General features: G+C 40.6%; 1 long non-coding RNA gene across 1 annotated transcript; it reads right to left on the minus strand.

Annotated features, from left to right (window-relative positions):
* Positions 1-21,875: 21,875 nt before the first annotated feature.
* LOC117084880 lies at positions 21,876-26,552 on the minus strand. Its single transcript, XR_004437729.1, has 3 exons — positions 26,041-26,552; positions 23,218-23,342; positions 21,876-21,967 (listed from the first exon to the last, which is right to left on the minus strand). It is a non-coding gene; the product is annotated as an uncharacterized LOC117084880 (long non-coding RNA).
* Positions 26,553-56,148: the final 29,596 nt, after the last annotated feature.

Below are 56,148 nucleotides of genomic sequence, written 5' to 3' on the forward strand. Positions count from 1 at the left end.
GCAGGCAAACGTGTGTCTCCAATTGGAATTTGATTCTATTTAAATATTAAAATTTAAAAGGAACAAAACTAAAAGTCCTGGAAGTGAAAATTAGAACGCCACAAGAAAATAGATAAACCAAAAACAATTTGTTGAGATATGTATATTCTCAGGCATAAAACATCTTGATTTCACTGCCAAAATAACATGATATATTCTTAAAATAATATAAAAAATGTATATTAGAAAGATACAGAATCACAAAGATATTTGTCATTTCACTTCAAACAACAACAACAAAACAGTAAAACCATCTTCAGTTCTAGAATAATGTGAGATGAGAAACCTTAAGCGTTAGCCATCCTTTGCTTACGTGATCCCTGTGTGCCCCACAGCGTCCGGATCTATCCTTTGCTTACGTGATCCCTGTGTGCCCCACAGCGTCCAGTATGCACGTCTTTCCTCTGTCACAGCTGGGCAGCAAGGTGTACCGTATATAACTGTAATCTTCAGTAATGGTGAGGCTCTCTGCAGCTTCTAGCAGGTAGTTTCATTACTCCCAGAAACTTTTAAGCACCCGTTATTTTTTAGTCTTAAATTCTCATGAATATCTTTTACATTTTACATCTAAGGAGAAATAAAAGCATAATAATTATATTTAATTATTTGAATAGCTTTTTAATCGCAAATATCTATGCTGGAATCTGAGGGATATTTAATGCAAAAGTCAGACTTACCCTCCATAGTCAATTTCTTTCTGCGGTGAGCTTATTGCAACATGCCCAGTAGTGATAAGTCCATTTTCCGTATATACACAAGCATAGAATCTAATTATCAAAAGGCCACCTAGGAACGCAGTCTGAATCACCCCGATACATACATTGCTTCCCTTTTTTGCTGAGAGATTGTTGTCCAGCATCTGTTTGCACAATTCCAGTGATGGGGAGAACACGTAAACAAATAGTGGTGACATGTTATTGAGAAACACTAGTTATTAGAATATTATATCTTATATTGCATTGAAATTTGCTTTCCCTTTAACCCTGTTAGTCCTGGTGAGGTAGATCTTGATTTTTATTTTTGTTTTTTAAATGTTTTTATTTTGAGACAGAATCTTGCTCCATCACTCAGGCGAGAGTGCAGTGATACATTCACAGCTCACCGCAGCCTTGAACTCCTCGGCTCCAGCAGTCTTCCCACTTTGGACTCCCGAGTAGCTATCACTACAGGTACATACCACCACAGCTGGCTAGTTTAAAAACAGTTGTAGAGATGGGATCATGTTACGCTGACCAGGCTGGTTTGACACTTCTGTCCTCAAGCAATCTTCCTGCCTCTTTAAAGCAAGGTAGACTAATTCTATTATTTCTTGCACTTTGCACTTCTTCAAGCATTCAGAGTTAGCCTTAAGGCTTTGAAGTCTTCTTTCAACTCAGTCAAATACGCTGTTTTATACTTTGGTTCAGGGCACAGTTTTGAAATCAGACAGACCAGAGTTCTGTATCTGCCACTGACTAGCCATAAAACTTGGGCAAGAGGCTTAATGTGTACAGAGCATCGTGGTAAGTGATCTATAAGTTAGTTGTGGGATAACACACATGAAACACTGATAAATGCCTGATGTGTTTGAATCATTTATCATTTTTTTAATGTTAATATTTCACAGGATGTTATGAAGATCAAACACTATAATCTGCAGGACACTCTAAAATTTGTCAATGCTAAAGCATTGTACCATAGTAGTTGTTATTTCTAATTATCTTTCATCTCTCAATTATAATGGTCAACCTAACTGAAGACAAAACTAAGAGTATTACACTCACAAGCTAAGTATAACAACCCAAACTACTAGATATGCTACACTTTCTATTTTTAGAAATGTCTGCTAATGACTTATAATCAAGCACTAGTTCTGAAATAACCTTTACAAGAATTTTTATCCTTAACATATATTGATTCTCTATGTAAACTATTATGAAAATGAGCCAGAATTGAATATTTAAAATAAACTTTTTGTGGAGCCACCAACAATTCCTAAATATTCAATATGAAAATTGTAGAGCGAAAACAAATGCTATTATATCAAGGAACACATATTATTATTTTGAGTGTCTACTCAAGAACCTTATGATTTTCAACAGTAAGCATGGTACTCTGTGTCTCTTTCCTTGGAGTTTATGAGTCTTACCAAAGCCCATTGACATGGAACAAATCCAGGAGCCACTAAATCATGTCATTATGTAACTGTTAGCCCACAACTAGTGGTCATCTTAAAAAAAAAAAAAAGGCACATAGAATTTTATCACAGTATATTTTATCAAAATTTGTTTCCTTTTTTTAACATGAAGATTCAGACACAGAAAGTGCAATGTCACCAACACCATATCACAGGATTTTTCAAAGAGGGGTGATCCACGTAAGAGCTTTTGTAACTGTTGTCTACGTCTGAGCATGGCTTATCAACCTGCAACTGTGTCATCCCCAGGCAAAGATGTGGCAATGTCTGAGGATATTTTTTGTTTGTCATGATTTGGGGAGTGAGGATGGTGGTTGAGAGGAAACACCTCTGGGATCCGGTAGGCAGAAGCCAGGGATCCTGCCTGTATTTGCCTTCTGGGCTGCGGTAACACCACACCACAGACAGGGGGCTTACACAACAGAAATTTATCTTCTCACAGTTCTGGAGGCTGCAAGTCCCAAAGCCACGCAAAGATGGGGTATGCTTTCTCCTGAGGCCTCTGTTGGTGGCTTACAGACGGCTGCCTTCCCTCTGAGTCTTCACATGGCCTTTTTTCTGTGCATGTGTGCCCCGGGGTCTTTCTGTGTATCCCAGTCTCCTCTTTTTACATGGACACCAGTCAGAATGGATTACAGCCCACCCTGATGGCCTCATTTTATCTGAATTACCTCCTTAAAGGCTAAAGGCTCCATCCTAAAAGGTTTGGCTGCAAAATCTCTGTCTGAAGTACTGGGGATTAGGTTTTAAAATATGAATTTGAAGGGAACCAGTTCAGTCTTTACTCTCTGGACCTCCAAAATCAATCTGTGTCCTTCTCACTAGCAAAACATATTCAGCACCCCATCTCAACAGCCCCAAAGCCTTAACTCATTCCAGCACCAACTCTAAGTCCTAAATCTCATTTAAATCTCCTCTAAATCATAGGCGGGTGAGACTCTAGGTATGATTGATCCTAGGGAGAAAGTTCCAACAGCTGGGAAACCGGACAAGTGAGTTACATACTCCCGTTGTGAGACAGGCATAAGCTGGGCATTCCCATTCCAAAAGGGAGAAATCAGAAACAAGAAAGAGGTCGGGGATCCCTACAAAGTTCAAGCCCTAGGGGAGCAAAATCCATTAGATTGAAAGCATCAGAATTATCCTGTTTGGCTTGATGATCTGTTCTCCACACCCACTAGGGCAGAAGACACATCCCCAGACCCCGAGCCCAGCATCACTCCCACCAATCTGAGCAGTAGCTTGGCCCCTGAGGCCCTGGGGAAGCTGACTCTGCTAAAGCCAAAAAAGAAGCAGTCTTGGCACCCACATCTCAGGGCCAAATTCTGTTTTTCAGGGTTCTCCAGTGAAAAGAAATTAATCCATCTTAATGACCCAATCACCCCTTAAAGGCACCACCTCTCAAAAGTGCCACATTGGGGACCAAACCTCAGCATGAATTTTGATGGGGACAAACCTTATTATTGTCCTTTAACAAGACTTGGTGAGTTCTCATGGGAGTGGACTGGTTCCTATAACAGTGGGTTGCTATAAAGTGAGGTGATCTCTCATGGTTTGCCTTTTACACAGGCCTGCTTCCCCTTTCTCTTTTTTGTCATGTGTTGATGCAGAGAAAGCCCTCACCAGAAACCACCAAATGCAGTTGTCAAATCTTGAACTTCCCAGCCTGCAGAACCCTGAGATAAATGACCCCCTTTCCTTTTTACATTACCCAGTCTCAGGTGTTCTGTTACAGCAACACAAAGTGGACTCTTGGCAAATCCAAAGTCTGATGGGGTGGGCAGGGAGGCTGGAAACTCAGGAAAGAGTTGCAGTCCAAGTCCAAAGGAAACCTGTGGAATAATTTATTCCTTCTTGGGGAGGGCCAGTCTTTGTCTTATGAAGGCCTTCAACTGATTGGATGATGTTCACCCACATTATCGAGGGCACCCCCTTTACTCAAAGTCCACTGACTTAGATGATAATCTCATCAAAAAACACACACTCTCTCTCTCTCTTTCTCTCTCTCTCTCAAAGAAACATTCAAAATAATGTTTGACAGAACAGTTTGCCACTGAGGCTCACCCAAGTTGAGACATAAAATTAATCATTACACTGACTCATCCTATAATGCTCAAGGCAGTCCCCCAAAATAAAGACTTATCTGGTTCAAAAAGTCAATACTGCTAAAGTTGAGAAAACCTAGCCTAGAAGGATAAAGAGGGTATCAGAATGGGCATTATATAAACAAGAGAGCCTAGAGTGGAACAAAATAGAATTTAGATGTTTTGAAGGCAAAATTATTGGTATACACATTTTTCAGGTCACTTGCACATACATCTCAGTAGAAATGCTCACAAAACAGTGAGTGCTTACTGACAGTACATGGGCTCTACGAGTGAAGCAATGAGAGGAGGAACATCACTAGTAAGAGTTTTATTTGCTTTTACAAAAAAAAAAAATAGCTGCAAGGTTACCTGTAGTGCTTTCTAGTTATAAACACACTTTCAAAATTAGATTTTCTTTCCTTTTCCTGAGTTTAGTAAGCACTTTTGTTTCCAGTCATTTGACCAACTCCTTTAGTTCTGGAGTTCTATAAAGTTGACTCACAGAGGAATTGAACCATTGACTGGGGACTGACTGCTGGCCATACCTTCCTAAATGTCACCTCCTTACTAAATACTATACCAATCCTCAGATGCATATGTTTAAGGACAAATCTTAATTTGCAGAACATTTCTCAAGCTGGTTGGTGATGCCCAAGTGGTCCTCCTTTAGGCTGAGCAGTGTTCGATGTTCATGATTACCATTTCTACTCTTTTGTTGCTGTGGTTAAAATAAAAATAAATGTGTACAAGGTGTTTTGCTTTCTTTGAGTCAAATAATTTTAGTTCAGATAAAGAAGACATAAGGAAAGCTAACTGATTTGCATCGGTGATTAAATCCTCAGATGAACTTGTGATTAACTCAGCTTAGAAGTGAGGTAAATTTAGAATTAGGGAAGCAAGATAGTATAAATTTATATTGGACTAAAATCAAGTGATATTTTATATAAAGGTGACTGATAGAACTGGTTAAGACTACTCACCTTAATCAACTATAAGTCAGAGAAAGCATACCCTAGTTATGGAACGTAATGCAATCAAATGTATAGATTCATTGTTTCAAATTTGGATTTGCCATGCAGATGTTTCTCATTAGAAAGGTTTTTGAGATGGTTTGGTTCTGTGTCCCCACCCAAATCTTATCTTGAATTGTAATCCCTGTAATGCCCACATGTTGAGAGAGGGACCAGTGGGATCATAGGGGCAGTTTCCCCCATGCTATTCTCATGATAGTGAGTGAGTACTCATAAGATTTGATGATGTTATAAGTGTTGGACAGTTTCTCCTTCACACACTCTTTCTCTCTCTCTCGGTCCTCTGTTGCCTTGTGAAGAAGGTGCCTGTTTCCCCTTCCGTCATAATTATGTTTCCTGAGGTCTCCACAGCCATGCAGAACTGTGATTCAATTAAACCTCTTTTGTTTATAAATTACCCAGTCTCGGGTAGTATCTGTGTAGCAGTGTGAAAATGAACTAATAAATAAATTGGTACCAAGGTAGTGGGGCACTGCTATAAAGATACTTGAAAATGCAGGTACAGGCCGGGCGCGGTGGCTCAAGCCTGTAATCCCAGCACTTTGGGAGGCCGAGACGGGTGGATCACGAGGTCAGGAGATCGAGACCATCCTGGTCTACACGGTGAAACCCCGTCTCTACTACAAAATACAAAAAACTAGCCGGGCGAGATGGCAGGCGCCTGTAGTCCCAGCTACTCGGGAGGCTGAGGCAGGAGAATGGCGTAAACCCGGGAGGTGGAGCTTGCAGTGAGCCGAGATCGCGCCACTGCACTCCATCCTGGGCGACAGAGCGAGACTCCGTCTCAAAAAAAAAAAAAAAAAAAAAAAAAAAAAAAAAAAAAAGAAAATGCAGGTACAACTTTGGAACTGTATAACCCACAGAGGCTGGAACAGTTTGGAGGGCTCAGAAGAAGACATGAAGAGATGGGAAGGTTTGGAACTTCCTAGAGACTTGTTGAATGTTTTTGAGCAAAATGCTGATAGTGATGTGGACAGTGAAGTCCAGACTGTGGTGGTCTCAGACGGAGATGAGGAACTTCTTGGGAATCAGAGAAAAGGTCACTCTTGCTACTTTAGCAAAGAGACTGGTGGCATTTTGCCCCTGTGCTAGAGATCTGTGGAACTTTGAACTTAGAGAGATGATCTGAAATTGGAACTTATGTTTAAAAGGGAAGCAGAGCATCAAAATTTGGAAAATTTGCAGCCTGATGATGAGGTAGAAAAAAACAAAACAAAACATTTTTCTGGGGAGAAATTCAAGCTGGCTGCAGAAATTTGCATGAGTAACAAGGAGCCCAATGTTAATCACCAAAACAATGTGGAAAATGTCCCCGGGGTATGTCAGAGATACTGGAGGCAGCCCCTCCCATCAGAGGACTGGAGGACTAGGAGGAAAAAATGGTTTCATGGGCCAGGCCCAGGGCCCTGCAACTGGGTGCAGCCTCAGGACTTGGTCCCCTGTGTCTCAGCCTCTCCAGCTCCATCTGTGGCTAAAAGGGGTCATGGTCATTGCTTCAGAGGGTGCAAACCTCAAGCCTTGGTGGCTTCCATGAGGTGTTCAACCTGCAGGTGCACAGAAGTTAAGAATCAACATTTGGGAACCTCTGCCTAGATTCCAGATGATATAGGGAAATGCCTGGATGTCCAGGCAGGAGTCAACTGCAGGGGTGGAGGCCCCATGAAGAACCTCTGCTATGGCAGTACAGAAGAGAAATGGGGGGTTAGAGCCCTCACACGGAGTCCCCACTGGGGCACTGCATAGTGGAACTGTCACAAAAGGGCCACCATCCTCCAGACCTCAGAATGGTAGATCCATTGACAGCTTGCACCATGCACCTGGGAAAGCTGCAGGCACTCAACGCCAGCCCATGAAGGAGCTGCCCAAGGCTGTGGGAGCCTACCCCTTGCATCAACTTGCCCTAGATGTAAGACATAGAGTCAAAAGAAATTATTTTTGAACTTTAAGATTTAATGACTTCCCTGCTGAATTTTGGACTTTCATGGGACCTGTAGCCCCTTTGTTTTGGCCAATTTATTTCATTTGGAATTCGAGCATTTATCCAACACGTGTACCCATCTTGTATCTTCGAGGTATCTAACTTGCTTTTGATTTTACAGGCTCTTGAGCAGAAGAGCCTTGTCTCAGATGAAACTTTGGACTTGGACTTTCAGGGTTAATGCTAGAATAAGTTAAGACTTTGAGGGAATCTTGGGAAGTCATGACTGGTTTTGAAATGTGAGATGGACTTGAGATTTGGGAGGAGCCAGGGGTGGAATGATATGGTTTGGCTCTGTGCCCCCACTCAAATCTCATCTCAAATTGTAATCCCCACAAACCCTACGAGTTGAAGGAGAGACCTGGTGGGAGGTGACTGGATCATGGGAGTGGTTTCCCATACGCTGATCTTGTGATAGTGAGTGAGTTCTTATGAGATTCATGGTTTTATAAGTGTTTAGCAGTCCCTCCTTCACACACACTCTCTTTTTCTCCTGCTGCCTTGCGACAAAGGTACCTGCTTCTCCTTCCACCATGATTGTAAGGATCTGTGAGTTATTTAAACCTTCCTTGTTTTATAAATTACCCTGTCTCAGGCTGTATGTTTACAGCAGTGAGAAAATGGACTAATACAGTTTTTTCTAGAAAAACTTATTTTCATTTGTAATATATTTAATGAAATAGTAGTCAACTTATCCAAAGACATATTGTTTCACTCATTACAAAGTAGTGGTAAAATGTGTACCTTTCTTTGAACTAAAGTGTACTTTTTAAAAACGTTGTTATTTTGGAACAATTTTACATTTATAGAAAAGTTGCAAAGATAGTACAGAGAATCCCTGTCCACCCCTGTTAAGATCATTAAGTGAACACCATTAGGTTAGAGTGGCTCTAGTGCCCTGTGATCCCACATAAGCAAAGTGGAACTTGAGCTGGTAATCATAGGCCACTAGCTGTGCATTTTCCAACTTCAACCAATAAGCAGTTCCTTTGTTCTGTTTCCACATTCACCCTATAAACCCCCACAGCCCCTTTGGTGAAGCCCTTCAGAGCTGGTAGTTTGGTGCTACTTGGTTAATGAATCCCTGTTTGTTCAAACAAATTCTATCTTTTAAGAGTCCTTACCTAGTTTCCCTTATTACTGACCTTTCACATCACTATGGCACATTGATCAAGACAGAAAATGATATTGGTATCTCTTTTACTTTCCCAGGGCTGCCATAACAAATTGCCATAAACTTGAGAGTTTCTAACAACAGAAATGTATCCTCTCACAGTTCTGGGGTCCAGAAGTCCAAGACCCAGGTGTGGCAGGGCTGCCCTCCCTCCCTATGGAGGCTTTAGGGGACATTTTGTTCCTTGTCTCTTCTGGCTTCTGGTGGCTGCTGGAGTTTCTTGGTTTGTGGCTCCTGTCTCCAGTCTCTACCTTCATGACCACGTTGCCTCCTCCTCTTCTCTTCTTGGAAGTCACCATTCAACCCACAACCCTGCATTCCTATTCACTACACTTCAGACAGCTTTTCCATGAATCTCCTCTTTCTATTTCAGCATCTCATCAGGGAACCACAATGTTGCCCTGCCACATCCTATATGTGATGGTTCCCCCACACTTTACCTGTTTTCTATGACCTTGAGACTCTTGAGGTGTACAGGGAGTTATCCCACAGGAACACCCCCATCTGGGTTTCTTTGGTGTCTTTCTCATGGGATTTGGGGAAGGAATTTCACAGAGATAAAGTGTTTTCCTTGTCACATCAAATTAGGGACACATGATATCCACATGACATCACTGAGGATGTTCACCTTCATCACTCATTCCGTGTTGCTTTGCCAAGCTTTTCCTCTCTAACACTACTATTTTGCTTTTCTTTCTCTACTCTGTCCTATGGAAACAAGTCACTAAGTTTAGTATATGGTTGGAGAGGAGGATTAAGCTCCAACTTCTGTAGAGTAAAATATCTACACAAATAATTTGGAATGTTTCTGTAAAATAATGTAACTTATTCCCCATTCATTTTTTAATCATTTACTACTTATGTCAACATGGACTTGTGTATATTTATTCTATACTTTCGGTTATTTCCCAATACTCTGTTGTTTATTTTGCTACTCAAATGATTACAGCATTAAACGTGGAGCCCCTTCAGGTGAGCCTCTCTGTCCCTCTGTCACACTCCCATTCTCTGGGCCGGGGGGAGTGGGTGGGATTTCATGCACTTTTTAACTTTCTGGTTCTACAAAATGCCCCAGGCTTTTCTCTTATGCGTGGTTTATGTTTTAAAGCCAAATGAAACATTAAATTCTCAACTATTTGATTGTGCTTGTCTGAAATGAGGAACGGCACTTACGGACCCCTTCTGTGGCTTTGTAAGTAAAAACGGGCACACTTTCATAAAGTAATGATTAAGCAAACAGCCAGTTGAAGGAGTTACGTGAGAGACATAACTGCTTTTCTTACAACTGAAATGTCTGTGCCTTGGGCAGAAGGCAGGGCAGTAACACTGAATTCTAATAACAGAGTTAACAACCTTTAGCTCTAGCACAGACTCAGCTGAGATGATCAGTTCCCTGTTGGTACAAGCCTCTCCTGGCTGTCGACTCAGAGCTCCCCATTCACCTACCTTTAACCTCTGTCAGTGGTTGTAAATGTACAGACAATGCTCTCTCCTAAAATCACCAATTCAATGATACGTGTTTTCAGAGAACAATTTTGGCTCTTGAAACACAAAAAAACTTTACAGTGTAGATGTGGGTCACTTACCCCAGAAATGAACTGCAACCAAACTGCCCATGAAAGCTGCACGTACACATTTGGAATAATCAGCACTACCCAGGATTCTAACTTCTGTATTTGTTTATATTTTCTCTAAAAGAGAGAAGCTAAGAGAAATTTCCTTGATTGTGGCTGGACTTCTCAGGAGGAAGGCTGTATCTTCCAAATACTGCTTGGTCACCAGCACACAAAAACAAATTAGCATTAAGGTATTATATGGCAACAAGGATAACTTCTGTAACATATGACATTTCACTGTTTTCAGCATACACACGTGTGTGCACACACACACACACAAATGCATGCTTATTACTTCAGGTAAAGAGTCCTTCCAGATGGACAAAGAAAGTATTCTCAATATATTCTCACTCTGTGGATGAGGAAGCCGTGCTACGGACGCGGATGAGGAAGCCCTGCTATGGATGTGGATGAGGGAGCCCTGCTATGGATGTGGATGAGGGAGCCCTGCTATGGATGTGGATGAGGGAGCCCTGCTATGGATGTGGATGAGGGAGCCATCTCTTACTCTGTGGCTTGGTAAGAGAGATGAAATTTCCTGGCACAGTAATCACAGTTACTTAATTGCAGAGCCACAAATTCAGGAGGATTCAGGAATATTTTCTAAAATCCCTTTGTATTGACAAAGTATGCACAGAATATCAAAATATACAGTATATCTACAACGTTTTTTAATGTTTTTTAAAACATAATGAGTTTAATCCCAATTAGAAATCCAAAAAATCTGCTATTGAATAGTCAATCTGTCTCAAAACTCAAACGGAATGTATATGATCCAACATGTTTACAGCCTGATTAATGAGGCAATTTTCCGAAATTTAGTCTGGCAACAACAAATATTCTAAATCCTCGACATGTAATTTCAAGGAAATTACATGCGTATTAAAGTCAAGGTGGAAAAACATGTGGGTTACTTACTCTGGAGCAAGGAGTCATTTCCATAAAATGTTTCAGCAGGATATGCACTGTGAAATATAAATTAAGAGGAATGACAGGATGTGCTCTTTTGTCTTTTAGCATAAAATTTTTAAAAGTACTGTATTTTGCCTTGTTATTTTCACAAAAGCATTTAGCAACCTTTAAGATTTTCAACATTACATTTTGACAAGCAAAGAAAAGAGTAATCTGTGGGCGGCCCCCTGAAATAATAAACAGAGGAGTGTTATAGGAAAGAACACTCCTTGAGACTCTTGAGGTGTACAGGGAGTTATCCCACAGGAACACCCCCATCTGGGTTTCTTTGGTGTCTTTCTCATGGGATTTGGGGAAGGAATTTCACAGAGATAAAGTGTTTTCCTTGTCACATCAAATTAGGGACACATGATATCCACATGACATCACTGAGGATGTTCACCTTCATCACTCATTCCGTGTTGCTTTGCCAAGCTTTCCTCTCTAACACTACTATTTTGCTTTTCTTTCTCTACTCTGTCCTATGGAACAAGTCACTAAGTTTAGTATATGGTTGGAGAGGAGGATTAAGCTCCAACTTCTGTAGAGTAAAATATGCTAGAATCTTCACTGACTACACTTCTCTGGGAATCACAATGAACGTCTTCGTGACTACTTATGACACAGAATGATTCTACCTTTGAAATCCAGATGAAGTCACTAATTCTAAAGGGTAGAGCATCCCAAGCTCTGCAGCCACCTGTTTAAGGGTAAAGGAAGGAGAAAATTAAGCAGCCAAATTATTTAAGGTTTTTTCTCTGCTTGTCTCATTAGTCTTCTTTTATTCTTCCCGCTGAGATAAATATGATGTAAAATCATCAAATACAAATTGTGAGTAACTCTCTCTGAAGAATTAATCTAAAGTATTTGGATGTTTGCTTTTTAAATGCAGTTAAGAAATTACATCCCCTAAACTGTTAATTATTGCTAAAGCTGGCAATTATTCTGTTTATTTTCAGCATCAGTCCTGGAGAATGCTCAGTTTTCTTCCGGTTTTCAGGTTGTGAAAGCAATGGCATATAAACTGACTTTCTTCCTTTCACTTCTGCCACTGGCATAGACTAAGGGTTAGTGTGGCACGTCCTTCCTCCTGCCGCTCTTTCCCACCTACCTACGTCTTTAGATTAAAGTGGAGGGCAAGTAGAGGACATAGAGTCCCGTCTTGTTTTGTACTCACTCCTGATATCCTGCCTTTTAATTAGCATATTTAGACCATTCATGTTTAATGAGATGATTGATAAAATTGGATTAATATTTACCATGCTTGAAGATGTATTTCATTTTTTGAATTTATTCCTTGTTTCTTTGAGTTTCCCCTCTTTTTCTTTCTTCTCTTGTTTAAATTATTTATATGATTTAATTTATCTGCTCTTTCACCGTATTATTATATTTTTTAAAACAAATCTTGGCTGGGCGCGGTGGCTCTTGCCTGTAATCCCAGCACTTTGGGATGATGAGGCAGGCGGGCAGATCACTAGGTCAGGAGATTGAGACCACCCTGGCTAAGACTGTGAAACTCCATCTCTACTAAAAATACAAAAAATTAGCCGGGCGTGGTGGCAGCACCTGTTGTCCCAGCTACTGGGGAGGCTGAGGCAGGAGAATGGCATGAACCCAGGAGGCAGAGCTTGCAGTGAGCTGAGATTGCACCACTGCACTCCAGCCTGGGCGACAGAGCGAGACTCCGTCTCAAAACAAAAACAAATAATCTTAGTGGTTTCTTGAAAGTATGTAACACACAGTTTTAAATAATCTAAGTCTATCCACAATAGCACTATCCTACTTTACATGTACGTGAATTTGTGGAGCAGGTTCACCGTGCACTGGTTAGCAACTTGTCTGAGTGCCGTGAGACAGAGCACACTCAGGGACAACAAGTCAAGACTGAGAATTAGCACATGCAACAGAAATGTAGGATTGATTATGAGCTAGTCCCTCAAAGCTCAGGAAAGCTACATAGAACAGACGGAGCCTTGTCTGTGTGTGACCCACTTACCCTGCAGCTGAGGAATCCTGGAAATAAGGCTGCCCTGGGATTTACACCCCAAGAGTCACATGAAGTGCTGGGCTGAGGTGTTGAAGAAACTTCTATTTGTGGAGAGGAGGGACTGTTCCAGCTATGCTCTCCTTATACCAGGATGTTGCATTTCTGCAGTTATAGAGCAACCTTCTACTGTTGTTCTTGAGAACTACAAGCGAGAAAGGGAAGTTAACTGGGTCAGTCCAAGACTGCCTGGAGAACTGTCCTTCACAAGTAACAGAGTATTTCCAATGGCTCCTTCATATCTCTGTGACAGGCGGTCACGCATTTCACTTGTCCACATGATATAATCACTCAACACGTTGTTACTATTACTGATGTAAATCAAGTTACCTTTTAGATCAGTTAAGAATGAGAAAAGTAAAAGGTTGAATTTAACCTTCATTTTCTCCTTTTCAGCACTCTTCCTTTCTTTATGCAGATCCAGGTATCTAACCAATATTATTTTCCTTCTTCCTGAAGAACTTCTTTTAACATTGGTTTCAGGGCAGGTCTTCTGGTGATGAGCACTCCCAGATTTTGTTTCTCTGAGAAAGTCTTTATCTCTTCTTCACTCTGGAAGAATCATTCCTCTTGTCGTAGAATTTTACATTGGTGTTTCTTCTTCTTTCATTATCCTTTCCCCTCCACACTCCTCTAGATTGCATGATTTCTGATAAGAAGTCATCTGTAATTCTTATCCTTGCCTTTCTATAGATAAAATGGCCCCTGCCCCAGGTTCTTTCAAGATTTCTTTTTGGGCCAGGCGTGGTGGCTCACACCTGTAATCCCAGAGCTTTGGGAGGCCAAGGTGGGTGGATCACAAGGTCAGGAGATCGAGACCTCCTGGCTAACACAGTGAAACCCCGTCTCTACTAACAAATACAAAATATTAGACAGGAGCTTGCAGTGAGCTGAGATCCCACCACTGCACTCCAGCCTGGGCGACAGAGCAACACTCCACTTCAAAAAAAAAAAATTCTGTCTTTTTGAAATTGCTTTTCTACTGTTTAAACATGACACCCCTAGATGTAGGGTTTTGTTTTCCAGTATTTGTCTTCATGATCTTCTCTGAGCTAACCTGATAGGTGGTTTCATGTCTTCCATACATTTTGGAAAGTGCTTTGCCATCATTGCTTCAAATATGTCTTCTGCTCTATTCTCTCTTTTTTGCCCTTTGGTAAGTTAAATGTGTGTTTTGCAATCGTCCCACAGTTGTTGGATGTTCTGGGGTTCTTTTTCTCACTTGTTTTCTACTTGCATTTCCGTTTGGAAATGCCTTTCGTATGCAAAAGTGCTTCATAAATATGTTTAAACAACCAAACAATAGTTAATTAAGACAGAATAAAAAACGAATAAGAACTATTGAGTTGGTCACAGAACATCTAGAATCTTCCTTCAATACAATATGATTGGCATTCTTTGGTCATCAGTCTGTCATCTTTTCCAGGAATAACGCCTAGCACAGAGTTAATGCATAATAATTTTTGTTGAATTAATGAGTGATTAAATTAATATAAAATTATAAATAGTTATGGTCTAATTTAAGTCTTAAGTTTATAAACTTATAGGGTAAATTTCCAAAAATGTCAGAAAAAGCTCTGCAAAGCAAGAAGAGCATTTCAAAGTGAATTCTGGGTCTTCTTGTAAACTTTACTATGAGTAAGAAAATAAAAAGGCACTTAAAAATCATAAGAAGGATTTTTCTAATGAGCTCAAATTTGAAAGGCTTTGAATAAGACACGTTAGACTTGAAAATTACCAAGGACACATATGCAGTAAAATTATGAGTATTTTTTAAAATATGCTAAAGCCAGAATAAGGGGAATAATTAAAAGTAAAAAAAAGTTACAAATTTTAGTTTATCCACAGAGCTATAGGAAACATAAAAAAATGGAGTCTAAGGTCATCAATATCTTTAATACTCAAAAATATGCAAAATTAAAAACACACATAACAAGTGTGACTACATGCTCACTAGCATGACTGAACAAAACACTGATAATAGCAAGCCCTGGTGAAAATATGGAGCAACTGGACCTCTCACACGCCATTTATGGGAATGTAAACTAGTATAACTACTTTGAAAATATTTAACATGTTCTTATAAAGTTAAATATTAACTTATATTATGACCCAACTTTATTACTGTGAAATGAAAGCTTATGTCTGTAAAAAAGACTTGTACTTGAATGTTCATGGCAGCTTTATTCGTAATAGCCCCAAACAGAAACCAACTCAAATATCCATCAATAGATCAATGGAGAAGCAAATGATGGCATACCAAGGGATGTGTCTCAAAAACAAAACAGAATGCATACATTTCCTCAAAACTATTTAAGTGAAATAATTCAGATTAAAACACTACAGACTATATGATTCTATTTGTATGAAGTTCTAGAACAGATAGAAATTATATATGGTGATAGAAATTAGATCAGGGTTTGTGTGGGATAAGTGGTTGGGAAGGTCATTTGGAAGGGACAAAAAAGGATGTTTCAGAATGATGAAAATATTCTTATATCTAAAATGTGACGGTGGTTACATGGTTGTATACATTGTCATGGGCATATACACTGGTGTGTTTACAATGGGTGTGTCAATTGTATGTGGGTGTATACATTGGTCAAATGTATTATACTCTGTGCTTAAAATAGGTGCATTATTTTTATTACATGCAAATCATGTCCCAATAAATTTTTTAAAACTTTTAAATTTCAAATTATATGTTAACTGTAAAAAGAGAGAAAATAGACATCTTCAAATCTTATTTTATTTCTACTCTTACTGCTGAAAGAAAGTTAGTAGAATTGACATTGATAAAAAAGAAAACCAAAATCAAATTAACGCAGAAGATTGTATGGTAGCATCTAGCTCTTCTAAATAAGTTCACATTTTAAAACACAGAAATTATACCCTGTGGATGTTGGTCAGTGTTCTTCGTTGCCATAAATGGAATTCACTCTGGTGGATTTAAACTGCTATGGACTGAATCGTTTCTCCCCCATAGTGAAGCCCTCCCTCACTGTTCCTGTATACAGAGATAGGACCTTTAGGGAAGCAGCTAAGGCTAATGACATTGCAAGGATGGGGCCCTGAGTTGATGAAGTCGGTGTCTTTCTAGAACGGGAACCAGAGAGCTCGCTCTCTTTCCTCCATGTGAGGACATAGCAAGAAGGCAGCCACTTGCAAGACAGGAAGAGAGTCCTCCCCAGAAACCAGCCTACCAGACCTTCACCTAGGAGCTACAGCCTCCAGAACTGTGAGAAAATAAATTGCTGCTATTTATGCCAGACAGTTGATAGCATTTTGTTGTGACAGCCTAAGCAGACTAATTCAAACTGAAATTCTTTATTATAGGGCACCAGAGACCTTCCAGAATCTCTGGGAGCACAGGGAAGTCAGTCTTGATTGTTTCTCAAAGATCTAGTGCTTAAACCTCTGCTGGAGCCCCCAGGAAAATCAAGTGTCTCTGGCTCACGTCCACAAGAGGAACCCTCATTTCTCCCGTGGTCTCTGTCTCAGCTGCCTCCGTTCATTTGCCCCTGTCTCCCACGGAGGGGTGTGCCTGGCAGAGCCTGGTGGTCCCGGCCTCAGAGTCCGCATCACCAGAGCATTGAGATCCATTGCTGGGAAGATGGCTGAGCTGCATGCGGGGACTGTGAGGAGCACTTCAGGGAAGACAAGAAAAGACTGAAAATAGTCTCTAGGACGAGAAAAGACTGAAAATAGTCTCTAGGATGAGAAAAGACTGAAAATAGTCTCTAGCCAAAAGAGAACTGAAGAATCACAGAGCAGACCGGTGATTCTTCAGGTGAACCCGACATTCCTTTGCCAGATTTCAAAGCAGGCTATTAAGGAGATAGATTTTGAGTCTTATAATGAAACAAAAGTAATAATAATAATGAAAGGCAACGCAATTTTATCATGAACTAGGTATCCCAGATTGGTATACCTGGGTGATCTCAGAGTGACATCTGAGAGTCTCCCATACTGTAATTTGCACAGGATTCAAACAGGTGAGAGGTTTTTTTTAAAGAAAAAACAGTTGATTGATATCATCCTGAAAAGAAGTTCGTAGGTCATCAACATAAGAAACAATTTTTAATACGAGCAGACACACATCAGCTTATCAAATTTGCAAATGACACGGTATCCAGGCACAGGTTAAAAGGGGTTGCCTCTGACAGCAATTCTAACTTTTTTCTGCTGCCTCAGCTAGTGTCTTCCCTACTGCCCCCACCATCACTCTGACCCTTTCTAGGAGCACTGGGTTGGGACGATACTCCGTCCACTGTTGACCTGTTTGACCGGGGCAGTCCATTTCACCTCCCGGGGCCTCCAGTTTCTCTTCTGCACACAGAGGTGACTCCCAAGGCCTCTTCAACTTTTTGTCCTCGTAACTCTTATGAAGCCTCTTGGGCCTGGCAGCACTTTTTCTTTTCCTCTGAAAACAGTTTTTAATTTGCCGCTAACTGTGGATGGGTTCCCTGAAGTTATCCAACTGATATGTCCCTGAGCGTTTGGAAACTGTTGGTTTTGAAGGGCAGATGAAGAGTCAGGTTTTTTCTGCAACATCTTTGTTCATAACTGTGCCTTGTAGTATACCCAGGGAGGGATTTAGAAACAAACCAAAAACTGGAGGAGCAAGAAAGAATGAGGAAAACGATAAATTGTGTTGGAAATCATCTAACGATGAGCCTGTTTCAGGAAATCCTTCACCACAGGAAGGATCTTTACAGGGTGTGGCATATGGAAATCCTTCTGGGTGAACGCCAGAGAAGGGGGAAGCCACCATGATTCTCACAAGAAGGGGAATCCAGGCAGCCTCTGCGCTTGGACCCAAGGCCAGCCCGAGACAGTGACACCCTCTATCTGCTTTCTTACTAGCACTCTCGTCACAGGAGCAGCAGCCTTTACAGTTAAGCAAAGTGCAAACACCTCTGACCTTCGGGTCTTCTGCAATAAGGTCAGCTGGCTGTTTTAATGTTTCATTTTACGGCTTTCAGAAAACACCCCTCGCATGTGAAATGTGAAATTTTGAAAGGGTCCAAGCCGTATCTCACATGGAAAGGGACACCAGATAGGCATAATTTACATCTTAAAGTTATGAATACAAAATTAATTAGAAGATTGTACCAGGGTGACAGGTAGTGAGAAAACAGCTGTTCCTGATTTAGCCTCAGTTTCATTTCTCCCACAGAGCCTAAATCTCAGGGAGCTAGTGGACTCAATTCCCCTAAATCGTCTCTATGCGAGTGCAGTCATGCTAGTCCAACGCTCGTAAACACTGAGGTCTAGCATCACTTGTTCGAACGATGCATTCGTTCTGGGTCTCAACGTGAGAATGTCAATAAGCCCTTTGCATAACTCGAAAGAGTGTATGTAGCACTGTGAGAAAATGAATCGGAATAAATCGAAACACCGAATCTCCAAATTCATCTCCAAAATTAAAAACCAGCTACCCACAATCGATATTTTATACATCTGTATACTTTCTGGTAAAACATTCTTTCAAATAAAATTACAAGTCACGATCCTTGCGCAAAAACTAGCAATACACTTTCTTGGGGCCATTTGACTTCTCAGACTTGCAGAGAGAAGAAATGAAGACTATTAATAGAGAATTTCTAGGTTTTTGTTAGAGTGTTTGTGAAGGACCCTGATCCTGTGTGCCCCACTGGTCCCCTTTCCACAGACACGTGAATCAGAACTGAGAACTCACGTTGAACACCAGGTTCTCCAGCCACGCATAAAAAACAAATTCTTTCCCCAGAATGCTGCACGTTTCAAGGTAAGATCTCTTCTTGCCGAACATGCTCAAACTGTCCATTCCCCTGCTCTGTTACCTGCTCTTCATATCCTACTGAGAACAAATGTGTCAAATGGACAGATTGCTCTGCCAGAGACAGTCAGCTTCTGTCAAACTAGGGAAATTAAACCCAGGCCTTCTCAGGAAAACAAAGTTTCCAGTCTGTGCCCTGCTCACAGCTGCACACCCCCCTGGCATTCCAACATTGGCCCCATGTTGATTCCAAGCTCAACCGATCAGAAATCTCTCAAGCAACCTCTGCTTCAGCTGACACAGCCAACTGGCTACGAGCAAGTGGTGTTTGTCAAGCCCCAGTCAGAATTGCTGACCATAAAACATAAGATAATGATAAAAATTAGCTCCAGAAGAGAAGTTTCAGTTGTCTGCACTTGTCCTTTCCAGGTTTTATGGCCCCTGGAAACCTAGGTATTCTTTACTTCATCCTCCACCATGTTTTAGTATTTCAGGGGAGTTTGTGATATTCTCCAATTTGGTTTACCTTTCATTGAGGATTAGGAAAATAGTTGAATTATCATTAATAGTGTGAGTCTGCTAATTTGTTTGTGACGGTGAAGAATTCTCTATTGAAGAAGATAGTCAAAGATTCTTCATGGGGGCTGTATCCGCTGGAGCTTTTCCCTCTGGGGTGTTTCTGGTCCATCTTTGACCAAGGGTATCTGAGGCCTGTCTGGTGCCCTGAAGGCTTTTTGGTGAGCTCTAGATGGATTTTAAGATTTTTACATAAATCTCAGGGTTCTTTATTTCCTCTGCATGAATATCCCAAAGAACAGATGGCTGGGAAGTTATTGCAATACAAAGTAAGATAGAAATAGAGATGACCTTTCTCGCTCAATTACTGTCATTTGATGCTGGCTAATTTGAAAGTAGCAAAATGATGTCTACCTCTGGTTATAACTCAATTTCCAGACAAATTATATATTGCTATAAAGGTACAATCTATACTCATACTCTTGTATGTGAGAAAAAATTTTTTCTAAGAAGAAATGAGTAATTTTAAAAGTAATTTTATAACCAATTCTACCTGTGTTTACCATTTGCCTCCAACCAAAAGTTTAATTTGGACTTGATCTTTCAGAAGATTGAAACGTTGTGTTCATAAATACTGTTTTGTTCTTTTGGTTTTAATGGGCCGACCTAACCCCTACCCCCGTTGAGGTTCTGTGGTATATTTATTTAGCAATCAACTATTGGGATGAAAAAATAATGGCCCCTAGCACACGAAACCATCAATGTATTGCTTATTATGCTTTGCTGGAATTTAGTATAAACACACAGATACAAGAATCATATTAAACAGCTATGAAATTATTGTACAATTGACAAATGAAATTTAAAAAAAAAACAACATACTTCTTTAAGTATCTCTCAGAGTTCATTCTTCCAAGAATAATTTTCTTTAATTAATTGGTTAGGCATTTATTTAAGCCATTTCTTTAAATTCTAGGGCAGAGACAACAATCTATGTCTAATTAATCACAAGTGGGTTTGAACTGAAAATTGAAAGATGAACTGAAGCTGCAAACTTATTTTAGGAAATCTTGCAGTTAACATAAATTAACCAAACACCACAGAACTTTCAGATTCAGCTGGTAGTGAGAATAATGTGTATTCAAATGTGTTTATGAATTTTCATCTTGTTTCTAATCTTTAGATAATTTACTCTCTATCCTTTATATGTTCTTTCTCAGCCTGTTGCAGTAACTAAAAAAAAAAAAAAAAAAAAATCTGAAATCATATCGACTCTGAAACTAAGTCTCCAGCGATTAAATAGTTCTCTCTACACTTTGCCTTATAATTCTCTCAAGGCATCTATGTAATTATTCATTTGTCCTTGAGGTTTTGGCAACTTTTGTTATGAGCCCATGAATTCATATCTGGAAGATGGCCATTACTCCCACATTACATTTGACCATATTACAGGATCAGACATAGTAAATACACAAAACTTATGTGTTTTCTAAGGAGGGGCCCATACAATACCCAACAAAGTGTGAGAGGTGAAAGGACCTTGAAGTGGTCATAGATGCAAAAAAATATGTGAATATAAGTTCTGATCTATGGGAGCTGAGGGAGCTAGCAAGGACATCTCCTGATTTTATAGTTGGAGCATTTAAGGACGGAAGATAAAGCAGAAATGTGATTTGTAGCCACCACAAAACACACCTTCCTTGCTAATACCTGACCTTTTAACAGTCTTCTTTTGAAAACACTTTCTGCACTATGGATGTGTTGTATTTCTATGCTTTTGACAATTGAGTGGATTGTTTATTAATCTCCTAGGGAAAGGATCCAACCCAATTGTTATTGTTAGTGAGGTAACTGCTAATCACACAGTGGTTTACTTAACAGAGTGAATGACTAACACACTCACCTTAGGAAGTCTGTGAAACAATAAAATTCCAATTACTCCAGGCAATTTGTGTTGTTAGTTTTTAAACAATTCTTTTGGCAGCTGGGCCTTTTTAAAAAGGGCATTACTCACAAGAGACTAGTGTACAGAATTGATTACAGTAAGGACAGCACATGGGCTGCCTTGTTCTCCTTGAGGGCTTGACATGGACCCCATGTGGGTTTGTACACACACACACACGTTGCATGGATCCCCTGTAGATGCATACACACACACACCGCACAGAACCCCTGTATGCATGGACACATGCACACACACTGCACGGAACTCCTGTATGCACATGTGAACCCACACGCACGTACGCTACACGGATCCCGTACCTGCGTGTACACACACACACTACACAGAACCCCTGTATGCAGGTACACACACATACTGCACAGACACACACACCTCCCGTGCATGGAAACCTTCTCAAGGTCACTCAGCAAATGACACAGCTAAACCTTGAAATCACGCAGACTGGCTCTGGTGTGAGGCCATAGAATAGTGTCTATCAATAAAACTAGTGATAACAAAACAACTAGCAGCACTTTAGGAAAAAAGAAAACATTTACTAAGTGGCTGGAAGGGATCATTCAGCAGGTTCATTTTCAAACCGCATCCCTTAGATCTCCAGTTTCTTAACCTCTTTGACCCCGTGTGTTCTAATCTGTAAAATGACATAATAACCGTAACTACCTCAGAGGATTGTTATGTGTGTTAAATGATTTAATCCACATGGAGCTTTTAAAATACTGCCAGGCTTATAGTAAGGACTTAATAAGCTTAAGCTACTATTATTTAATTCGTAAACCGAGTGCCTACAATGAACAATGCACTGAGGGTTTCAGGGGATAAAGAGAGTCAGTAATACATAATCCCAGCCCACAAGAAGTTTGCAGCATACTTAGATAGGAACTAGATAAGTGTTTTAAAAAGTTTCTAAGTTTTATAGGATGTCAATACTCAAAACTTTCCCCAGTCCTCTGGGCCCTTAGTGAAAGGGAAGGGAATGGGTGCAAACTGCAACGTGTGGTTGCCAGCGTCCGATTCATTAGCAATGGGCGGCAAAAGCCCAGTTGCTCCAGGCAGCAGACTCTCTGATACGCTACAGTGTAGCAAGGAGGACCAGCACTCTCCCTCCACAGCCTAACCACAGGATCGGCATGAAGCCAGGCAGAGGAGCTGCCCAGCCAGCGGCTTGAACCAGACCCTAGCATGTGTCATGCCTGGAGAGGTCCCAAGTGCACCACACCAGAGTGGAAAAAAACAACAACAGCAAATAGGTCCTGCCTGAAAAGTGAGTTTTGGCACCTCACCCTGCTCACTAGAGCACCGTAGCTACTGAATGCCAGGTTCTCACCAAACTCATCAGATTAACCAGTCCACCTCCTGAAAGGAGGAGCAAGTAAGGGGACCCAGTTGTCCTCAAGAGAGTCAGAGGGCACCACTGTGGGGAAGAAGAGGTTCAAACTGAAAGAGGTTTTAGGTTCATACAGTGACAGGGATACCAAACTGTCCTCAGATGAGAAGCACAGTCTCGTAAAATGAAGAATGTCGTGCTCCATGTGTCACTGACGCTCCCCATAAGAAACGGTAGAAAGAACAACAGAAAACACACTCTCCAAAGGCTTCCCTGGAGAATTAGGGTAATGGCAGGAAATCCCTTCTCTAAGACCCTAGGTGCAAAGGGAGGGAGAAAAAGAAAAGCATTCTCCACCCCAACCCTAACACACACACACGATCACTTCTAATGGCAATCATGAAGGCTCCCAAGGAGAAAACTCAAGTTCCTAGCAGGAATAACTTTTTTAATAGATGTCAAGATATGCAAGCGGCAGAGAGGGTGTAGTATGGGAAAGGAATAGGGACAGAAAAATAGAGGATACAGGCAAGAAAGGGCAGATGGGAGTAATGTACAAGTAGGTGCCGGAGCTGGAGAAGCGCGGAAGCTGTCTTCTAGGTCCCTGGGTCAGCATCCATGGCTGGTGACCGTCCTGCAACGCCGGATCTCAGCCTGTACACAGTGGAGAAGCACCGCCTATCTGGATTGGAGAAAGTAGACAGTCAGACAAGCAACAGACTAACAGGATTCAACTAATAATAGACACAATTCAGAAGGCTGCTTTGGTTGTCCCAGCAAGAACATCACAGCTTTTCTTCCTCCTTCAAACTTAGATCAACACAATTTTTATACATGCAAGTTGAATGTTTGTATGCAACACATCTTAGCATATAAGTACATAACGTTCTTTATAATTATTTTAACCGAATTGCACTGAGATCATTCTGACTCTGAATTACAGAACTGGAGCAAGCCTTGACAGTCATTTGATCCGACCCTGTTGATTTCTCACTGTAGGAATCCGAAGATAAGGAAAGTAGAAATCATATTCTTACAAGGTCACAGAGATTCTTACAAGGTCACAGAGATTCTTACCAAGGTCACAGAGACAGCTAACGACTTTATACGTTTTAGAAAACAAGTACTCTGCCTTGCATTTCTAATAAACCGTTATTCAATTTTGAAAACATCTTTTAATCCAGCACTTCAAAAGTGATCAGTTTTTAATGGAATACCTTTTGCCCATGAAAAATGAACTTTTGAAAATAACATCTGGTTAAACAAAACAAAGCAAAACAGAAAATCCTCTCACAACAGATGTAGTGTAACCAGATTACAACTTAATCTCACAACTGACCTTGAAAGAAAATGCTAAATCTCTGTATTCAGATACTTCCTGAACGGGTAACTAGGCTGTCATTTCAAACACCCTCATTACATAACAAGAATGTCCCCCTGACTTCATCCAATCACAAGATTTTTGACATAAAAATATTTCCCATAAATATAAAAATTATTGTCTATAAATAATAAAGCCATGAACAATAGCCATAGAGCTAAGATATTAAATCTTAAGAGCCTAGAAAAGGATGAGTTCGTGTCCTTTGTACGGACATGGATGAAGCTGGAAACCATCATTCTCAGCAAACTATCGCCAGGACAGAAAACCAAACACCACATGTGCTCACTCATAGGTGGGCATTGAACAGTGAGATCACTTGGACACAGGAAGGGGAACGTCACACACCGGGGCCGGTGGTGGGGAGGCGGGAGGGGGGAGGGATAGCATTAGGAGATATACCTAATGTAAATGATGCGTTGATGGGTGCAGCACACCAACGTGGCACATGTATACATATGTAACAAACCTGCATGTTGTGCACATGTACCCTAGAACATAAAGTATAATACTACTACTACTAATAATAATAATAATAATTTTTCTAAAAGAAAGAAAACAAAAAGACCAATAGCCATGAAGCTAGGATATTTAATATGTCACATTTTGCTGATGAGGAAGGTTCTGCTCCCAGTATGAGCTCAGCTTTTCTTTCTTTCTGGAAGTTTTATATTACTGGGGCTTGAGTTAAAGAGATGGAAATTTTATATTACTGGTGCTTGAGTTAAGGAGATGGAAATTTTATATTACTGGGGCTTGAGTTAAAGAGGTGAATTCTTAGAATGAAAATATAGCAAAAAAAAAAAAAGAAAAAGAAAATATAGCAAAGAACTCACTGGTCAGCTTTTCAGATGTTTTGCGGGCTTTGCGTATCTAAAAGATAGCTAAGAATATAGCCCTCCTCTGATCATTAGATTGTGCCTTGTGTCGAAAAACAACATCTCTTCAAGAATAATCTCTGTAAAGCACCTCACACACTTTTCAATGAAGCTTAAATAGAAATGTTCATTAATTAAATACACAATACGCTTAAATACTTCCTTGGTTTTATTCTATCTCCAACGTGACCTCTAAGCAGGTTTAAGCAAATGCTTTAAAAAATATCAATTATTGGAGGTCCGAATGCTTTTAGCTATAGCTGCCCAAGTGAGTTGGCAAAAGGGAGACAAGGTTTTCAGATGCTTCGGGACAAGGATGTGCTCTCCCCCAGCCTATGGAGTAACAACCCTCCGATTCCTTCACTGCTTCTAAAGTCTATATTTAGGTTTAAAGATGTTTTAGAATAACAATATCATGATTTTTTTCTTTTTTAAAAAATTCCAATTTAGCTACTTCGCAGACAATATTTTGTGTATTCTACCATGTTCCTCAATTCCGATGATAGAAAAAGACAATGATTTCCCATCCCTTAAAGTTTCCAAAGAAAGGTGAAAACTTCCACTCTGCTCCCAGTTGGGAAAATTATAAAAGCAATGTCATTAGTCCCCCTTTAAACCCTTCTGCTGTCCCCAAGGAGGCAGGAACGACTGTTAATTAGGGCCTTAGAAAAGAACCCTCTGGGTTTACTTTTTTTTTTTTTTAAGATCTTCTTGTTCAACAGAGAGCTGAGAACTTCTGCACCACTGCCAACTGACCAGCATGTAGAGATATTTTTATGTTCATCTGTATGATTTATCCCTCTTCCTTCTCCTTTTCTCTCAAATTTCAAATGGTTTAGAATTGGGAGATACACAGATCAGAAGACAGCAAATTCAATCACAAATTTACAAGGAAAACTGAAGTACCACATTGTAAGATACAGTCCAAGTTTAAAATGGCCAATGTAGGGAAAGGAGAGTATGGAAAACACAGTAGTTTGGAAAATGTTTAACAGACGTATTATATTATGTTTATTTTTTCCACCACAATTAAGTATCTGATTGGTAATCAACATTTATCTAAGGGAAGATGATACCTGAGCTTCAGGACAGTGTTATGACTGGAGCAGCCCCTCTCTTACCGAATGAAGCCGCAGGGTTCCCACGGTTGTCTTTCTCCTGGCAGCAGCATCAGGACTAAAGCGTCAAGCCTTCCTCCCGGGTATCAGTCTGCCTCAGCCCCACTACAGCTGTACCGACTTCTCAGCTAACATAATGCTGTCCTACAAGGTTTCGTGACGATTTTCCACCTTCCTCATAGCCTTCACCGGTGCCATCCCAGGCTGTTAGCCCAATCAGGTCCAGGGATCCGGCCAAGGAGACACGGGGTCTCTCTACAGAGGTGGAGTCTGAGTGCATCAGGCAAGGAATGAGGCACAAGCGCAGACGGGCCTCGGACTAGAGAGAAGACGTGGAGCCAGGTCCCACCAGACCCTGAAATTAGAGAAATCCAGATGATGTCTGGGGAAACGTCATACCCAGCTCAGGATTTTTCAAATTCGAGCTCCATACGATGGTGATTGCAAAGCCTTCCTGTGAGTATCACATGGAAAATAAAAGTCTCTACAGAGGGAAGCTCACAAAGTCATCTTGCAAAGACAGTTTAACAGTCTAGGAGGCTCTAGCTTCCACCTAAGAATACATAGATTTTCTTAAAGGAGCTGTATATTTAAAATATAAATTGTGTCCCTCAGAACAAAAGATATAAGCTGGCTAACAATTCTAACTAGTTTCAGGGAAAAACAAGTAAACAGTATAATATTCAGGTGTTACCAGTTAATGACCCCATAATAAATAATCTGCAGTTGAATAAATAATCCTTTAGGCTGAGCCCTGAAATACCAGCATTGGCAAAATTCATGAATCTTTTATAGGACTTAGTTAACAATAGATTTTAGATCAGCCAGATGTGTGCTCCAAGAAGAGCAGAACTGCCAGCATTGTAAGGCTCTCTGTCTCAACTCACAGATACCATGTCAACTATGGTGCCATTCTTCTAACAAAGATAACAGCATTTCTTTTGATTAATGACTTGAAGTTTTTCAAATTTTTTTCTATTAATGAGTAATCCAAAATAGTTATTTTAGGCTGAAAATAAAGCAAAAAGCAACAAGGAGCTCACAGCTGTATAATCTGCTCCTTGAGGGTTTTGGTTCCAAAATCAGATCAATGAGGCTGGAGTCCGTGCTCAGCTCTGAGTCTTTGGGCAAATTACTTCATCACTCTGCCTCCATCTTCTCATCTTTAACATGGTCAGAATAATGGTTTTTACTTCACAGGTTACGGTGAAGATCAGCTGATGCAGCTGGTGATCTGAGAACAGTACCTGGTGCGTATGATGTCCTCACTACATGAAACATTCGTAATATTGTTAGTGTGAAACTGCCTTTGCAAAAGCTGTAACAGAGAGAAAATTATGACGGTGAAAGAGATCTGATTAAACCAGCTCCATCTTTGCTTCCAGCCTCCAAACTGCCCTTGTTCATTTCTGTCCAAGCTAACTAAGGAGGAATTCAGTTTATAGTTTAACTTTGAAACAAAGATGATAGCAGTCCTTTCCTAAAAAAAACTCCTCCTTGACAGGGGGCAGAAACACCTTTGTGAAACTAACAAATCAGCCACCAGATTAGAAATGATGGCTCAGGAGTCGCGCAGCCAGAGGCTAGAAGCCCACTGCACTTCCCCAGTTGCTCCAATGGGTAACATTACTATTGTAAAACCTAAGATTGCTGTTCCAGGCATTTTTCAAACCCTGCGTTCTTATGGATGAGCTGGTGCCACCCAGACGGTAAACTGGCTCATCCTGTCTTGTGGCCTCCACCCAGGAACCGAGTCAGCACAAGATGACAGGCTTGACTCCCTGCGATTTCATCCCCGGCCTGATCAATCAGCGTCTCCGTTCCCTGGCCCCTGCCCACTAACGTATCTCTGAAAAACCCTACTGTCTGTATTTTCAGGGTGGCTAATTTGAGTAATAAGAAAGCCTTGGCTTGACCTTTCGCCAGCTCCACACATACGAAACTCTCTGCTGCAATCCCACTGTCTTGATAAATCAGCAATGGGCACGAAGAACCCGCAGGTGGTCACGGTGTTAACAGTGAATTCACTGAAACTCTTGCTTAACTACAGAAGCAACAAAAGAGAAAAATACAGTTTTGTCTACATTCAACTTTGGTTAAGGTGCAATGGAACCCATCATTTAGAATTGCAGCTCACTATAAATATTAAATAAACTAATTTATTAACTCTTAAGTGTTTAAGACCCTGTGGTCAAACAGGTCAAGCAGGATCTTGCAAGTATTTAAAAGTTCTTGTTTTTAGCCATTCTTTTCTCTGATAATGCAGTCAAGGAAGCATCATTTTTAAACCACAAAATATGTGAATCAAAATAGTCTGTTTTTGTTTTGTTTTGTTTTGTTTTGTTTTGTTGAGACAGGGTCTCGCTCTCTGGCTCAGGTCGGAGTACAGTGGAGTAATCGCGACTCATTGCAAAGTCTGCCTTCTGGGTTCAAGGGATTCTCCTACCTCAGCCTCCTGAGTAGTTGGGATTACAGACCTGCACCACCATGACAGGCTAATTTTTGTATTTTAATAGAGATGGGCTTTCCCCGTGTTGGCCAGGCTAGTCTCGAATCCCTGACCTTAAGTGATCTGCCCACTTTCGCCTCCCAGAGTGCTTGGATTACAGGCGTGAGCCATTGTCTAAAACAGCCTGTTTTTCTAAGTACGTTTATTCTCTTTGTGCCTGTCGCAGAGCACAAGTTTTGCTGCTCGGTCATGATGTAATTTTTTTGAGCATCTCTGTGTACACTTTGACTGTGGCCTTCATCCCTTGTCAGGTTTGCGACTGCAATTTTCACTAATCCCCGTGAGCGCTTTCCCTGACAAGGAACAGAGAGCCAAGGCTGTTAACCCGCCAAGGGGACTGGGCCACATTTTAGATATCATAGGCCTTTGATTCCAAGCAATACTTTTCAGTTGGCTGTTCACTGAGAATTTAAAACATATTTAACAAAGATCATAGAGAGACGTTTACCCCGGTTGCCCCTTAGAAAGAGTCCCTACACCAGAAATTCTGGTTGATTTCAGAGAAGCCTGTAACCTGCATTAAAATTCAAAAATATATTTTCAATAAAGATGTTGGTTCAAATGTATTTATTTTCCTTGAGTAGGCGATACATGCAAGAAAAAAATAAACAGAATATACAACCTCTCGACTTTAAACTTGAAAAAAACTCATCTCAAGAAAAACAGCCTGAGCTTAAGCCATGGAGCTGGTTGGATTAGGGGCTAGAAAGACCACCCTAGCATCCAGTTGCCTGACATTAATAAGGAATCAGAGGTCGCCAGATCCACTCATCTGTTTCCACTCATCTGTTCACCTGTTCATTCAAAAACTTGAATATTGGGTTCTAATATTTACGTTTTCAAAAAATTCTAACAAAGTTAGGGCTTATTAAAGGAAGAAAAAGAAACAAGTTAGCTTAGAAACAAGAAAGTATAATTTTTTCTCTCATGAACTTTCCTTTAAAAAAGACACTAAGAAAAAAGACAATCCAAAAGAGAGAGAAAAAAATAGTAGATTTTCAAGAACAAAAGCACAAAGCACATTCAGAATAAAAAAAAAAAAAAAAAAGGAGCCTCATTCAGTCAAAACACTACCCATAAAGATAATTCATTTCAGGATCAGACTGACCACCAGGAAATTTAGTGTTTGAAGCAAGTTTGGTATTCAGAATAATAATTGTAATGAGTTGAGAGCTACTTTTCAATCCAAGTTTTTAGCATAATAAGCAATAATCTATTAACACAGGCAGAAGTCAGCATGAAGTGAAGTGTTATTTGCACATTACACGCGTTACACTTGCTGAAATCTGGGGAGTGTTTTCACTGTTATTCTTGAAGAGAAAAATGTCGAAGAGAAAACCTTAAGGTTACTCAGAGTCTGTGACGGGCTGTAATGCATGATTGGAGCCGGAGCCTGTCCCTGAAGATAGTCCTGGATGCTGCGCCCACGGGAAACTACGCGGAGCTTGCTGCTCAGAGATACTCCTTTCCACCTTGGGTTAGGCAAATTTACGAACGGCAAGCTAAGGACATGGACGTGGACAGTAAGACCCCTGATTCAAAGCACAGGACAGCTGTTATGCCCCCTCCTGTAGGGAACAGATGGTGATGGTTAGCAGATTTCCCCATAGTCATTAAAAGGAGGGCATGGAGCCAGGCTGCATTACTGAAAGGAAAAGAGTCTTACTAAAGGGCAGTAACTTTTCGTTGTTGCACCATCCACCCTTTCTCTGAAGCAAAATGCAAAGGCTAGGAGACTTCAGAAAGCCGAACGCGACTCGCCACAGGCTGACACGGGCCGCGCCGTGCAGAAACTCCTGTATGCCTTTGCCTCTGCTTGGATGGCACAGAGACACTTTCAATTTACAGGCACAAGTAGGAACCCTGGTCTACATCAGCTCTCAAGAAGTTCTTTCCGCAGTGACCTCCCGCTCAGCAAATAGCGCCACAAACTCCTGAGCTGTTGGAGCCAGGATTCAGGGAGCCCCCTTCCTCCTTCACATAGTCTTGTCTCTAGATGCCCCAACTACCATCTAGGCCTGTTGGCTTTTTGTCCACAAAGCATCTCGGGTCAGTGTAGTTTTCTTCGCTTGTACGGCTATTGCCTTCCCGGGGTTTATCTGGAAAGGGCAGAGGAAAGGGCAGTCGTCCTGGAGGAAGGCAGCTCCCTAGTGAGCCGTTCCAGCCACTCCGTGCACAAGGAGCTGCCTCCAGTGAGAAGACGTTAGGAAGGCGAGGCCCCCGCTGCACGCCTGGGCGTCGCTGCTGCTGCTTCAGGACCCAGGGGCTCTTTCGTCAGCAGGTGATGGATCCGGCCAGGACCGGTCCTTCCCTTCAAGGTACTGGGTTCCCTTTTGGCCCAGGGTGTGCCTAGAAATTCCATCCAGGAGGTGGGGCCTGCAGTGGGGGCCTCGTGACTCTGCCCACTGCACTGTCTTACCGTCGTTGAGCTGGTGTCCAAGAGGCGGAATGAAGTCCTCTTTGTTCTTTGTTCTCCTTTTCTTAAGCAGGCAGGAGGAATCGCTTTTATGCTGCGATCTGTACCGCCTGGGGTTTGGGGAGGGACGGCACAAACAGTCCCTGCGCCACCCAGTTGCTGTCTTTCTAGGACACATTCCCTCCCGCTCCCCGCCCAGTCCCGCTCACCCAGGACCCCAGAGAACTTCAGCCCAGGGCGGTGAGGCTTGTCGAGAAACTCAGGTTCCTACTCCTGGAATGGATGATTCCCGTCTGGCTCAGGCTGGTCCAAATGCTCTCTGCATATGTGGGTGCTGGCTGAGCTCAGCATGGCTTTATTTTCCACGGTGACAGGACAGCACTGAGTTCAAAAAAGTCCCTCCCACCCCAGTCACTGTGCTGTCCCTCCCCAGCGTGCGCAGATTCTCCTGCCACACAGCGCCAGGAGGTGGGGAGAAGGGGCATCAGTGAGTCAGGACTGTCTCCCCTACTCTCCTCAATACCTCTTTCAGCAGTGTCAGGTTAAAAGCAGGTGCTGTGGTGGCTCACCTGGCTTTTGGCTTTGTGACAGTGCTTTTCTGAGTGCAGAGGGTGGTTAAATTAGGCATTCCAGTCGGGGACAAACCGTGCAGGCTTCGACTCCACCATCTTGCTTGCTCGCATACTTACAGTTTTTGATGCTTTTAATTCGATGGTTCTTTCTTTTTCTTTATTTGGTTGCTGTTGGGGTGTTAGTCCATTTTGGGCATCTATAAAGGAATACCAGAGGCTGAGTATTTCTGTACACATTTCTGCAGGATATACAAGAAGCATGGCGCTAGCCTCTGCTGCTGGTGAGGGCTTCAGGGAGCTTCCAATCATGGTGAAAGAGGAAGGGGAATTGGCACGTTATGTGGTGAGAGAGTGAGCAAGAGAGAGCTGCCAGGCTCTTTCAAACAACCAGCTTTCACACGAACTAACAGAGCAAGGCCTCATTCGTTACCACGGGGAGGGCCCAAAACCATTCCTGAGGGATTCACCGCTTAGGACCAAAACAGCTCCCGCCAGACTCCACCTTCAACACTGGGACCACCTTTCCACACGGGGTTTCCAGGGGATACGCAGCCAAACTCTATTCGGGGAAATTTCGCTTTGTCTGAAGAACTCCCTTTAGCATTTTTTTTAACGTAGATCTATTAGTGACAAAGCTTCTCGGTTTTTTCCTTCTCTGGAAATGTGTGTGTTTGACTCTCATTTTGGAGACTGTTTTGCCAGGTATAGAAGTCTAGACAGCTTGTTCTTTTTCGTCTCTTTAAAAACATCTGTTTCGTTCTATTGAGAAATCAACTGTCAGTGTTATTGCTGCTCTTGTGATTATAATATTACTTATATTCTCTGGCTGCTTGTTAAAACTTTCTTGCCTTTGCTTTTCAGTAGTTCATTCATGTTTTAAGTAGTAGTTTTCTTAGTAATCATCTTTGCAATTCATAGAATTGCTTGAATCTGTGACTAATTTTTTCTTTCATAAATTCTGAAAATTCTCAGGCATTACCTCTTCAGGTATTGCATTCTACCACCTGCTCTCTCACCTTGCCTTCTGGGACTCCAATTACATGTATCTTAAACTTTTTCACCATGTCCCATACGTTCTTTAGAATCATCTTTGCTTTCCATCCTTTTTGCTCTCTATTCTTCAGTCTGGACATACTTTTACTAATCTATTTCCAGCCCACTATTTCCCTTCTGTTGTGTCCAAACTGCTATTAAATCCATTTCAAGTATTCTTAGTTTCAGTAATTGTACTTTTCAGTCGTGGAATTTCTATTTGATCATTTTTATAGATTTAAGTTCTCATACAAAATTCTCAATCTTATTTTATTGAACACACTAGTTGCAGTTATTTTTAGATTCATGTGTGATAGTGCCAATATCTGAATCACCTTTAGATCTACATCTAATGTCTGTTTTTTATCTTATCCTAGTCTTTGAAATGTGCTAATTTTTTTTATCGAATGTAGTGATTTTGCATGAGAAAAGAATAGAGTCTTCGGATGCTTTCCACCAGCGGAGAGTCACCCTATTGTCCTCGGAGAGCTGACATGGAATATATAAAACATCTCATATCAGTGTCATCACAGACAACCATGCCGTTCTGAGATGGTTGTGAAGATCTGAGATCTTTATAAAGGACGCCACCAGAGGGCTCCACTAAGAGTCTGGGTGTTTCCCACAGCTTTTCCTCCTTGGCCATTCCTAAATTCCAATTTCAGTTTCCTAAATACCTTGAGATTGCAAAAACTCTGCTGCTTTCTTATCGGCTTTTCATTTTCCAACCCTACATATGTGAAGAATTCAGAAATGACTCAATGGATGAACAACAAATGTCAACCTTCCCTCTCTATGCTCCCTTCTCCCTGGGTTCTTGGCACCTCTCTGGCAGTCGTGGCAGTCTCAAACCTCAGTTTTTATTCACTGATTTCAAATCACTTCCATAAGATAACCCAATGCTGTCCTGCCTCCTCCGCCTCTAGCAACCCTCCCCTTCACGGCTTCTCAGCCTCCCACCCTGTTCCCCATCTCTGACTCCTACTCCTGCCTCAGCAAATAACCCAAGAAAAAAGCAGCACACAGAATGTGGAGTCAATGCTCAGAGATCTCTCCCTCTCTCTGGATCTTCATTCCTCAAAATCTGGCTGTCTCAGAGGCACTCTGGTGCTGTCAAAGAGACACATTTTTATAATTTATTGAGCTTTTCAAGTTGTTCTCAGAGGGACCATTGGCAGAACTAAAAGGAAAGTCTCTGTCATATTTAAATTTTGCTTTCTTAATGAAAATAGTCTTTCCTTAGTAGATAACATGGGCAAATGAATAATTGTCTTCCACCATCCACTAAGTTTGAAAAGGGAAAGTAAAAAGATACCATATTATCATTGCAGAAGGAAAAATTGTATGCACACTATCTTGTTTGAGAAAATGTCCATTTAAGTTTGCTTTTTTAAAATGTGGATCTCAATGGGATCAGAAACAGGAGCAAACTTTCTGCATCTCTGTCCATCCCAGAAAAGTCCCAGTTATGTGCCATCATCCTCTATACTCAATTTCACCAAAGCAAATTGTGACTTACCTTTTTAATTTTTCTTGATTGCAAAACCTCTTCTGATTAAAATTAAATACTGTAATTTTGGATTTTTTTTGTTATCAGAGTGCCTTTGTTGTATTCTTTGTTACTAGCAAAACTAGGGCTATTTGGTAGTTAATGGTCCTCACATCAAGAAAAACGTGCAGAACTCATCCACGATTCACTTAGCAATAGGCAATCTGCCTAGTTCATGCCCACACCAGACAGAGAGCTTGAAGAACTAACAAATTTCTTCCAGAACTAGAGTGAAATAACCAATAGGCATAAGAATTTCTAATACCGAACACAGAAATAAAAACAGCACATTCTTCTGTTCTTATTTATATTATTGTCTCTTGAGAATGTCAGATTGTATTTTCTGTATAATTAGTCTATTCTTACTCATGTTTACATACATACATTATGTTTGCCAAATAGGTGTTACTGAAGAGTTTTGTAAAAATCAACACACATTTCCAACTCTACAACTGAGCATTGTATTTAAATGAATCACATGTTAAATAATTTTCTAAATGGAAGAACCTCCCCAGTTACGTTTCAGACATGCAGATGTCCAATAGTTACATTAGATATTAGTCACAGTAATGAGTTCTGACTCCCCTTCACTATTCCTCTCTCCATCTGATAGGGTTTAATCAAAGGGCTTGCAAGGATTAATTCCTTATTAATATGTTAAACCAAGGCTGATTGATAACCCTCTATGGATTTTTTTGGAAGTCTTTCTCACTAAATGACACCTGTTAGAGGATGCTAGCAGATAAGTCATGAAGGCAACCTTAAAATGAATAGCCACACTTAACCTCTCTGTATATTTATTAACCAATCTGTCTCACCCCAAGTAGTGTGCAGAGCATCAAATTAAAGAATGGCATGTCTTCCCTGCTGGTTAAGCAAGCAAAGTACGGCCATGCATTGCTTAACGACTGGGATACGTTCTGAGAAATGCGTCGTTAGGCAATTTTATCGTTGTGTGAACACAGGTGGTACTTACACAAACCAAGATGGTACAGCCTACTGCACACCTGGGCCATATAGTATAGCTTACTGCTGTGAGACTACAAACTTGCATAGTATGTGACTGTTGTGAATACTGTAGGCAATTGTAACACATTGCTAAGTATTTGTTTATCTAAACATAGAAAAGATACAATCAAATACAGTACAAAAGGTTATAAATGGTACACTTACCGTGAACGGAACTTGCAGGACTGGAAGTTGCTCTGGGTGGCAGTGAGTGAGTGAGTGGTGAGAGAATGTGAAGGCCTAGGACATCACTGTCCACTACTGTAGATGTTAGAGACTCTGCACACTTAACCTCAGCTTACTGTAACATTTTTACCTTATTAACTTTTTGACTGTTTTGTAAGAACATCTAGCTAAAAATGCAAACACATTGTACCATTGTACAAGAATGGAAAGAAAAACATTTATTAATAGAGAGAAAAACATTTTTTTCTTTCTGTTCTTATTTTTTCAACCTTTTTTGTTTTAACTTTTTCTTTTTTACTTTTTACACTGTTTTGTTAAAACTTAAGACACAAATACACGTTAGCCTCAGCCTGCACAGGGCCAGGATCATCAACGTCACTGTCTTGCACCTCTACCTCTTGTCGCACTGGAGGATCGTCGGGGTCACCCCACGCATGGAGCTGTCGTTTCCTGTGAGAGCAATGCTTCCTTCGCATACCTCCTGAAGAACTGGGCATTTTACAATTAACTGTTTACACTCAACGTTTTTCCAAAAGTAAAAGGAAAATACTCTAAAATAATTATAAAAGTATAATATAGCAAATACACACAGCAGTAACACAGCTGTTTATCATGATCAGTTTTTATCTATTATGTGTCATTATAGGTGCTACACTTTTCTATGAATGGCAGGTGCAGGAGGTTTGTTCACACCAGCCCAGCATCACCACAGGCACGTGAGTAATGTGTTGTGCTAAGACCTTGAGATGATTACGTCATAGGCCACACACATTGCTCAGCTCCCTTATAATCGCACGGAACCACAGTCACATACCCTGGCCGTGGTTGACTGAAGTGTCCTCATCCAGTGCATGACTGCACTAAATTTCATAACTACCCACAGTCATTCAGGGAGGGCTGTCTTTCTTTTGATCACCCTGCCAACATGGTCAGCATTAGTTTAAGAATACATCGAGGCTGGCTCACGCCAGTAATCCCAACACTTTGGGAGGCGGACCACTTGAGGTCAGGAGTTCAAGACCAGCCTGCCCAACATGGTGAAACCCCGTCTCTACTAAAAATACAAAAAGTATCTGGGTGTGGTGGCAGATGCCTGTAATCCCAGCTATGCAGGAGGCTGAGGCCAGAGAATCACTTGAACCCAGGAGGTGGAGGTTGCAATGAGCTGAGATCACACCACTGCACTCCAGCCTGGGCAGCAGAGTGAGAGTCCATCTCAAAAAAGAAACAAATTAGCAGGACTAGTGCAGGCTGGGGACTGAGCAGCCTCCTGCAAGTCTTGGCTCTGTCACAGCTTCTATGGTCCTGGGCATCTTTCTCCTAAATCAGTTTCCTCAGTCCCAAAATGAGGATTAATACCATATAGGATGTAAAGGTTTTGAGTAATATATAAAAATTACATTATAATTATTTTAAACATTAAATAATAATTATTTTAAATTAACTTAAAATTCTGCATGAATCTATTTATAAGTTCTGAAATGATGTAAAAAGGTGAAGAATGGTCTTTATGTTATTATCATTATTGTCTCCAAGTTAATATAAAAGTGTTGCTAGTGATTTCGAAGACCTAGATAGCCTAACTGTGTAGGTGCTACTACTAGCTATGTATTTATTTTAAGTAATATGCTATATGGTATATAGTTCATTACCACAGATAATGTAATTCCTATAAGTTTTACAGAAGATATATTTCTATTTGTGAACCTAATTTAAATCCTGTTGTATTTTAATTGTGGTTAGCTGCATTCCAGGAACATAACCACTTGGAAAGAGATAGTTGTTCATTAAGAAAATAAAATTGCCTTAATCTCATCGTGACTTTTACACTGATTTCTTGTCAGTGTTCAAGCTGTGTTCAAAGGGGATCGACATAGTGGAAATATGCTAGCAGGACGATTGAATACATTAGGTTCTGTGACCCAATCCATGCCTGGGAATGTGGTTTAACATATTCTATATATTCACAACATAACCTCAGGAATAAAAACAAGCTAAATCACCTGCATTATTACAACCCAACACTTTAAGGCTCAGTGCCTTCTCCTTTCAAATCAAAAAATGCACATCTATCTTCCTTTCTTCTTCCTTCCCTCTTCCCTGCTTTCCTCTGTCCTTTCCTCCCCTCTTTTCTTCTTTCATTCTCCTTCCTTTTGCCTTCCTTCCTGTATTTCTCTTTCTTTTTCTCTTTGTTTTTCTAATAGTTGCATTTCTTGGTGCTACTTCACTCAACTCTTCATTAACTGGCCTTTAAGGATAAAGTCATGTTTGACTCCCACCAGCCCAAATGCTGTCCATTACAGGAATCTGAGTCTGCACAAGGGACTTCCTCTGTGTCAGTGACACATAACAGAGTCCAAGATACTGACCATTGGTTACAATGTCTGTAAAAAGTGACTTTACTCACGTGACACATCAAACCCTTCCAGTGTGTGAGAAAATGAGAAAACAGAAAAGTGTCTATGAATAAATATAGGACTGTTATATCCTGCAAATATCAAAAAAGAATAGTATCAAAACTGGGTCTATTTGACCTTGGCTATGGTTCCTGATGCCATTCACATCAGACTATAGATTGTTCATCCAAGTTACGCAAACATGCTGTGTAAAATAGTTGCTTAATTTATTTGAGCCTTGGTTGATCGCACAGGGAAAAAACTTCTGAAATCTCCCCTATGTGTACAGCTTTCCACCTGCCTTATGTTAGCTGGTAACCCTCTGCCTCTTCAGGGCTTGTGGTGAGAGTCAAATGAGTATGTTGCTATATATTCTTAACTGTCAACTGTTGGAGAATGTCGGCATGAAGTCCTAAGACTGGAGATGGGGAGAGCTTAGCAGCTATTGGTGAAATATTGATGAAATAACCACATTTTTCTACTTTGGTCTAACCAAGATATAAAGATCTAGTATAGTGCCTACCACGGAGTATGTACTGAACAGATATCTGTGGAATCAATAAATGTATTGATTAATGCGAGTGTATGTTTGCTCAGAATCTTTCAGTAGTAATTAAGAATGGCACCTCATTACTTTTGTACATACCTCACTATTACTTTTTATATAAAACTGATGAGTTCAACTGGTGGCAAGTGTTCCTTAACAAGGAACCTTCAGAAGCCTACAGTATGAATAAAGGATGCTTTGCACTGCACAAGCTTCAGATAGCTAAACAGACTGCAAAATATCTTACCAGTAAATAAAGCAGTAATTGAGCAAAAAAGTTTTCTAAACAAATTTAGTCTTCAGTTACTTATTCAATTAACTTTAGCTAGAGGGCGACAGAAGCAAAAGTGACTGGAGCCCCCATTTGGAGGTGATGGTGGTAACATGATCAATTTCCAAAATGAAACATGAGGATACACTAGTAACTTGATTAACGCTCCCCCTAAAATAAAACCAATATAATTTGAGAAATAAAAACTACCATTCAGGCTGTTTATATGAAGTCTCATTCATATTCTCAACAATCAAGAACCCAAATTCCTAAGTAATTCTCATGCCAGGTACTCCATACCACTCAGGACTGGAGGAACCAGGCTGGAAACTGAGCTTTGTGTATTGATGAGACCTACAGTTATTCATTCAAATCGGTGAAGTCTCCAATCCCTCATCCAGTGGTTGAGAGATTTGAGTTTGTTTTGCCTGATACTGTTTAGTTTTAGAATTTGTATAAAAACTAAAACTACATTAAACTTATTCTGTTGCTATTTTCCACATTTTGAATAATGCATATTTTTTGGTTATAAAATGTTGGAGAAACACAAAAGAATAGAGCAATTCAAAAGCAGAAAAATCACTGGTTATGCCCCTAGGCAGACACAATCATTGTTCACATTTTGGTACCTATTCTTCTTCTCTTTTGATGTATGTGTATGTGTATGTTGATGTTGATGTATACTCATTTTAAATGTCATCACTTCCATTGTCATTATATTATCTTGAAAATAGGATGTTTTCATGGCTGCCTTTTCTCATTTTTTTGGTTATACCACCACTTCCTTGGACACTGTTTCTGTTGAATCTTTACTTTATTTCCAATTTTGTTTACACGAATTCTGTTGCTACTTTTTTCTAAATTTATGTCTTTGGAAGCCAACAACTGAGCTGTCTAATCTATGAAAATATTTTTGATAACAATTCTTTTGCAAGAAAGACTTGTGGAAAAGCTGGTCCTCTATAGAAATTGATTGTCATTTTATCACAACTCATGGTTTGTGAGTTTGGTGAAGTGCTTATATATTTTTAAGCTCAGATACAATCAGATAGTATTTCCTTCTCAAAACGTGTGATCACCATTTCTTCTCTAATTCCTTCAATTGTTTATTATTGAATGCTGCTGATTTCCTTTTATACACTTTCCAGTGAGTCACCTAAACACAATAATCACACACTGAGATGATAGATAGAAAAGGCCGCTCTCAAAAAACACTTACAAAAACCGATACCTTTGGTGTGTCTGATACTCAAAGCACACTCAGGCTAAACACTAGGACTTTAAATTAAAGGGATTTATGATGATATGCTGTCCAAACATTTATCATTGCCAAAAGCAGACTTCTAAGTTTAAAACATAATGCAAAAAGAGTACATGCAAATCATTTCACCAGCCATCCATCAGTGCTTTAAACCAAATTAGACTCTTGAGAAGCAATATATATATATAAAATAATTGAGAGGAATTTTTGTTACATGAGAGGGAATCAACAGGACTCAAATTCAAATCAGTGAATCCATTGGAAAAGATATATAAACACAAAATTGGCAGATGATAGCACTGGACTAGCAAACAAAGGAGAAAAACCAAGTATAACGAATAGAAGCTTTTTGGAAGGGTTAGCCAGAAACGGCCACGCTAGGTTCTTTTGGTCAACACGTCTTCCAAATCTCCATCTCTGACACTGGCACACACTCCAGGCATGGAGAGAGGCCAGAACTGACAGAAGAAAACGGAGTTGCAGGCAAGAGTGTCCTCAGGCTCCGAAACAGAAGGTACAATAACCAGAGACTTACGCATGTGCAGAAGCTCCAGCACCAACACCATTTTACTGAATGCTGGAGTGAAAGAAGAAGAAAAGTCATGAAAGTTCAAATACTCTTAAAAGCATATGTTCCTTTAAAAAGAAAATGTTTTAAACGTTAGAGGTTTTATACTAAATAAGCAACAAGGAGCATTATCAACTGCATGCTCACTGCAACATCTGAGTGGGTATTTTGCTTTGCGTACTCAGAGGGCCAAACATGTTTGCAGGAAACAGTGTTTAAGTCTACCCTGCCCCAGAAACCCACATGGGGGAAAGAAAATCCAAGGCTGAATTTGGAGAATTTAGTATTTCAGAAACAATTGCTATATGTGTCACTTTGTTTATACTTTCTATGATTTCTTTTACTACTGGATCTTTAAAATATGTGTATCAAAAGGCTGGTTCGTTTTATTTCCTTTTCAACTCAGGCATTATTTTCTTCCTTCTCCCTTCTTTTCATTTCTTTTCTTTTTCTCCTCTTTCTTGTCTTCTGCCTCTTCCTTTCTCCTTCTCTTTCTCCTTCTTCATCCTGTTTGCCTTGGCTTCTTCCTCCTCCTCTCCCTCTTTCTCCTCTGCTTCTCTCTTTTTCCCTTCTCTCTTCCTCTCCCTCTACCTAAATCCAAAATTGTAGCAGAAGTGTTTATATTGGTGTAAAAAGGTCATGTTAGTGGTGAGATTTTGACTGACAGTTATCAATTCTGGTGACAGCCTATAGAGTGGACTTGAAATTGGTTTTGTGATTATAGCACTCTGACCCAAAAAAGAAGAAATATGTTTTTTTCCCCCTCTGGGCCAGCCTATAGGTGAAAGCAGTTGATCACAAGGTCAGATCATGCCATTTGGATTCTTCTAAAAAGGTACAGAATTAATAAACAGGAAGATTTACAAATCCTAGTATTGGACATTTTCCAATTCCAAAAATTGCTCGTTTTTTCTTTGCTAGTGACATTTTTTTCAATGTAAAATTACCAAGAACATTAGGAAATACTGTATGCAAATAGCACTGGAGGAGAAACACTTATCATCCGACTTCTGAATTTGTTATTCAGGGGAAATAAAAATGTAAATTGATTGCAAATAAAGCCGCCAATTAAACTTATAAATTTTTCAAATATTCCTGTGATGACAGAGGCAAAAGCTTTCTTCCTTTTTAATTTACTTATATTCTGAACAAAACAGAAGCCATGGAACAGAGGAGCATCAGGCAAGAAAAACAAGAGGTAGAGTGATGAATGTTAAAATCAATGTGTTTCTTTCATGGCCTGGTGGGCAGCTCATGCCCGTAATCCCAGCATTTTGGGAAGCCGAGGCAGGTGGATCACTTGAGGTCAGGAGTACCAGACCAGCCTGACCAACATGGTGAAATCCCATCTCTACTAAAAATATAAAAATTAACTGGGCTTGGTGGCACACGCCTATAATCCCAGCTACTCGGGAGACTGAGGCAGGAAGAATCACTTGAACCTGGGAGGCGGAGGTTGCGGTGATCCAAGATCGCGCCACTGCACTCCAGCCTGGGCGACAGAGCGAGACTCCATCTGAAAAAAAAACAAAAACAAAAACAAAACAAAACAAAAAAACAAGATTTCTTTCAGAGATTAGTGATTTTCTTAGTGTACATCATGAAAAGAACAGTATATTTACAATGAGCTACAAGTGTTACCTATATTTTGTGGAGATTTACAATATTGCATGTTTTTAATTCAAAACAAAAAAGAAAACTATGATGTTCACAATGAAAATCAAATCACGTAGTCAAAATTCAGCAGGATTTTTGTTACTAGCATTTAGTGAAATACCTCGTCTCTTGAAACAGGTGGCATTCATTTTCAAGTAGGTTTCTAGGTTGAAACCTTTTTTGGCTTTTTAATCTTAGGTCAGTAGTGGAAATGTTAGCACAAGGAAAGTTAATACCGATTTTCTCACCTTAGACTAACAAGATTTCTGGATTGCATTGGCAAAGTATTCAATAGAAATTTAGAAAGGATACTTTAAGAGCAGGAAATCCCTTGTCAGGCAGAAAGCACTATAGGCAGACAATTCTCATGTCCAATGACTTCTACATTAAAAACAAATGTTTCATACTATTGAAATCATTTCATTACCCAGCTCATTCTTCTTATCTGGAGGTAATTTTTAACAGATTCCAGCCTCCTTTCCAGACGCAAATTTCCAGCCACTCTCCTTCATGCCCCAAGAGGCCATTTCATAAGCAAGCTAACATCAATTCAAACAAGATTCATTTTTTCCATCACTTTATACCCTAGAAAACTGATACAGACTTCCCCAGATGAAGTTTAATACAGAACATAGGTTTATGAAGTGTGGAACCTCATTTCAAATGTACACATAATATATCGATATAGACTTTGGGAACATTTTCAAAGAATACAAATGTGCTGGGCCCAAGGCTTAAATGGTCCTTTTCACTGAAATACAGCTCATAAAAGATTTCAGAAGGTCAGAAAACTTTAAAATTTAGTGCCCTTGTTTGAGCTTTCCCAGAATGTTTTAATTTAGAAACTAAATTGTATATCCAGCATGCAAATGTGTAGTGTAAGCAATTCATTAGATTAAACGTATTTGACCACTGAGGACCTGATTATGAATTTCAAAGCCTGAGTGCTTAGAGAAAAGGTGCATGAGTAAAAATCATGATGACAATCAATAATATATGATAATACATGAATAATAAAATGTTCCCAGACTCAAGAATGTGGTTGCTATTAGTAGATATGCAATGAAGACCATGGTTATTCAAATTCTATATCCTGCCTGAGAAACGTCAACAAGGAATCTGATGTAATGCACACAATTGTCTTTTACATGACATCTTTCTTAAAAGCTTGGAAATGTGCACCAGTCTTATCCACCCTTCCTTATGGGCATGATATCTATTATCATACCCTTCCTATGTAAATTTATATTTCATCCTGAGAAATATGCTCTGCAATTAAATTGGACTATGCAAAAATAGTTTTTTTTTTGTTTTTTTGTTTTACTTAGTTCAAACTGTTATTCTGTTTAACGGTTTTCTCTCTTCAAGGTAAGCGTCTCACTTCATTCATCCAACAAATGTTTATTAGTGCCTATTTCATGTTAGGTGTTGAGATACAAGACTGAAAAAATATTTTGCCTTTCAGAAGCTAAAAATTAAGAAATCTGGAATTAGGTTTAGGGATATTTTTGCTTTTTCTTTTTAAGAAGATTTGTTCAACTTCCATCCATATGCCTTTCATAATATTTTTATCTTACTTCCATCATTTTTATTTTATGCTGATTTATAAACGTGATTTCTTCTCAAAAAGATGAATTTAAGAAGATGTGATTGTTAATTTTATGTTTCAAGTTGACTGGGTTAAGGGATGCCTAGAGAGCTGGTAAAATACGATTTCTGGGCATTTCCGTGAGCACGTTTCCAGATGCTCCCAGCTTCCGGGGCAGCATTTGCATCAGCGACTAAGTAAAGAAAGCTTGCCCTCATCAGCGTGAGTGGATGTCATCCAACTGACTGAGAGCCCTGATAGAATAAAAACAAATAAACAACCAACAAAGAACAGACGGGCGAATGTGCTCTCTGCTTGAGCTTGCACATCCTTCTTTTCACGCCCTTGGGCAAAGGTACTGCTGGTTCTCCATTCTTTGGACTTGAATTCTACTAACAGCTTTCCTTGTTTTCCAACTTGCAGATGGCAGACTGGGGGGACTTTTCAACCTCCATAATTGCATCAGCCAATTCTCAGTCTCTCTCTGACTCTCTACAAACACACACACACACACACAGACACACACACACATACAAAATTGGTTTCATATCTCTGGAGAACCCTAACAAAGAAAAAGCAATCTATGATTCTACTACTCAGAAAGAATCTCTGCAATTGATTTGTGTGCTCTCTTTCAATGTTCCTTCCACACCACCCTGCTTGCAAGTTTATTCATCACAGGGAGGAGCCCTCTAGTCAGAAGCAGATTGACCGTCCCTCCACTGACCTCCAGGCCTCTATTTGTAGAAGTCAGGTGGGACATTCCCAGCTCTGAATACTCCTGACCAGGTCTCCTAACCACTGCTTGCCTCACTCCATCGTGACTAATCTCACTGCACGGTTTATCCCTATTTACGTCAGGCACACGAGAAGCCGAGTCTTCCCACTTTTTCTAGTGTCCTGGCTTCTCATCTGCTTCTGATTGGCCTTCTCAGAACTATACATTAATGTTATTCTTAACTTATACTTTCCCATCACCTCAAACCCTTACTCTGTGCTCCCAGAAGCTCTCATGCCATCAGACTTTCATTCAATCCTCTGTATCCTTAATACATTTTCTTAACTATTTTTTGGTAGCTTTCTGCTCTGAGGATACTGTGTCCCCTGAAGCCTTTTTGAAAGTGAGAGAGAGTCTTTTTGGCACTTTGCTGCTGCATCTGGACCATTCTCCTATAAACACTGTGCTTTCAGTCTCATGTGGTTGGAGGCTAGTCACCTCCAAAGGTGGAGTTGAGACAGCCAGGTGCGAGGGGGTTCCTAGGGAAACTCCAACCAGCCTGCCCACTGAGGTGGAGACTCGGGAAGTTCAAGACCTTTGCAGCAGGGAGGAGCCCCGCCTCTCTTTCCCTGGGTGGAACCTGGGATTCAAGATGCTGGTGGGAGGGTTCTAACAGGGACTCTGGCTTAGTGAGAGTCTCTGCTTCTCCCTTTTCACCTAATAAAACCCTGTCTCACTCACCATTCAAACTGTCTGAGAGCCTGAATTTTCATGGTCATGGGACAAAGAACCCTGTCTTTACCTGAACTAAGGAAAAGCCCTGAACAGAGTCACCTCTCATTCCTGGCAGAGGTCCCCTATCCCTCTGACCACTGACTTGCACATGCCCCTGGTTTTACTTCTAACTCACTGACCACTTCTCAGCCACCTTTGCTGCTTTCCTTTGTCTCTGACCTCTAAATGTTGGAGGGCTTGGGCGCTTAGTCTTTTGATCCAGGTCTAATTGGGTCTCAGAGTCCTAACTGCCTCCCAGAAAGCCATCTTGATTTCTTCCATCTAAATTAAAATTGCTCCCATTCTTTCGGTTGCTCAGACAAAAGCTAACATCATCCTTGTAGAGGTGTCCTTGACTTCACTCTTTCTCTTTCACACTCATCTAATACATCAACACATTTATGTCCTAAATGCCAAGTTCTACAATCTCTAACATGTGTCCTTTGTCACATTTTAAGATCTCGAAAATTGGTTATGGAGAAATGAATTAAATCTTATCTGAATTGGAAGTTCTAATTGAGAGTCTCAATTGTGTATTTTCTTTGTGAGTTAAAATTCTTTGCTTAAAACCTTCCAGGGGGTTCTATTTTACACTGGGTAAACCCAAAGTCATTAAAATCACTGAAAAATGCCCACACTTTCTGCTCGCCTTACCTCTGTGGGAATTTTCCCTTTGGTCAGTTCTTTCAGCTATGTTGGCCTCGGGGCACATACGCATCTCGGGCACTTTTCACTTACTGTTCCAGCGGCTTTCGACGCTGGTCTTTTAGATAGTAACGTGTGTCACTTCCTCGCCCTCCTCGGATCTTTCCACAAAATCCTCATCTCAGTCAAGCCTTCCCTGCCCACCATATTTAAACCCGCAGCACCAGTCCCTCCAGTGTTCCCTGCTGCCCTCCTTTATTCCACTTTACACCTTAGCACTCATTACTTCATGACATGCCATGTATTTACTTGCATATGTTGCTTCCCTTGCTATCGCTCATCTCCTGCTAGAAAGTGTCATAAAGGACAAAACTTCCCAGTTCTTCGTTTTTGTGTTTTATTTCCATAGCCTTTGTGATAAAACTACACCGGGTCAAAAATTGGTGCTTAATACTTCTTTATGAAATGAATGAATATTTAACGTAGATGTAATTCCTTTTTTATAAAATTAGGGCCAAGTAGGGTATATGTCTACTCCTCTTATCAGTAGTAATTTGGAGAATATACAGTTGATTTTTATCTGGGATAAATTAAATTTGAATATCTTAAATGTGTATTTTAATTTTAAAAAATATAATTGTAGATTGTTATGATAATTATAATTGATATTATAAATATTATAATAATATATGACAATTGCAGATCACATTTAGTAAGCATTTGATATATCAATTTTTATGCTAAATATATTTATTTAATATTTGGTTCAATTTTCATTACATGCCTTTGAGTTAGGTGATATAACCCTGTTTTAGAAATTAAAAAAGTAATTCTCAGAGAAATTAAATGAGTATCCCAGTAGCACAAGAGCTAGAAGGCTGGCATTCCAGTTCAAATCCAACCCATTCAAAACCCCTGCTCTAAATTATTCATTATTCTACCTCTGAAAGTCAAAAGCAGAAACTATGGGGAAAATCACACTGGTTGTTTTTGCAACACTTGTTCAGATGAACCCAATTCTGCTGTTTATCACCAGGCCTTCTATCCAGAGGCACCCCTGTTCATGGGTTCTTTATTTGCATTCTCTTGCAATCAGCTGCTGTGATTCATAGATGTATATGTGACCTTTGTAGAAGTCAGGACTCCAACATCATCTGCGATACTCTGTAAATAGTCCGGTTTTGCTTACTGATTTTTTGTTTCTTTCCTGTTTTGTTTTGTCACACTATGGTTGCCTGCACGAAGTACAAATATATGCTTCCTTGTTCAACTTTGGTGAAGAGAGAAAGCATCTTTCACAGCACGAAAGCCTTTTACTTCTGTCTGGTTGAACAAAATAGGACACATGCCTTCTTATGGACCCACAACTGTCACCTGGGGAATGCTGGCCTGGATGGACAAAGCCTAGTTTCCCCAACCAATTGGCTGTTAGAGGCGTAGGGTCACTGTGACTAGCTTAATCTAAGGTGAGTTCATGCTTGGAAGTGAGGATGGAGTGGCCTTCCAGGAGGGAGACACTTGAGGTGTGTGATTGGAAAAGAAAAGATGCTCTGTGACTTGCCAAGATTAGCTTAGGTCAGACAAGCTGAGATTTCAAGAGGTGGAGATCAGCCTGGATTCCCGTTGATGTCTTTCAGATGCAGCTTCTATGAACAAAGGGGAGTTGACATTTGCTCTACATTTTCTCTGTAGCTTGAATATCTGGTAGTCTGCAGAGGGTAGTGAAGAAAGCAGAAAATGAAAAAAATCATGCCAAGAATTTTGGGTTTTTATACTGCATCTCCCATCACAGTTTGGTGCAGCAGTGAGAGGTTAGGTTCCATGAGGGCCCCATTTTTCTGATACTGTTATTCCTGGTGTCTACTGAGGCTGTGCCCTGCCCAGTGGTGACACCTAATCTGTTGGTGAGAGCAAGAACATGTCCCCTCCCTCTGACCCACTGTCATCAAGATCCTCACCTCTCAGATGCAGGAGCTTGATATGGTTTAGATCTGTGTCCCCACATAAATCTCAGGTTGAATTGTAATTCCCAGTGTTGCAGGTAGTAGGGCCTGGTGGGAGGTGATTGGATTATGGAGACAGTTTCTCATGAATGGTTTAGCACCATCCCTGGTGCTGCTGTTATTGTGATAATGAGCAATTTCTCATGAGATCTAGTTGTTTAAAAGTGTGTGGCAACTCCCCCCAGTCTCTACTACCTTCTACTCTGGCCATGTGAGACAGCTTGTGCCCCCTTTGCCTCCACCAGGATTAGAAGAATCCTGAGACCTCTGCAGAAGCAGAAGCTGCAATGCACACTGTACAGCCTCCAAAACTGTAAGCCAAATAGACCTCTTTTCTTGTAAATTACCCAGTCTCCAGTATTTCTTTATAGCAGTGTGAGAAAGGACTAATACAGAAAATTGGTACCAAGGAGTGAGACATTGCTGTAAAGATACCTGAAAATGTGGAAGTGGCTTTAGAACAGGTAATGGGTAGAGTATGGAAAAGTGTGAAGGGCTCAAAAGAAGACAGGAAGATGAGGGAGACTTTGGAATTTTCTAGAAACTTGTTGAATGGAGTGATTTGGACAATGAAGAGGACTCCAATGGAAATAGGAACTTATTGGGAACTGGAATAAAGGTCACTTTTGTTAAGCTTTAGCAAAGATCCTGGCTGCGTTGTGTACTTACTTTAGAGATCTGTGGAATTTTGAACTGAGAGTGCTAATTTATGGTATCTGGCAGAAGAAATTTCTAAGCAGCAAAGAGTTTAAGATCTGACCTGGCTACTTGTAACAGCCTAAGCTCATGTGTGTGAGCAAAGAAATGATCTGAAACAGGAATTTATATTTAAAAGGGAAGCAGAGCATAAAAGTTTGGAAAATTTGCAGCCTGGCCATGTGGTAGAAAAGGAAAACCCATTTTCAGGAAAGAAATTCAAGCAGGCTGTAGAAATTTGCATAACCAAAAGTAAGGCAAGTGCTGGTAGTCAAGACAAGGGAGAAAAGACCTCTAAGAAGTATCAGAGACTTTCATGGCAGACCCTCTCATCACAGGCTCAGAGGCCTAGGAGGACAAAATGGTTTCCTGGGGAAGGCCCAGGCCCCTGCTGCCCTGTGCAGCCTCAGGACACTGCTCCCTTAATAACAGGCACTCCAGCTGTAGCTGTGGCTCAAAAATACTTAGGTACAGCTTGGTCACTACTTTATAGGGTGCAAGTTGTAAGCCTTGGCAGCTTCCATGTGGTGCTAAGCATGCAGGTACACAGAGTGCAGGAGTTGACCCTTGGGATCATCCACCTAGATTTCAGAGAATGTCTGGAAAAGCCTGTATTTCCAGGCAGAAGCCTGCTGCAGGAGCAGAGCCCTCATGAAGAACCTCCACTAGGGGATTGTGGAGGGGAAATATAGAGTTGGCTCCCCACACAGAGTTCCCCCTGGAGCACTGCCTGGTGGAGCTGTGAGAACAGGGCCACCATTCTCCAGAGCCCAGAATGGTAGATCCACCATCAGCTTGCACCCTGTGCCTGGAAAAGCCATAGACACTCAATGCCAACCCATGAGAGCAGCCATGGGGGCGGAACGCTGTAAAGTCACAGAGGCAGAGCTGCCCAAGGCCTTGGGAGCCCACTCCTTGCATCAGTGAACCCTGGTTGTAAGACATGGGGTCAAAGGAGATTATTTTGGAACATTATGGTTTAATGACTGCCCTGCTGAGTTCTGGACTTGCATGGGGCCTGTAGCCCCTTTCTTTTGGCTGATTTCTCCATTTTGGAACAGGAGTACTTACCCAATGCCTGTATCCCATTATATCTTGGAAGTAACTACCTTATTTTGATTTTACAGGCTCATAGGTGGAAGGAAGTAGCCTTATCTTAAATGAGAGTTTAGACTTTTCAGTTAATGCTGAAATGAATTAAGACTTTCAGGGACTGCTGGGAAGGCATGATTGTATTTTGCAATGTGAGAAGTCCATAAGATTTAGGAAGGGCTAGGGGAGAAATGATATTCTTTGGATCTGTGTTCCTGTACCAAATCTCATGTCGAATTGCAATCTCCAGTGTTGAAATTGGGGCCTGGTGGGAGGCGATTAGATCATGGGTATGCTTTCTCATGAATTGTTTAACGCCATCCCTGGTGGTTCCGTTCTCAGGATAGTGAGTGAGTTCTTGTGAGATCCGTTTGCTTAAAAGTGTATGGCACCTCCCTGCTCTCTCCCTTTCTTCTCCTCCAGCCATGTGAAGTGATTTCCTCCCATTTGCCTTCTGCCATGATTGGAAGTTTCCTGAGGTCTCCCCAGAAGCAGCAGCAGCTATGTTTCCTGCATACCCTACAGAACTCTGAGCCAAGAAAACTTCCTTTCTTAGGAATTACCCAGTCTTTAGTACTTCTTTAAAGCAGTGGGAGAATAGATTAATACAGAGGTATTTCCAGAATCTTGCCCAGATTTTCTCCACCCATTTTTCACATTTTGAATTGCCCTAAAGTCTTTTTGCTCTCTGTATAAATTTGCCAAATACTTAGCAGATATTCTTAAGTTTCTACCATTTGTATGACAGCCTTTTCTAGGATTCAGTAATGTGGACATTTTTCATTGCTTTTCTTCTTCTCTAACTCACATGTCATGCCAATAAAACACTGAAGAAGGAGAAGAGAGAATTGGAGAACTCAGCACAGGAGAATAAGTTTCTCTCTGGTTAAGAGGCTAGGCTCTGGAACTGGGTGAAAAGGTCACATGCCAGCCCTGTTGCTTACCAGATTAGACAGTTATTTAACCATGGGACATTTCTGTCTGCCTCTGTAAAACGGGAATTGTAGTAGTGCCAGCTCCACATGATGGCCAATAGGAGTAAACAACTTTTCACATGTTAACTCAGAAGTATGTTAAACCAGTGAATGTCTAATATTATTACTATTGTGTCCTACCTAAACCTAGTTTCAAAGATGTCTTCTTAAAGTTTGTATTTATACAGTATACCTGTCTCTTTTACTCATTTTGTTGGCCTTCCCTAACCCGCCATAGTTTCCACAGACCTTTGTTGAAATACAGTAACTAAAATAGATACGATATCCCAGGTGTTCAACAGGAGAATGCAATATCTGTGTTGCTTCTAGTTTTGTTTCTAATTATTTATTACACTGAAATACCAGATATGGCTAGCCTGAAATTATTTATAGTAATTAGGGATAACAAATGTACCAATAAACTGAATATCTGAAAACTAGAATTTAAAAAATTAGTGTACCTTTTGTAGTGATATTAAAACACAACTCCAAATTCTCTGACTTGCCTTCCATTAAGAAATGGATCTAGGTTCCCTCAAGGTGACAATTTGGTTGCTTGGTTAATAGAATACAGTAGAATGGATGATGACCCAGGTCTCAACAAACTGATAGTGTCCAGTTTCTGCCTCTGAAAAACCTCACTTTTTTTTTTTGAATTCCTAAGATTTTTATTAGAATTACACCAGTTTCTAAATTTGCTGTTATAATTTTGACATTAAATGATTTCTATTTTAATTTAATGAAGTTTTTCCCATAAGTACTTTATAAATGCTTTAAAAATACAGTTTTTATAGAATTACCAAATAGATTTTCTATTTTTTTTATTCTACTTTAAGTTCTAGGATACATGTGCACAACGTGTAGGTTTGTTACATATGTATACATGTGCCATGTTGGTGTGCTGCACCCATTAACTCGTCATTTACATTAGGTATATCTCCTAATGCTATCCCTCCCTTTTACCCCCTCCCCACAATAGGAACCGGTGTGTGACGCTCCCCTTCCTGTGCCCAAGTGATCTCATTGTTCAATTCCCACCTATGAGTGAGAACATGTGGTATTTGGTTTTCTGTTCTTGTGATAGTTTGCTGAGAATGATGGTTTCCAGCTGCATCCATGTCCCTACAAAGGACACAAACTTATCCTTTTTTATGGCTACATAGTATTCCATGGTATATATGTGCCACATTTTCTTAATCCAGTCTGTCACTGATGGACATTTGGGTTGATTCCAAGTCTTTGCTATTGTGAATAGTGCACAATAAACATACATGTGCATGTGTCTTTATAGCAGCATGACTTATAATCCTTTGAGTATATCCCCAGTAATGGGATGGCTGGGTCAAATGGTATTTCTAGTTCTAGATCCTTGAGGAATCGCCACACTGTTTTCCATAATGGTTAAACTAGTTTACAGTCCCACCAACAGTGTAAAAGTGTTCCTATTTCTTCACATCCTCTCCAGCACCTGTTGTTTCCTGATTTTTTAATGATTGTCATTCTAACTGGTGTGAGATGGTATCTCATTGTGGTTTTGATTTGCATTTCTCTGATGGTGAGTGATGATGAGCATTTTTTCATGTGTTTGTTGGCTGTATGAATATCTTCTTTTGAGAAGTGTCTGTTCATTTCCTTTGCCCACTTTTTGACGGGGTTGTTTGCTTTTTTCTCGTAAATTTGATTGAGTTCTTTATAGGTTCTGGATGTTAGCCCTTTGTCAGATGAGTAGATTGCAAAAATTTTCTCCCATTCTGTAGGTTGCCTGTTCTCTCTCATGGTAGTTTCTTTTGCTGTTCAGAAGCTCTTTAGTTCAATTAGATCCCATTTGTCAATTTTGGCTTTTGTTGCCATTGCTTTTGGTGTTTTAGACATGAAGTCCTTGCCCATGCCTATGTCCTGAATGGTATTACCTAGGTTTTCTTCTAGGGTTTTTATGGTTTTAGGTCTAACATTTAAGTTTCTAATCCATCTTGAATTAATTTTCGTATAAGGAGTAAGGAAAGGATCCAGTTTCAGCTTTCTACTTATGGCTAGCCAATTTTCCCAGCACCATTTATTAAGTAGGGAATCCTTTCCCCATTTCTTGTTTTTCTCAGGTTTGTCAAAGATAAGATGGCTGTAGATGTGTGGTATTATTTCTGGGGGCTCTGTTCTGTTCCATTGGTCTATATCTCTGTTTTGGTATCAGTACCATGCTGTTTTGGTTACTGTAGCCTTGTAGTCTAGTTTGAAGTCAGGTAGCGTGATGCCTCCAGCTTTGTTCTTTTGGCTTAGGATTGTCTTGGCAATGCAGGGTCTTTTTTGGTTCCATATGAACTTTAAAGCAGCTTTTCCCAATTCTGTGAAGAAAGTCATTGGTAGCTTGATGGGGATGCCATTGAATCTATAAAAACCTCACTTTTTAAACGTAACCACTGTGCAGTCAGAGAAATCCCTGGTGGCCTGTGGAGAAACCCATGTGAAGAGAAGTAGAAGTCCTAGTCCCCAGGCAGTCCCTAACCAGCGCCCACTTCCCAGCTCATGAGTGTCCAGGCACCAGCCAGCACCCGCCTCCCAACTCATGAGTGTCCAGGCACCAGCCAGCACCCACTTCCCAGCTCATGAGTGAGCCATCTCAGAAGTAGATCCTCCAGTCCCCAGTCAATCTGGTCAATCTGTCTCAGCATGTGCCACTTGGAACAAAAAACAAACTGTCCCTACCAAGCCCTGCCCATCTAGCAAATTCATTAGTAATATATATGATTGCTGTGGCTTTTGACCACTACGTTTTGGGGTGGTTTTCAGTAAGTACTTGAGATAGACTATAATGTCTTACTTCTACATAATTAAAACTTTGATATAATCTTGAAATAGTGTGAATTATGGCAGCAGTAACTTATTTCAGCTTCAGGTGTTTCTCTATTCCTCAATACTTTCCAGTAAAGGATCTACAAAGTGAAAGGGCCGACATTTAAGGAGACCAAGGCTGATGCAATGGTTGAGTAATCCACAAACTAGATAATCAATGTTGTGTCATCGAGATATAAAGTATAATTATCCTAAAAGTCAGTGTGGGAAGAATTAAAATGAGACATTACAGCATTGCCCATATTTCAGGAGAGCGTAAATCTTCTGGGAGGACTTAGGATCAAAGCTATGTGCATAGTGTTGTGAAACTACTTCTTAGAAGCAGGAGAGTGAATGTTGGGCATTGGAGCTTGAGCTATTGGGCTGACATCTTAACTTTTACTAGGTCTCAGATCTAAAGTTTTGATTTATATGAAATATACTAAATCCAATATCAGTGCCAGATATTGGATCACATGTGTTCACATGATCTTTGTTATATCATTTTCTTAGGAGATTGTATCACTTCACACAATATTTTCTTTCAGGAAGAATGCTCTCCTCCTTGCTTTGAAACTTCTCTGCATAAAATGAACAATCTGGGAATAGTGTAAGTATTTTCCAACACAGGATCACTGTTATTTTTTGATTTTCAATTACAGTTTTGTTTTCACCATTACATGACAATGACAATCATTCTGCCGTTTACATACATTTGAGCATCATTTAAAAAACAGTAATTATTGTAAATGACTACATAACTTAAAAGGAGAGATTTCCTTCTTTTAGAAAATATCATCCTAACAAACTTTCCAATTGCAAAAATGATAATCAAGGTGATCCATTATGTGCTTCAAGACGCTAGACTTCGTTTAAAGTCTAGTGAAGGAGAAATGGCTGCAGCGGAAGTAGTAAAATAAAAATAAAATGGCTTACTCACAGACATGAAAATAGTTTACAAGTCAGCATATTGATCTTAAAATAATTCAACACCAGCTTATTGACTATCTTCAAATAAAGGGAATGATTAAATAATTTAGGGCCATCCATTGAAAGAAATTGGAGCCAGGCATGGTGACTCATGCCTGTAATCCCACACTTCGGGAGGTCGAGGTGGGTGGATCACCTGATGTCAGGAGTTCGAGACCAGCTTGGCTAACATAGCAAAAACCCATCTCTACTAAAAATACAAAAATTAGTTGGGCGTGGTGGCATGCGCCTGTCTGTAATCCCAGCTACTTGGGAGGCTGAGGCAGGAGAATCACTTGAACCCGGGAGGCAGAGGTTGCAGGGAGCTGAGATTGCACCACTGCACTCCAGAATGGGAGACAGACCAGATTCTATCTCAAAAAAGAAGAAAAAAAGAGACAGAGATTGGACTTATGAATTTACATATGTCAACTGCATTTATTCCTACCTCTAACTCTGGGAATTTACCCACTTCTGACTACAAGAGTACAATGACCAGTAAGTGCTGATAAGAAAGCAAAATGTTAGATACAGACTTTCCAGGAGTTAATAAATAGTACAGTGAAAGTTCCTATGGTCCCATTTTTATTTAGTTTAATCTTGATATTATGCATATTTTTCAAAATGGGGTCCTATTCATACCTCATTTTCCTCAAGTGCTCAAGAATAATGCCTTCTATTCATTATGTATTACAGACTTCCTCAGTTGTTTTCAAATGACTGCATGTTTCAGCAGCTTTCTTGACGGGGCAGCTGGAAAAATAAAAGATGATTCATGAAGCAGAGACGCCCATTGGAGCCACTGGCAAATGTCACGTTATCCCCTGAGATGAGTGGCATTACCACCTTCCTCCATGCCCATTGAAGCCACTGGCAAATATCACGTTATCCCCTGAGATGAGTGGCATTACCACCTTCCTCCACGCCCATTGAAGCCACTGGCAAATGTCACGTTATCCCCTGAGATGAGTGGCATTACCACCTTCCTCCACGCCCATTGAAGCCACTGCTAAATATCATGTTATCCCCTGAGATGAGTGGCATTACCACCTTCCTCCACGCCCATTGAAGCCACTGGCAAATGTACTGTTATCCCCTGAGATGAGTGGCATTACCACCTTCATCCACGCCCATTGAAGCCACTGGCAAATGTACTGTTATCCCCTGAGATGAGTGGCATTACCACCTTCATCCACGCCCATTGAAGCCACTGGTAAATATCATGTTATCCCCTGAGATGAGTAGCATTACCACCTTCCTCCATGCCCATTGAAGCCACTGGCAAATATCACGTTATCCCCTGAGATGAGTGGCATTACCACCTTCCTCCACGCCCATTGGAGCCACTGGCAAATGTCACGTTATCCCCTGAGATGAGTGGCATTACCACCTTCCTCCACGCCCATTGAAGCCACTGGCAAATGTCACGTTATCCCCTGAGATGAGTGGCATTACCACCTTCCTCCACGCCCATTGAAGCCACTGGCAAATGTACTGTTATCCCCTGAGATGAGTGGCATTACCACCTTCATCCACGCCCATTGAAGCCACTGCTAAATATCATGTTATCCCCTGAGATGAGTAGCATTACCACCTTCCTCCATGCCCATTGAAGCCACTGGCAAATATCACGTTATCCCCTGAGATGAGTGGCATTACCACCTTCCTCCATGCCCATTGAAGCCACTGGCAAATATCACGTTATCCCCTGAGATGAGTGGCATTACCACCTTCCTCCATGCCCATTGAAGCCACTGGCAAATATCACGTTATCCCCTGAGATGAGTGGCATTACCACCTTCCTCCATGCCCATTGAAGCCACTGGCAAATATCACGTTATCCCCTGAGATGAGT

The sequence above is a fragment of the Trachypithecus francoisi genome, unplaced genomic scaffold (assembly GCF_009764315.1).
Source record: "Trachypithecus francoisi isolate TF-2019V2 unplaced genomic scaffold, Tfra_2.0 Lachesis_group1, whole genome shotgun sequence".
Taxonomy (NCBI): Eukaryota; Metazoa; Chordata; class Mammalia; order Primates; family Cercopithecidae; genus Trachypithecus; species Trachypithecus francoisi.